Consider the following 72,089-nt stretch of genomic DNA (forward strand, 5'->3'; position numbering starts at 1 on the left):
GTGTGTGTGTGTGTGTGGCTGTCTGTCTCTGTGTGTGTGTGTGGCTGTCTGTCTCTGTGTGTGTGTGTGGCTGTCTGTCTCTGTGTGTGTGTGTGGCTGTCTGTCTCTGTGTGTGTGTGTGGCTGTCTGTCTCTGTGTGTGTGTGTGGCTGTCTGTCTCTGTGTGTGTGTGTGGCTGTCTGTCTCTGTGTGTGTGTGTGGCTGTCTGTCTCTGTGTGTGTGTGTGGCTGTCTGTCTCTGTGTGTGTGTGTGGCTGTCTGTCTCTGTGTGTGTGTGTGGCTGTCTGTCTCTGTGTGTGTGTGTGTGGCTGTCTGTCTCTGTGTGTGTGTGTGTGGCTGTCTGTCTCTGTGTGTGTGTGTGTGGCTGTCTGTCTCTGTGTGTGTGTGTGTGGCTGTCTGTCTCTGTGTGTGTGTGTGTGTGGCTGTCTGTCTCTGTGTGTGTGTGTGTGGCTGTCTGTCTCTGTGTGTGTGTGTGTGGCTGTCTGTCTCTGTGTGTGTGTGTGGCTGTCTGTCTCTGTGTGTGTGTGTGGCTGTCTGTCTCTGTGTGTGTGTGTGGGTGCGTGGCTGTCTCTGTGTGTGTGTGTGGGTGCGTGGCTGTCTCTGTGTGTGTGTGTGCGTGCGTGGCTGTCTCTGTGTGTGTGTGTGCGTGCGTGGCTGTCTCTGTGTGTGTGTGTGCGTGCGTGGCTGTCTCTGTGTGTGTGTGTGCGTGCGTGGCTGTCTCTGTGTGTGTGTGTGCGTGCGTGGCTGTCTCTGTGTGTGTGTGTGCGCGTGCGTGGCTGTCTGCCTGTGGCTGTCTGTCTGTGTGTGTGTATGGCTGTCTGTCTCTGTGTGTGTGTGTGTGTGTGTGGCTGTCTGTCTGTGTGTGTGTGTGGCTGTCTGTCTCTGTGTGTGGGTGTGTGTGTGGGTGTGGCTGTCTGTCTCTGTGTGTGTGTGTGGCTGCCTGTCTCTGTGTGTGTGTGTGGCTGTCTGTCTGTCTCTGTGTGTGTGTGGCTGTCTGTCTCTGTGTGTGTGTGGCTGTCTGTCTGTCTCTGTGTGTGTGGCTGTCTGTCTGTCTCTGTGTGTGTGTGGCTGTCTGTCTGTCTCTGTGTGTGTGTGGCTGTCTGTCTGTCTCTGTGTGTGTGTGTGGCTGTCTGTCTCTGTGTGTGTGTGGCTGTCTCTCTGTCTGCATGTGGGTCTGTCTGTGGTCATTTTTCTGCGCAATGTTAATTCAGTTTAATCATTTCACCAAAATGTAAATAACATTGCAGAGTTCTTAACAATTACCTTAAAAATGGTGGTAACTCTGAGGTCATTTTGAGAGCCATATGTTGTGGATTTATATTTTCTTTATTGAAGTAGGGCTGCACAGTTAATTGCTTTGACTGACTAGTGTTTGAAATACCCAAATGTTAGAAGTTTGCAATATTCAAATCTATACTCTAACACTCCTGTGTGTTCCATGAACATCACAGAGGTTATACATAAAATTGTCTGTAGGCATTTAGATTAGACCAGTACTTCAACTGATCCAGACATTATATTAAAACTGTTGGTCTTTTTTTAGGGTGTGTGCAAGAGATGAGCCAGATGCAGATAAAGCTACAGCAGTCCCAGTCTAGTCGTAACATAAGTGAGAATATGAACAAAGTGCTACAAGTACGTGAACCAGTCCTCCTTTTTTTTTCTTGTACAAGTCATCTAAAAGTAGTGTAGTATTGAGTGCTTTCAGTTTTGTAGTTACTCATCATTTCTCCATAGGAAGAGTTAAATGAGTTGAAAGAGCAGATCACCCTGTATGAGTCAGCTGTGAAGCTTGGAGCAGTTTCTTTGGACTCAAACCCCAACTGGGAAAATCAGCTCTCCGAATCCTACATAGATCTCGGTATTAAGAGAGTTAAGTGGAAAGATGGCAGAAATCATAGGTAAATAGTTTTGCATAATATCTCAGAAAATTATATAATCATTTAATGACATGGTTGGATTCAGTGATTCAGATGTTATTAGATTATTATAGCCTCTTTCTCTTGTTTTTAGCACTCCTGTCCTGTCAGACTCTAGCGTGCCAAAGGAGGACTTTGTGAAAGAGCTAAAAACTGAGCTGCAGCGATGTCTAATGCAACTGAAAACAAAAAGGGAGACGATCTCCCGCTTACAGAAAGAGCTCCAGATATCACAGAGTCGTGTGGAACAGCTACAGACTCAGCTACAAGGAGCTGAGAAAAACGCTAAAGACTCTGTGGTAAATAAATTCTCTTATATGTATGTGCACAGTATTTGCTATACATAAAATAAGCCTGTGGTTCTATAAGCTGTATGCTGTGTACTCTTGTGAACATTGCAGGTTAGGGAAAACAGCCTAGAAAAGCTTTTGGAGCAATCAAACCTGACCCCTCACAAAGAGATTGCAAGACTGGAAGAGGAACGACAGCAACTGCAGAAGAAAGTCGAGGTCCATATGCAAATCTTTTTCTACCCTTGTGTTATTTGGGCATATGGTTTTCTCAGTAAAACATTCACAGCAATCAGGCTTTAATTTCACAAATTTGATCTTCCATTAAAGGTGACCTATAAAAATTAATGGCCAAATTTTATAAAAGGCCATGACTCTGTTGGAGGTCATGCTAATAGCACATTATGCAGAGAATCCATTCTAGAATAATTAGACATTTCAGCTATAATGATGGTTGGGTTTATTAGTCACTCTCAGCCACCAAGTTCTATTTCTTGGATGCATTTTAACAACAACACAAAAGTCTAATCGTGTAACCAGTGGTTCTTACTCATCTCAGGATACGTTGAATTTGAATGCACTTCAAAGTTCTATTAACAGTAGCTTTTAGGACGTGAATGTATGCTCAGATTTTGATTTGTTCTGCACAGGATTTATTGTTTTTGTATTTAAATGAGGCTTGTCGTATTCCAATCACAGGCACTAGAGTTGAGAAATAAGGAGCTGAAGCAGACTGAGGAAAAGGTGAAAGCGGCCAATGCTGAGCTCTGCACCAAGATGAGAGAGATGATTCAGGAACTGGACCAAGAGAAACAGGAAGCTGCAGAGAGGTACGACATGTTTTATATATATATATATACACACACACACACACACACACACACACACACACACACACGGGAAATGTCCAATGAGAGATTAGATTCATCATTGGCGGTGTGTTTTCAGATACGAGAGAACCCAGCAGCAGTACAGAGATGATGTGGTTCAGTGTGTTCGTACAGAGCTCACCCAGGAACACACCGCACACGTTGAGCAGCTTACTGCCCAGCATCAACAGCACATCCAGCAGCTGGAGTAAGTGACATGTTCAAAGATGTCTGCCAAATAATTTATTCTTATACTTATTATATACTTTATACTTAAATGAAGTGCACGTGTTATAATTCAAGTTGTGCAAGTTAACTTTCTTGTGCATACTGTACACAGATCTAAATTAGCTGACCTAAGGCAAGAAGTATTAGCTGTGCAGGAATGTTACATCTCCGTTTGCAAGGAAAAGGATAAACTTGAGGACAACCTTCAGAGCAGAATTGATGAGGAAATAAACCTGAAAGACAATGAGGTGATCAATTGCGCAACATAAATAGATCTGAATTACATTATTAATTTCATATGAATCTCACAGAATGGTAATTCAAATGAAATCATGAACATTATATTTATTTTATGTTCCGCAGATAAAGAGACGACAGGAGACTGAGGAGGCTCTGGAGATGCAGAAGGCAGATTTGGCTTTCCAACACCAGGAGGCTGTTACCCAGCTTAAGGCTCAGTTGGCCAAAGACAAAGAGACAGAGATACAGTTGCAGGTCACTAAGCAGGTAGCAGCTGTCAAAAAGATCTGGCAAGAAGAACAGCAAGAAGTGAGTAGCAAATTTACCAAATATACTAGATTTGAAGTGTTGAGCTTATGCTTGAGTGTGTGTCCTTTATGTCACTTAAAGAAGTGGGAGCAAAAACTGGAAGAGGCCATGATGGAAAAACAAAAAGCCAAATCTACAGGAACACAGGATAACTCTTCTCAGACAGACACTATGGATTCTGTATCCCAGCTTCTCTCCCTGGAGCAGCTGGAGGACAGACTCAGTGCCCAGAGGATGGCGCTGGAGCAAGAGACTGATAGCAAGCTCACAAAAGCTGTGGAGGAGGCACTGAGAAGCAAAGAGAGAGAGCTGCAGCAGAAACATGTACAGGACACAACATTACAGGTATTTTTCACACAGTGCTTAGGGCTCTAAAGTTTGGTGGGGCAAAAGAGTAAGTTGCTGGTATTAACATGATTGAAATCTTATGTACTGCTTTAAACTGCTAACTAAATAAGGCTGATAAATTTGTGCCATCAGTTATAAATATGATTGGAATCACATTTACAGTATTTGGCAGACATCCTTATACAGCCCTTATCTCAATCTTATCAGTCTGTTGAGGGTTAAAGGCCTTGCTCAAGGGATCAACTATGGTAGCTTGGCAGTCCTTGGATTTGAACTTGTTATGAACTTTCTCTTATAACTCATGACATCTTAAATACTGAGCTACTACTGCTCAAAATGAATAATGTGCACACTAACTAAGCTGGACAGTTGATGCACATGGAACTACAATTATTAGGACCAGCGTATGTCTAAGAACTAATTTTAATTTCTTTTGAATCTGATTAAGATATTGATCGTTTTCTATAACAGCACGGCTAACAACAGAAACTAACCTTCATGGACATCCTACAACATTAAATGATTAATAAATATCACTTGTTCGATAGTATATGAAACAGTTACAATAAAAGACAAATTGCTGTAGTTTAAGAAAAATAATTCCGTTAACAACATGCTGTTCTAAGAGAATTATCAAGTCCTCTTGATTATCATCTGGCCGCATCACACCATCAAAAAGTTTCTTCTTCCTATTTTTTAAATAACTGTGCACCATGTCATACTGTTTTCCCTGAACCTATAAGTAAATCTGTAGAATCTTTTCCTGTCCTGTTTGACATTTTCTAGTTTTGTTTTTTTTTAAATGTCTCCTGACATTATTATTAATTTAAATCCATGTTTTCTACTGAAAACTATTGGCATCTTATTATAAAATATCAATGCTCAGTGTGAATATTGTTCAAAGGGTATGAAAGAAGTTAATTTGATTGGACACAATCCCAATCATGCCTCATACTGCAGCCAAGCCAAGTCCAGCACCAAAGGTCATGAAATACACAGCGGCTTGTTTTTGCTCTTGCACAGTGACCACATCAGTTAATCCTATAATTCTGTTTAGATTCTCAGGACATCACTGCACTGCTTCTCTCTTTGTGTCCTTTGAAGGTTGAAAGGGCTGTGTCCAGGGCTCGTAATCGCTGGCTCCAAGAGATGTCCTCCCTCCCAGAGTACAAAGCCAATTTGCAGACCGAGAGAGAACAGTGGGAGACGCTACATCAGCAACACATTCAAGAGCAGGTTTGTTGAATTTAAAGCCATACAAAAGCTGAAATTCCTTTCCAACAACAACTGACTAGAATTTAGGGAAAATTAAATTCAGAAACACTTTGTTGTACACTGTTGCTGTAGCCTCTTATGTTTAAGATGTCATTTTCACCTTGTTCATTTTAATCTTACTTTATTGTGACCACCTTTTGCATTAATAATGGGGGTTACTTAAGCAGAACACCTATTTATTAGCTGATTTTTTTTATTTATTTATCTGCATCAACCAGGTGTCTTCAGCAATAAATGCAGTTGAAGACAAATGCCAGGAGACAATAACTAGAAAATGCAAGGAACTAGAGGACAATGTGTGCAGAATCCAGGAGCTTCAGAAGCAGGTGAATCGCCTGAAAACTCAACTGGAGAATTCTGGTGAGGAGCAGAAGGCACTCCTCAAAGCTGAGCTCTCTGCAGCCAGAGCTTTGTGGAACACTGAAAAACAGGAAGAAATTTCATGCCTTAAGATGCAATTCCAGGGAGACCAAGAGAGCCTAAAGGAAAAGCATCAGGCACAGCTGGCAAGAAGAATAAAAGAGACTCGTGAGGAGGCTCTCAGACAGGGGCAAGCACATCTACAAGAAGCCTTGTGCAGCAAGGAGCAGGAGTGGAGGAGTCAGCAACAGCTCAAGTAAAGTTCAAAGACCACTGTGACTGATTTAACATTGATCTAAGCATAGTGTCACAATCCTGTAAAATTCTATACACTGTTTGCAAAACCACGTCGTTACTCACAAAACAGGTTGCAGGAAGAACGGCGACAATCAATGGAGGAGGTGCTGGCTGAATTAAAGGAGGTGCTGAAGGAGGTCCAGGAGCAGAGAGAAGTTGCTAAGGAGCGATGGAGCAGTGAAGGTGGTGTGAGAGCTAGACTGAGGAACCTGTGCAGACAAGCACTGGCAACAGCTATAGATAACACCAAGCAGGAGTTGGTGAAGGTTTGTAATGTTAGTGTTTGCAAATACAGTGCCTCTACTACAAAAATAATCAATGGACAGACAAGCGCAAGTCTTTCTTCATCCTAGTTCCTCAATTATCTAAATCTAAATCTACCACATCTATAGCATATGAGTTGCAATAAACAATAATGATCACATTTCCCAGTACTGAAAAAAGTGTAGTTATTTAGAATGCTTCAACTATTCAGCCAAACATTTTAGCATATTAAGCACCACAAAAGCATGTGTAATTATGTATGGATAGAGCTAAACCTTAAATATTCAGTGTTGAATATATAATGCGAATATTATTTATATATATATATATATATATATATATATATATATATATATATATATATATATATATATATATATATATATATATAAGTTTCAGGTAAATGGATTTTTTGAATATTCACATATCGAGTTAGAATTCTTGTCTTGTAATTGTACATGAACAGATGCATATGTAAAGACTGAACAGAGATAAGGTTGAAAATACTAGTGTGTTCCATAAACTGCAGGTTTTAACCTGTTTTGATTACTTTTCTTCATACGTGACACATAATCATGCATTGTTTCTATATTACAACATATTTTATGCTACAGAGCAGTGAGGAGAAGTTGAGGCATGTTCTAAAGGAAACCGAAGAACAACATGAAAAGGAGCTGAATCATATCCGTATGTACAGTATATCCTACTGCTAGAATGTACCGCTCTTATTATTTGAAATCATGAATCTTTTTTAAGGTGAAACAAACACTTGCATCTTCTACTTTACAGGCTCATTGGATAAAAGGAAAGAAGGAGCCTGTAGCGGTAAGAGTTGTAATGACACCATAGGCAAGCTCCAGAAGAAGAATCAAGAGCTCCAGAGGCATTTGGAGAAGGCCTGTCGTCAGCTCCAGCACACAGTCCGAGAGCACAAGAGCACTCTGTGCAAACTCAAAGGTTCTCCGCTGTAGCTTTCACATGTGCCAAATATTAACACAAATATATTTTATATTTATGAATGTGTAGATCAGTACGAGTTGATTCTTTTTTTTTTTGTTATAGAAGAACACGAAGAAACTTTGCAAAAAGAGAAGGAAGCCCATGTAAAAGCAGTTGAGCAGGCCAAATTATCGTCCTCTAAGGAGTCAGTGTTTGTCCTTTCAAAAGTGTATTTTGCTTGATAAAATATAAACATTTTGTCTGCGTTTGGCCTTCCATTCAAGGTTGAAACCTGTGGTTATGATTTGTTACAGTGGTGCAGTCAGTCAACAAAATCTTCATGCTGGCCTTGAAGAAATGAATGAACAATATATGAAAGCTGTGCAAAAAATAAGAGGTCTGTGTATTATTAGTTTACTCTGCTATTTCTAGAGTCCTGTTTTACAATGTGGTTAGCATTGTTGGCATTGTGTCTGTACTTAACACTGACGTGTTGTGCAGGTGACATGCTGCGTTACCTGCAGGACAGTAAAGAGCGTGCAGCTGAGCTGATCAGAGCTGAGGTCCTGAGAGAGAGGCAGGACACGGCCCGCAGGATGCGCAGGTACTACCTCAGCTGTCTGCAGGAGCTTCTGGAGGAGGGGGGCCAGACTACTGGGTATGCGTTTCTTTTAGCCTTTCTGCTTTCTTATTTTTAAATCCTTTTTTCAATCCACTGCCTCATCAAAAATCTTGACCTCATTACTTGCCTGTCTCTTTAAAACACAGCCCTGAGAAGAAAATTATCAATGCTGCCAGTAAACTAGCTGCCATGGCTAAAGTGTTGGAGACACCTGTAGCCAAAAAGAAAGTTCAAAGAAATCAGGAAGTACAAGGTACATATTTATTATTATTATTATTATTTATTATTATATTTGTCTGTGGATTATTATTATTATTATTATTATTAGTATTATGTAGTGGTGGTGAAAAACCTCACGTTTATCTGTGAAATGTTTTTCACAGAACTGTCATCAAACTCTACAGAAAACACTAGAGTCGACCATCCTGCCAAAGTGCCATGTGCTGCATCAAGCCAAATTTATTCTGGCATAACTGCAGGCAAGGCCTCACGGCCCAACTTAAATTCTGTTAAGACGAACACTGCTAAAGGTCCTGAAGTAACTAAACATGCCACCCTAAAGTCACAACACTCTCCTCATCCCAAATCCTTCGGTGAAATTGCTTCATCCGGTGTGCATTTCAGTACTGTTGGCTCTGTGAATGTGACCCTAAGGAAGCATAGCAGGGATGAGTACCTGATGGGGGCAGAAGCAGGAAAAGCCAGTGAACGTTTTACTCCTCAGGCGACTGTTCAGCCTTTAATACTTGAAGAGGCACCTGTGAGAGATGATGGTCAGAGTGATTGGAGTTTATCCAGTAATGGTTCCACTTTTACCAGTAACATTCATCTTATGCACTCCTATCCGGGCAAAAATTCAGAGCCAGTGAACTCTCTCTCACAATCTGGCCATGCTGAAGACGATCTGGACTTTGGAAGCACCATAGGCGATAATTCTGATGTAACTGTTTACAAAGAGATTGCAAGAAAAACATCTGGGGTGAAACCTATGAAGAACACAGGCATTAAATTGACCAAGAGCAGGCAGCCAATCCCAGGCTCAGAGGATGTGGCAATCCGTAAAGCGTGTCCTAAGAGTTTACTCTCACAATTCACACTTTGTCAGCAGGACAGTGGGTTTGACAGCCCAGTGTCTAACATTCAGCAATAAAATGCCCTCTGTCCTAATAGTTTTTATGTATTGTTTTTGTGTACTTATTTATGTGTGAGCCAGTTGCACTGTGATTTGACTGAATGTTGTTTAAGTGATTGTCTGGATTTTTTTTTTTTTACTGCCTTTTGTGAAATAAAGTTGAAATGTCTCACTGACATGTCTGACATTTCAAAAAACTTAATGCTGGTCATTTACCTGTCAGCATGTGAGCTGCATATAACAGGCCATTTTAAATGAAATTAAACTATTATGTGCCTCAGACACTTTGTGAATGATTTGTTCATTACATTAAGCAGTTTGCAGTCTTGCAGACATCAGTATGAAATGTTAGTGTAACACTTTCCTTTAGCCCAGAGCACAGACTTGTACATTCCTTTACAAACTCCACCTACTCAAAGTTTAAGCTAAAGAATGCGGTTGCCATGTTACAGAAAAATCTACAGACTATGTACTGTTTTTTTTTTATAGGTGGATATTTCAGATGATCATGTAGTTTCCTTCGTGTTTTCCCACAAGCAACAACTAGATACTCAGGATCCTTACATTCTTAAAAGCATAGATAAAGAATTGAAGATTATTCATTCTAGGTGTTGTGTAAATCTCTGACTTCTAGCCTAGGATGTGGAAGAGAGGGAATATATACTGGGTATATAAGTGAACAGTGAAATGTTCTTTAAGCGTCATTTAATCATTGTGAATTACAGGGTGATGTGCTACAGTAATTAGATATAAACACATAATTATGACTTGTGGATCAGTTGGTGGAGTTTTTGCTGCATATTAGAATTGTAGTAAAAGACTTTTGTTTTTAAAAAAAAAAAAGAATTCAAATTTTTTATATCCTTCAATATTTCAGTGCATAATACTATATTATTTAAAATGTTATATTAAGTTACAATTTGCAATTATCACATCATTTCGTTCTAGATCATGACCCATTTTTTGCCAGCATGAAATTAATAAAATGTAAAAAAAAAAAAAAAAAAGTTTGTCCATCAAACTTTATAACTCCTCCCACTTCAGCAGGGAACAGAACTAACACAATGACCACACAGTATCACTGTGACATAATCACTGTGCCATTATCCCAATTTCATAATAATTACAACATGTTAATATAATACCATTTGCAGTATATACATGTGCAAAATGTTCTTAGTTGCCTAATACCTTTTTGTATTTTTTGTGTACATTTTGTGTGTGTATGTATGTATGTGTGTGTGTATATATATATATATATATATATATATATATATATATATATATATATATATATATATACGTCACATGCATGTGTAATATACATTCCTGCATGTGTAAGAGAAACTTGCAAACTAAATCCACTTTCAAGTGGATTTGACTAGTAATCTGGCAACCCCCGAAGCGAAGTAAGGGAAAGGATTGATTACTCCCATCTGTGTGGGCTGTTTTTGGGGAGCTTTTTATTTCCGAGTTTCTCGGTGCTGCACTTTTCTTTTCTTTTCTTTTCTTTTCTTTTCTTTTCCTATCATCTTGATTTGCTTGCTCGCATGGACATGTACGTGTGGTTGACTTTCCTTGTGGCTGGGCTGTGTGTGCTGCCTGCTGTGCTCAGGACACTGTGTCCATACTTCACCCAGGACTGCGCCTACATGCTGAAGGCTGCGCTCTATGGACTGCGTCTGGAGCTCTATAAGAGAAGAGCTCGCTTTTACAGCATTCTCGACTGTTTTCTAGATGCCGTGATGAAACATCCGCACAAACCATTCATTCACTTTATGGGAGAGACGCACACGTATTCAGACGTGGACAGAAAGAGTAATAAAGCGGCTCATGCTTTGCAGAAGGTTGCTGGGCTGAAAGAGGGTGACATTGTGGCCTTATTCTTAGGCAATGAGCCTTGTTTTATCTGGATCTGGCTCGGATTGGCTAAACTCGGCTGCTCTACTGCTTTACTCAACTTTAACATCAGATCTAAATCCCTTCTGCACTGCTTCTCATGCTGTGGTGCAAGTGTACTGATAGTAGCAGAAGGTAAAATTGGCATTCATTGAAATGATTGTGTTACTCAGTGTATCAGTGCACAGTGTAATGGATACACAGTGATTCTATACCTCTGGTCTGAGATTTTTTTTTTTTTGGCAGCTGTGGATATCAATCATCCCACATTATTCCACATTATAAATGATATGGTGATCTAGCCTATTTGGCTGATCACTTAAATTGCTAATTAAATGAATAACTGAAAAAAAAAAAAAAAAAAAAAAAAAAAAAGAGGCATATCAGTTATTTCTATTTTTGTGAGAATAGAAAGCTACTATTAATAAATATTACTGTACACATTTGAAAAATTTAATAATTAAATGCAAGTGTTATGGCTGAGAATAGGACTTTCCTTCACTTTTCTCACCTACAAATACTTCAAATAAATGTTTTTTCTTTACTTTTCAAAAACTGACCTTGGGGCTGTCCACATAAAATCGTCGGTCATGTACAATTCTTTTTGCATCCCATTTCAAGATTCAACAGATAAAAAAAATCAAGTGAAAATTTGGCTTGAATAAGATACTAAAGCACGTTGCCGAGGACATTTTTGGACATTATGACCACCATCTGTATATAGGTGAAAAAATATGGTTGCATACAAGAAAAAGCCTCAAATCCTACTGTAAAATATGGTATTGGATCAAGATAATTACAGTCATAGATCAGATGAAATGATTCAGGGACTAAATCAAATGTGTTCATCTTTGTTATCTAAACTGTGGTCTAAATTTAAGAGACAAGATTCCACATGCACAAACCAGAGAATGTAAACAGACTTGTTCTTCATTAAATCCAGCATCCTCTGCAAGTGATTCCAAACTTCTTAAAAACATGGCAGATGCTGTAGTACATATAAATTGTGTGGGTGCTCCTAGTTTTAGAATTAGGGATTAGAATTACTGCTTTTTTGTTGAAAAGTTCAAATAAATTGCATCGGTTATTCAGGTTACATACATTTTTTTCATGAAAGGTGCCAATAACTGTGGAGTTGACCGAGTCTGTATAAGTTGGCCGAGTAATCTGGCTCTATTGTAGGGTTCTAGCCTCTCTCATTATTGACACTGAAGATGTATTGTTTGAGTTAGAGTTGAACTGATGACTTGTATGTTCTCCTGCAGAGCTCTGCAGTGCAGTTGAAGAAATTTTGCCTGCGTTGAAAGAGAAGAGCATCAGCGTGTATGTGCTCTCTGATGCATGCAGCACAGATGGCATTCAAGGCATCTCTGAGGCCATCGCACAGGCACCTGATAAAGCTCTGTCTCCATCACTCAGGGCTAATGTTACGTGCCGCAGCACGGCGCTGTATATCTACACATCTGGAACCACTGGTAACAAACTACACAGATGTTAAGAGACTTTTAAGCAACACTGGATTTACTCTAAACACAATAACCAAAAGAATCAGCACTTCCTCATATTAATAGCTTTTATTACAAGTGGCAAATGAAAGGAAAGCCAGTGGCTGTCATGCCATGTGAGACATTTGGTCCTGCTTTGGTTATTGTAAATGAAAAGACAGCTACTGACTTATTGTTTATACTGTTTGATGAAACATTTCTATTATGATGTTAGTAAGTTTCTTCCAGGATGGCAGACGCCCTACATACAACAGGGCATGAGGTGTCACCGAATGGTTTCATGTGCATAAGAATCAGACGCTACAGTGTCACAAGCTCAGAAAATCAATGTAGCTAGAATGTTCATGGTTATTTATTCAGTTGTTGAGTTTGTCTTGCTTTGGCTTTAGGTTTGCCTAAAGCAGCCACGGTGACTCAAGAGAGAGTTTGGGCTGCTTCATTTATCCAGGGTGTTTCTGGAGTTACATCCGAAGACATATTTTACATCAACCTGCCTTTGTACCACAGCGCTGGCTTCCTCATCGGATTCACCGGCTGTATCGAGAGAGGTAGTTTTCTGCTGAATGCTGCGGTTTTTTTTATTGCCTCTACAATTCATCAGAATATTATATAGTAGGATATTTTGCATACTAGAATATTCTAAACGAATAAATATAGTTTATACTGCAGTTCTCACATCTGATTGGTAAGACGAGGTGGATTGATTTTCTATAACATCATGATCATGACGGTATTGTAGCTCAAATCACAGGTTTATATTAACGTCTTCATTCTGTGTTGATTGCATAGTAAGACTTTCACTGCAATTTGTATAGCAGACACTCTACATAATCTAAGCCTGATAAAAACAGATAAAAGTTTTTATTCAATAAATAAAATTAGGAGTTGCTGATTTGTTGTAGGGGGGGCACGGTGGCTTAGTGGTTAGCACGTTCACCTCACACCTCCAGGGTCGGGGTTCGATTCCCGCCTACACCTTGTGTGTGTGGAGTTTGCATGTTCTCCCCGTGCCTCGGGGGTTTCCTCCGGGTACTCCGGTTTCCTCCCCCGGTCCAAAGACATGCATGGTAGGTTGATCTCTGGAAAATTGTCCGTAGTGTGTGATTGCGTGAGTGAATGAGAGTGTGTGTGTGTGCCCTGCGATGGGTTGGCACTCCGTCCAGGGTGTATCCTGCCTTGATGCCCAATGACGCCTGAGATAGGCACAGGCTCCCCGTGACCCGAGGTAGTTCGGATAAGCGGTAGAAAATGAGTGAATGAGAGTGATTTGTTGTATTGTGTGAGGAGATCTTTATGGAACATTTAAGGAGGAGGTTCCAGTGTCCATACTTGTCCTTTGTCCTTCATCATGGGAATGTTTTCAGGCTGCAGGAGTTTTGTGGCGTCTATTACATGAAAATTTTCATTTTTGTTTCTTATGAACTTACTGAGAGAAAATAAAGGAAGGTTTGTGATCAAACAACTCCTACAGTATAGCTATTTCTTATGTAGAATTAACAGGATCTAACTGGCTTTGTGGATCTTCTCTGTCATTAAAAGTAACTATAAAATGTTACGCTGCATGGTTTATTAATAAATTACATAATCATTGGCCAATTGCTGTGTCTTATACGAGGAATACAAACTGCAGAACATACTGCTATTGGAAATTCCGTTTCATGTCAGGCTGCATCACACCATTCATTCATTCACTCATTTTCTACCGCTTATCCGAACTACCTCGGGTCATGGGGAGCCTGTGCCTATCTCAGGCGTCACCGGGCATCAAGGCAGGATACACCCTGGACGGAGTGCCAACCCATCGCAGGGCACACACACACACTCTCATTCACTCACACACTACAGACAATTTTCCAGAGATGCCAGTCAACCTACCATGCATGTCTTTGGACCAGGGGAGGAAACCGGAGTACCCGGAGGAAACCCCCGAGGCACAGGGAGAACATGCAAACTCCACACACACAAGGTGGAGGCGGGAATCGAACCCCCAACCCTGGAGGTGTGAGGCTGACGTGCTAACCACTAAGCCACCGTGCCCCCGCATCACACCACACTTTATATTTTACATTAACTGAAGGATGAACCTATATGTTGTGTGTTGTTTGTATTTCCTGTTATGGTTTTAGGAAACTCTTTTGTTCTGCGGAGAAAATTTTCTGCCTCTCAGTTCTGGGACGACTGCAGGAGGTATAATGTTACAGCAATGCAGTACATTGGAGAAACAATGCGTTACCTCTGCAATACACCGAAGGTCAGCATTTTGTTTCTATGTAATATAAGACACTGTTTATTTACTGATACATGAGAGCAGTTTCTCTGTTGAACTGCTGCATGTATTCATGCTTATAGGCTTCTTTTCAGCTATTGTGGACTATAGTCTATCACACACACACACACACACACACACACGTATGCTGAGGTATGATTAAAAGCTGCATGTTCAGAACACAATACTTTTTACTTGTTTGTTAACTTTTAATATCTATTTGTGATACTTCCTGTAGAGAGATAACGACCGAGACCACAAAGTAAAGATCGCTATAGGTAATGGTGTACGATATGATGTGTGGAATGAATTTTTGAATCGTTTTGGGAAAATTTACGTCAGAGAGCTCTACGCTGCCACCGAGGGAAACATCGGGTTTATTAACTACACCACAAAGGTCGGAGTGGTAGGCCGGGTTAACTTCCTCCACAAGGTACTCTTTAAGACTCTTTAATTCAGAGAGTTGGAGAGAAGCTTAACGGAAGAGCGTTGTGAATAAGCTCAGTTCAATATGTTGTCTGTTAGAGATTCTTCCCCTACTCCCTGATCAAGTTTGACATTGAGAAAGAGGAGCCTGTGAGGAACGCTGATGGATTTTGTGTGCCAGCAGCTCCAGGTCAGCTCCACTTATCAGCCTGTGTGCATGAATGCGTTCATTTATCCTAGATGTATTAATATAAATAATAGAAATGATCTTTCAGGTGAGCCTGGACTGCTGATTGGGAAAATCACCATCAAGTCTCCATTTGTTGGTTACGCTGGAAACAAGCAGCAGACAGAAAAGAAAAGACTCCGAGACGTTTTTGTTAAAGGCGATCTCTATTTCAACAGCGGAGACTTGCTAAAAATTGACGACGAAAACTTTGTCTACTTTCACGATCGGGTTGGAGACACTTTCAGGTAAACGGGCACCAGTTTGGTTTCTATAAAGGATAAACTATTCTAGAAATAGCTGTATACATTATCAGTTTGTGCACACATATTCTTGTTAAAACGTGTAATGATTGTATTCATCCGAATGATCAAGCTGATTTCATTTGGTGTGATTTGCAGATGGAAAGGTGAAAATGTAGCCACAACTGAAGTAGCTGATATCCTCAGTATGGTGGACTGCATCGAGGAAGCAAACGTATACGGCGTCGCGGTCAAAGGTAAAACCCACAGTGGTTTATACGTGAACGACACCAAATCAAGTGTTTAGTGTGTTTAGGTTCTGTTCTATGTTTCCCTCCATTTTAAGGTCATGAAGGAAGGATTGGAATGGCAGCTATTGTGTTAAAAGAAGGGAAGGAGTTTGATGGCATCGACACGTCTAGAGTCGTAGTTAACTATCTACCAGTTTACGCCACACCCCGTTTCATTCGCATTCAGGTACAGTAAGCCGTGTTGTTTAGAACCCGGTTCTGCCGATTGTGCAGCTCTCTGTCTTTCTTGGTATCAAGCCAAGGCTCAAGTTTTTCATCAAAGCACATTTCTCTTTCAGAGTTCTTTAGAACTTACAGGAACTTTCAAGATGAAAAAGGTGAAGCTGGTAGAGGAAGGCTTTGATCCAGCGCTCATTCGCGACCAGCTCTACTTCCTCGATCTAGCTCAAAAGAAATACGTTGCCCTCACGCAGGAAATTTATAATTCATTGATTGCAGGAGACATTAAACTTTAAGTCTGGAAATGAAATAATACGAGTATGCTTTAAAAATGAATGGGTGTTTTGTGTGGCTTTTGTGGAAAAACTCTAGTGAAAGCTAAACTAGTTGCAGACTAATCTCAGGGAGGATCCTGGTTTCATCTTTGTCAGATTTTAATGTCCAGTGACTAATTTAGTTAACAAACTTTTGCTGTGAAAACGATTAATAAAATGTAGCACGTTTAATAGGATTGTTTTGAGAAGTGTAAATTCTGTTTTATAAGTAATAAATATACTTCCATCACTCTCACATGGTTTAAATTTCATTTAGTGGTTTGTGTGTGTTACCATGAGAATAGTCCACATCCTAAAGATTTTTTCTCCCCGGCTCACAGCTGTACTAACGATGGAGCCGGTGGAAGTAGGGCAAAGGCCGACTTGGGAAATGAAGCCTAGAGAATTTCTAAATGCAGCTCAAATCTGAGTGTAAGTACTTATCAGCATAACCGGCACTTGTGCTCTTTTTATCCACTGCTGAGGGTCACTACCCCGAGAGATAGCGGCAAGCTAAACTTTGTACCGTTTTCACACTGAATACATGCTCACTGTTCTACAGTTATTCACAGTGCTGACACTAGAAGCATGTGGCAGTACTTTAAAAATGAATTTATTTAATACAGTGGTATATTTAGAAATGTGCAGCAAAAAAATATTAAAAAAAGAAAGAAAAAGAAACAAAAATTGAAAACAAAAATGTCAGCCTCGTAAAGAAAAGAAACTCAGATTGGGTAGAAGCTGTTTTATATCAAAAGAAAAGAAAAAAACAAAAACAAAAAAAAAAGTACTGATGTGCCTTATTAAATTGTTTACTAGTACAAAAATACATTTCAGGGCACACAATACAGCATCCAGTATCACAAAGTACAGGACCACTCACCACAGCGGCCCCGTCTGAAGTACAGAGTCATTAAATTATTGAAACCGAGCACTTTCCTATTCAGTAAATAAGAATAAAAATGTTTTGTGTTCTTACTGTTAAAAATGCCATTGAGTAGAGATTTATGTATATGATAGTAGAAAATTTCTTTCTTTTTTTTTTTTCTTTCCATTTTCATTACTGCTAAGTTTAGTTCCAAGGCTCAGGGGTATTAGTTTAATACAAACATAACCAATGTAGTGTTTTTTTGTGTTTTGTTTTGCTTTACTTTTTCTTAAAGACCCCCCCACCCATCCACCTTAATCTTTTTAATACAAAATAACAAAAATGTACAAAAGTTCATTTACAGCGAACCAAGGCCATGTGCTAGCAGTATATACAGCTATAATTTAAACATATCCTTGTGTTTGTATATCTGTTGACTTCATATGCATAGCAGTAAAATAAAGCATACCTGTTCATTAGCCTTGAGTACTGGTGTGCCAAATCCAATCCACTAATATAATGGGTGTCAAATGGTCAGAGAATTTAAATATCCTTCATAATTTCACTCAACAAGTTAAACGTAAAGTTTGCATGTGGTTTTGTTAACTTAATGTTAATATGCAGGTAAGGCATCACTGCTCGCAGTGTAAAGATGGGGAGGTTGGTGTTCTGAACGTAGTAGCAGGCGTCTGGACCTGAGTCGTAGCACATGCATAGATCTCTAGACAGCAGGAGTTTTGCCAGTGTGTTCATCTATGGTAAAACATCACTAGAAAAAGGTCTGTTCAATATGTAGAGCCCATTTTAAGCCCATGGAGGAAATTCATCAGCAATGAGCGCAAAGGTTCTAATCCTTCGGAAACAAGTCTTCATAACAGTTTGGGTCCTTCATGTTCAAGTGCCCAGAAAAAAGGCTCAGAATTATGCAGATCCACAGCAGTCCTCATGTTCACCCATGAAAACAACACACGCATGACCACAGACTTCAAAACAAAAAAGGTATGCATGAAACTTTTTCCGCAGAACTTCAATACTTAAAACAAATTATTTATTTTCTTTCTTCACATAATTGTCTTTGCCATTATTTTTGAAACAATTTAAACAAAATGTCTGTCTGTAGTGCTGGCCATGCATTCTTTTCCTTTAATAAACTCTTATTCTGTCCTGTTCTGTTTCATATTTGGCAAGCCTTCAAGCACCAAAACAAGAACAATAAGAATGAGTTTTGTGGGGATTCAGCACCAGAGGGAGGTGCTCTCCTTGTCCTCCAAGCAAATAAACTTTGTCTTGCAACTCTCAAGAAAACAAGAGAAAATAATAACTCCATTGTAGTGGGGAGGAGAGAAGAGGAGAGAAGGGAAGGGGGGAGGGACTTTGTAATGTTCACCACTGACACTTTGCCTTTCAGTAACAGACCAGCTGTCACCCTCTTCAGAAGTGGTCGATGAGCACAGACACACAGTTAGCGCCCACCAGGTAATTGGGGTCCCCTGGGAGAGATTTATTCTGCCAGCATTTGGGGTCACCTGCAGAGAAATCAGAAGACAAACACAAAGTGACATTGAAAACCACTGATTTAACCACTGATCTTAAAACACACAAAATACAACTTTGACAAAGTCGTGGGGACCTGCAGGAGTCCATGAAGCAAGAACAAGGGGTCCATGATTAATAATAATGGTAGATTTTAATAATAATAATAATAATAATAATAATAATAATAATAATAATAATAGCACTAGTATTATTGAGTTTTTCAGGCATTAGCTGGTCCAAACATTTTGTTATTTTGAATTGAATGGATTTAAATTATAACTAAGATTTTGAATCAAGTTATAAATAATGTCCACTTGAACGTAATGTTTTCTGTGGTTGGAAAGTTCCGGAAAGAACTCTAATATAGATTTTAATACTGAGCCTAATATCTGAATAGTTGGATCATGTTCATGAAATTAATCTGTACTTAGGGGGTCTGTGGAATTTATTTCAACCATTAAAGGGGTCACTGGCTGCAAAATATTTGAGAACCTAAGGTGTAAATGTGAATATAAGTGTTCTTCCAATAGATGGGTGCCCAATCTTCTTCAGAAAGGGCCAGTGTGGGTGCAGGTTTTCATTCCACCCATGCTGGAGCCACACCTGACACCACCCGTTTACCCAAAGCCAAGATCAACAAATTAAAGAGGTGGAGTCAGGAGTCTGCTTGGATGGAATGAAAACCTGCTCCCACACACCCTTTCTAGGTACAATTAGACAACTGTTCCAAAATTAAATGGTAAAATACTGTTCAATATTTTAGTTTTTTTCTCCCTCTTGTAAACATATTGTAATGGCCTTAGTGTGTAAATCTATTGCATCAACAAGGTTTTAGAATTCTATTGCTGAAACATTTTGTTCAACTCCACAAGCGTCATATGGAAGAACAGAAGAGTGAAACTGAAATGGAAAGAGAAATGGAATGATAGCAAAGATGACACCCAAGCTGAATCAGTACCATATCCACCAGGGATGTATCAACCCTATTAAATAAAACCAAAACATTTTCAACATTTTTCCTGCTCTGTGATTGTGGTGATCCTCTAATCTGCTACGACAGAACTTTAAACTTTTTTTTCCCATCCACTTGTGGTCCAGTGGCAGGATCCCGTGCTCTCAGTGCTGTGGCCCGGGTTCGATTCCCAGGTAGGGAGCTAATCCAGCCACTGAAGAGTTAACTCTCAGTGCCAGTCAAAAGGACATCCGGCGTAAAACCTGTGCCAAATCTAATATGCGGTCCACATGATCCGCTGTGGCGACCCCCGAACGGGACACAGCCAAAAGAAGGAGGGGAGAAAAAAAAAAAAAAAGAACCCTGTGGTGCACTAGACTATTTACAAAAAATATACATGTAATCACACACGCAGCTTATATACCAGACTGAAATAAATCATCTTTTAATATTTATTTACTCCAACCATAGGTAAAATGAGACATCACATCACAAAGTAGTGAATGTCCCCAAAATAGCCAAGCTCTTATTTTGGTTACAAATCAACATACTGAATATTCATTAAAGACTAATGTCTGTTCTCCATGTTGATTGTTCCTCACTTGTCTGTCACCTTGAGACCTGATTGGGAGGTAAAATGCTTTTAACATCACTCAGTGAAGTTACAAAGCACTGCATTGAACCTACAGCAGCAGCAACTTTTATCCTCCTAGCATCCGCATCTAACAGGATTACACGCAAAAATGTAGTTGGAAAAAATAAAGACAAGTGTGAAAGCACACTTTCAGATCCATTTATGAAACCATATAGCTGCCGTCACATCAACAGACTGTCGTGGCTATAGTTAAACATGATCTACATATCCCAAGCTAGCACAATACAAATTGAAGCACCTACATCAGCACACTGGAAACTCTGACTGAATACAGATCCAACACTTTAGGTCACTCAGATATTGAAACATTATTTGATTGATACATCCCCAGTAATCACCACTCTCAAGACCCAAAGAAACTCAGAAGGCCAGAGAAAGGACAGCGTACCCGACGAGGAGTCGGAGGATTTTAGAGCAAAAGACCAACCATCAGGGGTCATAGACGCACAGTGTGGCAAGCGCAGCTCCACTGGCTTCAGGAACTTCAGACCATGAGGCCCACACATGACCAGGGGGCTGAGCAGAGTTTCACCTGCAAGAACACACAAGTGAGTGAAGGCTTGACAATGTCTGATATTGTCTAAAGGCATTATAACAGCAGGGTCTGTTTGCTCTTTGATTTAAAACTCATCCTTAATTACTTAACAGCATATCAAGAATCACTAAAGTAGAACTGGATGCAATTTGTCAGGTCTTTATTAAACAGGGATACAAACCTTTCTCCTTGTCCAGTGGAGGCAGGATGCTGTTATCTCTGCACACTTTAAAGTAGATCTCCTGCTCCACACTTTCAGGAATGGCTCCCTGGGGGATGATAATACTCACACCCGTCTCGATTGAGCTCAATACGCCACCGTTACAATTAAAGATACCCCGTGCTGTAGCAACCACAGTGTGTCCTTCATCTTCATCATCATCATCCAGTGCATTGGGGCTGAAAGAGAAAGGGCTCATTTACTCAAACCTGAACGCGATAAAGAAGCTAATGCAAAGAAATAAGAAGCACAGGGTGAGGCATTTTACCTGACAGGGATAGCTTTGGGGATAGCGTTGACATTGTTGTGCTGATATTTGGGCCTGTTGTCCATAGTGCGAGTGAATGTGTCCACTCCACTATCTGTGTCCTGGGGTTGAGGTGAGAGGTGGGTTTTGAGGTTGTTGTTCACCACGATTGGCTTGGTCTGGGTGTCATTGGGCAGAAGGTTGTGGTTGAATTTAGGGCTCTCAAACTTGCGCTCGAAGGGCCGTGCAGTGCTCGTGTAAGGCTTTGGAACATAGCGGTTGTAACTGGTGGGAGCAGGGACACTTAGAGTCTTGGGCGGGATGTCGGTCCCATTAACTGGAGACTTTTGGGGAAGGTAGTTGCCTTGGACTGGGTCATCCCGGGTAGGAGGACGGAGAGTAGACAATTCAGGTTTGCCTTTGGGGGAATTGTGGGGATCTGGGTGAGAGTTCACTGTGAAAGAAGAAACAGCTGTATTTTTTTTTTTTCCCCTTTTCCTAAACTTCATTTAAGTTATAGCATAGACAAGGCATGTGACTGCAACCAGAGATTCGACAAGTATGTTTATACTTCGTGAAATAGAAGCAACTAACATTGACAGAAAATAGATACAGGTGCAGATATTTGTCATACTAAACAAATAAAGAAAGATACATAGAGTAGCATTGCATTACACTCCTAGTGTGAACTGCACTAAAGAACGATGAGCAGCATGTGATTTAAACTCTTACCTTCTGCATTGCTGAGTTTGGGTAGGGATGTGGGTGGGACAGCAGGTACTGACTGGCCATAAGGAGTTGGTACAGGGTTAACTTGTGGGATTGGCTCATATCTCTTCTCCACAGGGCTCACCTTCTCCCCTGACTCTGTCCTGAGTAACATGGTTGTTTAAACATAATTAATATAGATGCACATTCAAGTATGAATAAGACTGTATTAACAATTAATGTAAATCTAAATTATGAAATAACTAAAAAAAAAAAAGAATCTAAGCCCATCATAAACAGCAGATCAGAAATTAATCAGAAAGGAAATAGTTTTGACTGAAAAATGCCAATCATCCTGTCACATATAGTAACTGTATGCTTTGTCCTCATCATGCCTTATCTGCCATCAATGTTTACAGTCATACCTCTACATTTGAAATGAATACATCTTTATTATGGTCTATACCTGTTATAAGGGTATCCTAGCTGAGGCTGTGCAGGTTTAGCAATATCATGGAAACGATTGACTGCAGGTTGAGTAACAGCCTTATTGTCAAAGCTGCGGCGGTCAAAGTAGGATAGCTGTTTTCTGTAATACTCTTCATCTTCATCAGGGTCATAGTGGTTGGTGCGAACCACCTCATCTCCTAAGCGAGACTGAGGTTTTTGTGGCTCTGGAGCCCTATGTAAGAAGACAACAATTAAAATTAAGACACATTAAGACAGTTTTTTTCCCCACAAAGCTAAAACACATGCAGAATGCATTGTAAAATCCTGTTAATATAATTTGTGATTATGATATAGGTTTGCATACAAAGCAGATTATTTTGTTTACCTATATGCAGGTTTCTCTTGTTCTAAGTTGTTGAGAGAGTTGGCCTTGGACACTGGGCCAGGGGCAGTTACAGGTTTGGGGATATCTGTGGGCTACATCAGAAAATGACACCAATTTAACAAATCACACATTTTCACTGATTACCCCCCCCCCCCCCCTTTAATAAACAGTATATCTAAACAGAAATACAACAAATTACTGCTTTTAATTGCTAAAACCTACTTTGTTTCATAAGTTATGAAAAGAAAGACATACCCTAATCCCTGGACCATCTCCAGCCTCCTTGGCTCTGTCTACACTCACAGAGCGCTTGTTCTCAAACATCTTGACCCTGTTCAGAACAGACTGAGGTTTCATGGCAGGATCCTCCTCCTCTGGATCGTCTCTGGCTGGAGGAGGCAGTGGTTTATCAGTTGCAGTGTGTATCGGCTCCCCAGGGGAAAGCACAACTTCAGGTTTTGGAGGAGGAACTGGAGGATCAGAATTCAGAGGTTCATGTTGCCCTGGTTTGTAGCCACGATTTGGTAGCCCTGGGTTGAATGTAGTAGGTCTCAAAGATGCATCTCCATAATACTGCTTAGGAGGGTCAGGGGAGCGGGGGTTATTGATGGGCAAACCATGAAGCTCTGGTTCATAAGAAGAGCGTGTGTCATACACAACCGAGGGAGGAGGAGGAGGATCCTCATAGCGAACAGGCCCTGGTTTTCCATGCCGTAGTGGTCGGCTATCATAAGCCACAGGTGGCTCATCATAGCGAGGCTGAGGAGGGCTATAGTCCTGCATGGGCCCATCCTCGTAGGGAGAACGGGGCTCGTAGCTCAAAGTGGGAGGCTGGTGGCCCTGAGGATAGCCTGACCCAGCTGGAGGAGGAGGAGGAGGAGGCGGCTGGGCCGAGGACTGCTGGTCATACTGGGGCCACAGTTCCTCATAATGAGGCACGCGGTTGTCATAGTGCATGTGCGTGTTGAAGTTGTGAGGCTTTGGTTGTGCGTAGCTGCCACCATCATAGCCGTAAGGCGGGTGGTCGTACTCTCGGTATGGCTGTTTGTCCTGGTACACAGGCTGGTGGCTGTAGGACAGAGAGGATGGGGGAGCTATGGATTGTGGCTGCTGGGGCTTCATCATGTGATTTACCCGCACAGGCTCATCCACACTGTACAGATCCTTCTTATACATCTGCTGAGAACAGAACAGCAAAAACAGACAAAATGAGCACCTAAGAGATCTTATGTTTATAGAGTGATCTGGAACTAGACCCAATATAAAAGGAAGAGACATAAATTATTAATTTTAGAAAAAATATAAAGCAAAACAGCAAAGGCTGTTCAAAATAAGACTGTCAAAACAGATCAATCATCAAACTTGCACATAACCTTTTGCAGAAAAAAAGCTTATATACAATGTGATTATTATGCAAAGAACAGGCAGATTCTCTCAGTTTAACCCATCCAGATCTACATGTCTATACAATTTGATAAGAAGCCTTTCAGTAATGACAGCCAAAAGAATATTATATATCCAACTGGAAGACTATCAGCTTGAATAAATTTAGAGGAACATTAATTGCTTATTCATGCCTGAAAAGCTACTTTCAAAATTTCCATAGCCTGAAGACAGTAAAATTGTACAATCAAAAAAAAAGAACTGCATTCAATTATGCATTTAGAGTTAAAGGTTAAATGTGTTTTAGTTATTCGTTTTTGTTTTTTTTTTATACATTAAAACAAAACACAATAACAACAACTTTAACATATTAATTCCTTTGATACTTTTGTGAATACTGTCTGCAGGTTAGACTGACATGCAGCTACAGAATCATTCTTGCAAATAAGATAATGTTCCATTTGCAATTCCTTATTATACTACAACATCTACAGTGTCGGGTGGTGCAGCTTCTACTTCTATGACAAAATGTTCTACTTCTTTTTAATACTAATTCTACAAACAGAACAAGCTAAAAGAAATCTCAACAGTAGGAGCCATGCAAAAGGTAGGAGAGGTAAGAGTGAAGAGACTAGTGAGAGGCCTCTTTCCTAGGATCACATGTGGCAGGACCTCTTCCTTTTCCCTCACACATCAGGTGCATGTGTACCAGTCACCCATACTCTCGAGGTGGCAGAGGCACACACAGCACAGAAATGGGTTTGCATAGTACACATGCAGACAGAAGTGTGGAAGGAAATAGCATTGTGCAAGAAACAGGCAGCTTGAAAAGAGTGAGCGAGCGGGGCTGAACCAGGCTGAAGCGGGTTGTGCCCGGGTCCAGCTCACGGTGATGCTACTGGTGGTACCTTTGGATGTGGGCTGGGCGCGAGCGACTGGTGGGGGTCGTGTGTTGGGGCCTGAGCGAGCTCAAGATCGGGCTGGGACTCGGGTTCTGGGGCGGGAAGGTTAAGTGAGTCGGCCTGAGCGGTGCCAGGTGGCTCCGAGGATTTCGTACCCGCTAGTGGTGCGGTGGGCTCAACAGCAGGGGGCACTGATGCCACTGCAGGGGGGAAGGAGGGCAGGGCCACAGCAGCCTCAGCCTGCTGTAGAGTATGGGGCACATAGGTTATAGACACATGCCACCAAAAGCACATTCCTATAAGCACTCAAACTGCTCTGTGAATTTTTTTTTATTTTATTTTTTTTTACACTATGTCTTTTTAATTAATGCGGGACATCTCCAGGCTGCTAAATCAACCACACCAAGTACTGCCCAAGAATCAACATGATGGTTAGCATTATTGCACACAAGGTGGTCCTCAACAACAGGAAAGTCTTTAACCTTACAGAAAGCATTTAAGAAAAGGCTGATATAAAAAGACATCTCTATTCAGATGGTATTTGTTATGGGTAATATCTGCACACACATACTTTCTTGTCCCTTTCATGATAAAACTGTTGCACACAGAGGACATTACTATGGATTCAGAGACCCAGAGAGAAACATTTATTACAGTATGTTGTAAGTGTTTAATAAATCAATCTAATCCAATCTATAGATGAGAATAGAGGTGGCTAAAAGAATCTGACTATGACTTTAGACAAACTTTTTACTTTGTATAGCAAACTAAATATATCCTTTAGAGGGTTGATTTACCCAAGTGCCCCTTGTAAATGTGATACCATCTGAACAGCATGTAAATGTAAAACATGACCTGCATGACGCCATTTCACAATCTAAGTGTATGTATAAGTTAAGTTCTGCTTAGAACTAAGTTTAGAACTGAACACAGAGTCTACTACTGAATGCTGGAAAATATTTGCAGACAACTTAATGTCTCATAATTAGAACTTTACTGGAATGACATGTACTGTACCTGCTGGGGAGCAGGAATCTTAAATCCAGCAGACTCTATGCGGTTCGTGGGCTCAGGTTGGGGGGCTGCATGCTGGTAACTGGGGTAGGCTGGAACGTCTTGGATGACGGGTGGATCCTCTCGCACAGGCTCTGAAGAGCGGGTGATAGCAGGCTCACTGGGTAAGCCCACCTCATCGTTCAGGGTCTCATCCAGCTCCTGGTCTGTATAGGCACCACCCTCAGTGTCCGTGTCCTCGTAGTCAGATGTGTGGCGGCTGTCGGTACTGTACATGCTGTACTCACTGCCTGGTGCTGAGAGGTAGGACAAGCGGTCGTCATGGATGTCCAAGTCATCCTCTGGAGCTCCATCAGCCTGGAAATAATATTGTGGAACAGTTTTGCAGTTTACAATTTATTTTATGAAGAAGTCTACAAAAAAATAATAGATTAAGTAAATTCAATAAAATAACGATCAAATCATAATTTTGATTTCAATACAAATTAACAACCAGACTAATCTCCCCAAAGTTACCGAGGTCATTTCTACCTTTTCTAAGTTTCTAATTTCACATTTCTAAGTTTTACAAAAAAGCCTTTACTGCAATCATTAAAAGTGTCTGAATACTTATCTGAATGAAGAAACAATCATTTCCCTCAAATTATCTCCTCATGCACCCCCACTTAATCAAGCCACTAAAACTAGGATACTCTTTGTCTCAAAACATTTTGAAGTAGGATTATTCAGACCAAATATTTATCTTGGAGATATTATAGCACAGAAGTAAAACATGGACTGGTGATTGGCTTACCTTGCCCTCAGAAACCCAGACCAGCTGGTTCTGCTGTTGCTGGATGGTCTCTTTCAGAGCTCCATACCACCCATCGTTCATGTTGTTTAAATTAATAGTGGCTAATAAGAGAAAGGGTGAGAGACAGAGAGAAAATCAACTATAACATCAATCTTAACTGCACCGCTGCTAAAATAAATACTCATGTAGTAAATCTTCTTTCAGAGGCTAAGCAGAAATGAAGATTATTTAATTTATATATTCTGCAGTGTCTGGTGATATATATTCTGCACATACTGGTGAAAAGATGGTGGTTGTTCTTCCTCAGTTTGAGGGCACGCTCATACAGCTTCCTTGCACTCTTTCTGGACTCAGGACACAGCCTGGTCCTCATGTTCTTCACACCCTGTTTGCTGTCTGGGTTCAGAAATACCACGATGGGGTACCACTGGGCATAGTTTAGACGGTCCACAGCATTAGGGGTGATGTCCAACACTGCATGTTTATCCTAGCAGAGATTACACAGACAAAGTGGTCATTTTAGTATAGAATTAGTAAAGAATCAGACTGCAGAGGTAATATGTAGCTAAGTGTTACATGCTGTAGTAAGCACTATACTCACTCTATCAATAATCTGTTTAATGGTATGGAGACGGATGATTCCAGAACTGCGCTGGTCTGTGCCTGCATCTCTGGGCTCACTCTCTGTTGACAAGACACAAATTTAGGCCATGAAAGATACAATTAATGAGGTGTTTATATCAGCCGCATTTACACTGTATACTTGATATACACACTGCATGCATATTGCTGCCTGTTGCTCCACAGGTATAATAATAACATATAAAATGTAAACTATGCTCACTGGCAAGCTCAAAGATGTCCGTTTCCTCCCTTGAAAGTTTCTCTCTGGCAACATCAGCAATGGGGCCGAACACTACTACAGGTCTCAGGAAACCAGCTAATCATGAAGGAATAAGAACACAGCAGGTTATTGGGGGAAATACACACAGATACAGTGCACAATAAATCAATACTCAAACAGTGAGAAATGAAGTTATACATAGTTAGAACAGTCCTTCACCTTCTCTGAGTACTACTCTCTCATAGGCAGGGAATTTAGTTTGGACAGGCTGAGCAGAGAGATCCTCTCTACTTTTCCTCAGGTTTCTCTTGGAGCTCCTAAGGCCACGGAACCTCCAGAAGTCTGCCCTATCGCCTCCTGCTGTCTTTGGAAGCGTGTACTGCACACTGGAGAGCTGCTCCGCTCTTGAGGTCAGAACACAAAATAAGGGTGTATAATGGATTTGTAGCAAAATTGTAAAGTAACGCACCACCCATATAACATGCTATAAAGCATTTGTGTGGTATGTTACACGTTGTCTATTCTATCCCAAAACATTTTTATGGGTGATTGTATTATATAACAGAAGTCACTAAAATTACTACAACTATTACCACACTATATACTACCAGTACCTGTTCTTGTTGGGAATGATGCCCCTCTCCACCTCCTGGTGGTTCTTGCCAATTCGAATGGCAAGCCAGGACCCCAGCTTGCCATTGTAAAGGGTATCTACAACTCGGAACACCTCACCCTTATTAAAACTCAGGCCATACGGAGACTCTTTCTCGTACTCAAAATGAGTCCGAATATAAAATGAGTCACCCACATCCGACTCCACAATTCGTCTGTACACTAGAGAGCAAAAGATATGTGTCAGCATAGAAGAGAAGAAAAAACAATGCCTTATGTCTGTTTTTAATCTAGATAATGAAAAGATGAATAAGTACGTGAGTTTTCATTCGATTACAGGAAATCGAACAAAATGTTTAATGATATTTCAACATCCTCACCATCTTTCTTTTTCTGGGCCAGGATGGTGACATCATCTCCTTTGGGCAGATCCAAAAGAAACAGCACAGCTTCTTCACGAATGATGTTTGCAAAGTCGACATTATTGACCTGAGAACATCAAAAGAATTGTTCCTGATCATTAGTCTATTAATAAAAAATAATTAAGCTGCAACAGACAAAACATTCATAAAATGACTGTGCTTTACAGAGAAAGTCACTGTTCTTTGTTCTCAAAAATGGATTCAGAGTGTAGGAGACATACACAAGCAGGCACTTTTGGCAGCCAGACAAGAGAACAGCCCATATCACTGGGGAAACCACCAAGAAAGCAAAAGTATTTTGGTGCATTCTAAGGTTTAAGAGCATTACATGGCACGCATTGAGCTTGGGAATGGAGCCCGCCATAAAACTAAGGCTGCCATCACACAACCCCTAAAAGCATAAAGGCATAAAACCTGAATACTAAAAAGATCCACTCATCCTTCAACAGCACTAAACTATAATCACAATGTGTTATGACACATTGACACACACGCGTACGTAAGTAATATAATACTAAAACTTTTATTAACAATTATTATAGCAACTATTTTTATTAGGCACGAGACAGTAAGGAGGCCTCACCCTGAGTATCTGGTCTCCCTCCTCGAGGCCTTCTTTAGCAGCAGGACTGTCCTCCAACACACCAGCCACAAAAATGCCCACATCATTGCCCCCAGCCAGCCGTAGCCCCACGCTCTCACCCTTCTTAAACTTTACCAACTTCATACTAGGCCTGGAGAAATAAAAGTCGGAACATAAAACATATCACTTCAAATCCCTTTGTATAGCAAGTTTCTCAACTCTGCATGATTATATAGAGAGAAAAGGGTACCGTAAGATGCTGTCATCATGGGCTACACTGGGCACAGGAGCATCTGCTGGACTGACCGGCAAATCCACATCAGGCTGTCCAGGCTGGGCATACACAGGCTTTGGCTCTGTAAAAGACCAGTAAACATTAAACACACGAACAGACAAACCCACATAAAGTAGCTTTCCTGTTAAAAGAGGTTAAAGCCCCCAAACAGCAGGATGCTACAGGCAGAAAAAGTGTCAAAATTAATACAAATCATATTGCACACATTAACACTACTGTGCACATACACTCTTCAGTCTCAACCTTTAGCTAAAAACCTTTCAAATGCTTCTCAGCAAATGTACATGGTAGAACAATCATTTCATATTACAAGTGTTTGCTTTCAAATAATTACATAAATGCACCAATTCATTTATGCATGCTGATGACAGATGGGTCAAGATATTAATCTGAACTCTGACCTGGCAGGGGGGGGAGCTGTTTCTCCTCTCTGGTCCCAGTCTGTTCCAGTGCTTTATGAGTCTCCTCCACCATTTTAGCAGGCAAGGGGAGTGGCTTTGAGATTCGATCCTCATCACGACTCCTGTGACTGTAAATACAAGGACAAGGTTTTGGGTTAAGATGCAAAGCGATGCTTAGTTCCAGCAAATCGTTGTCATTTTTTGTACATCTAAAATACCAAGGAATAAAGATGTAAACAGTCTGTATATCGAACACATGTCTATATGATTAAGCAGTGCTGAATGTGAAGCAAAGAGACAGTAAGTGAATTTTTCACTAAGCATTTTTAAGGATTAATGCATGCCTTTTGGCCAAAAAAAGGCAGACAACACAAAACCACATGGCATTCTGTCATTATCAACAAAGAACACACTCAATAAAACACTGTTTACTGTAAAAGAGAAACTGCTGCAAAGGGGGTGGAGGGGTGGAAGAGAGCGAGAGATCGAGCACAAGACAAGGACAATGCAAGGCTATAGCAGTTAGGTAGTCTTGAAGGTCACAGCTGTGTTTTGTTGCTCCTTTGCTGGGTTATATTTAGACCAGCCCATCTGATCTGGAGTGATGGAGGATGATAGGAGAGAGAGAGAGAGAGAGAGAGAGAGAGACGCCAGGTGGAGTGGTACTGGTCCTGAGTGCTAAATGAGAAATTGGCCCTTGAAAAATCAGCACATGGCCACAGAGAACCAGAGTGTAACCATTCAGTAACCTTTAATGTCATATTGAGCACATGGAAAGCAGTGTTTATAGACTGCAAAAAACCCTCTCGCTTTACTGCTGTTCCTGTCTAAATGCAGGCACACGTCTCCACATGTGGTCCTGTTTAATTCATGACGCTGATTAATATTCTTCACAGCAGTTAGTACGGGCAATAAAAAAGGACATTATACAGACAACTAAGTGTAATGCTGCGTTCACATGCCAACTGTTTAAACCAACAAACATACAAATAAATGCTGTCCCGTCTATTGTTTCACTAAATGACCATGATAGGATGATTAAAAAAGTAAAATGTGATGTAAATGTTGTCATAATTAATCAGTGGTCCTGCTTTATTCCAGGAATACTATTGCATCCTGGAAGAGAAAAAATTTCCAGTTTCTGCCAACCTTATTGCTGCACTATTATATACACACATACATATATATAGGTTGTCTTGTTAATAATTATAATATCATCACTATCAATCTATTCGTTTTATTCATCTCCAGTGTGTGTAAAATTGAACCTGTAGTGAGAAGCAGAAGAGGAAGGAGGATAGATTGACACTTTAAAACAAACTTCCTCCACTGATAACCCGCTGGTAAAAGAGAACCAGGCCATAAAAAGCAACCATGAAAAAGGATGCGAGGAGAGACGTTCTTAATGAAATCTTCCCATGGCAATCTTATTTATTAAGCTTTTCATTTACCATATATGGTAAACCAAACTCATTTATGAAGAACACAAATGGCTCATTAGGAAAAGAAAGCTAAGTTGGTAGTGTTTGAGGCAAAGCATGCTACAGGTCTGTTGGGATGCTTGCAAACCTCATCTGAGTCACTTACATTGGCTGAATTCTGTGCAACAGGAATCGTGTGGTTCTGATTCAGAATGATATAATACATTCAAATGAATATGAAAAAAATGAAAAATTGGATAATTTTTACATTAAAAAATGTGAAAAAGCAGAAGGAAAGTGTGGAGAGAGGGGGGGGGGAGAGAGAGAGAGAGAGAGAGAGAGAGAGAGAGAGAGAGAGAGAGAGGGGGGGGGGGGGGAGAGAGAGAGAGAGAGAGAGAGAGAGAGAGAGAGAGAGAGAGAGAGAGAGAGAGAGAGAGAGAGAGAGAGAGAGAGAGAGAGAGAGAGAGAGAGAGAGAGAGAGAGCATGAGCACAGACCTGCCATTGCTGATTTGTGGAGGAGAATGTCTGGAATGGTCTGAGGGCTCAGAGCGCCGGTCTGGGGAACGAGAGCGACTGCTCCTCTTCTTGTCATGGGATCGGTTCGAATGATCAGATGCCACAGAGTGGATATCTGAAATATCTGTCACCAAAGACAACAAAACATTAGATTTCCAAGTAAAAGCATAACATACTAATACCATACTAGCATACATAACTTACTAATAACCCTTCAGATAAAACAATCATCTTTAAGGCACATTAAATGCCAAAAACAAAAAACCTTGAGAACTAAAAACGGTGCAGGCATTATACTTAGAAACAGGAATACTAACCATCTCTATCGGAAGCATTGCCTGAGGGGATGCTGTCATCTAGATCAGGGATGTTAAGCAATGTGGCTCTCTCGTCTCTCTGCACAACCATCTTCAACTTTCCCTTCGACCTTTCAATCAGCTTCTTAGCATCTATCAGGGAGAGGTTCTCCGTCACCGTGCCATTTATCTAAGATGAGATGTTGCAAAATATTTAGGAGACATTTTACACTACAAAAAATCCAATTCTGCAGGTGGCACACATGTCAATGATTTGAAACTAACTAGCGCTTATCACCTACATTCAAAAGTTAAAGTGCAAACTAATGCATAGCAGCATGCATTCTGGCACTGATTAAAACCCAAACATTGTGATCTACAGGGGTAATAAACACATGCCACATCTGTTGCAGTGCAGTTATGACATGCAGCACCTGAAAACCTGAATATTGACAACCATATAAAAACAACTTGTTGATGGCCCACATCATCTGAGTGTTTCTCTACTTCACAGAGCCTAAAGTTCTTTCCTCTGAGCAAACATTTCACTGAAGCTAACAGAACATGAGAACTTAAAGGTAACCAAAAGGTCCTTTAGACTATAAATAACAGTGCTCTTACACAAGCATGTACTCACTATACAATAGAGAAATGTGATCAAAAACAACATCAAAACTACAATACCTGGAATCCCAGTGTGATGTAAACATTGCAGACCAAGGTCACTTTTTTGTTTTAAATTTACAAAAACCTATTTCTGAAATTTTCAGAAGATATTGCGCTGGCCTGTTCCATGAACAACCTGTAGTAGGCCCTTCTCAAATCTCACCAATTTTTTTCAGTAAACAAAATGTTAAAACCTTTTAAAAACACCCTCTAAGATGGTAACACATATGAGGCCCTAAAATGTCTGTAACCTTCACAAATATTATGTATTTGCAAACCAAGTTGGCACACAGGAGTTAACAGTTTTCTTGCTGTTTACTTTAAGCAAAAGCATCAAAATGTATACGATTTCTGCAAACCTAATGAAAATGAACATCTCATGCTCTCATCACTTGGCCATATCTATCCTTGTTTAATCAGATTTTACCACACTGCTCATTTCTAGCAGTCGTATGCTCTCTCACCTTCAGCACCACATCTCCTTCCTGGATGTTGCCGTCCCTGGCAGCCAGGCTCTCGGGAGAGATATCCTTCACGAAGATGTGGCTGGCCAGGCGAAGGCCATATTCTGCTTATAAAAGTGAAGAGCAGGAACAAACATGCGCGCCATGTTAGTATACTTATTTGGTTACATTCATCTATTCTTTTGCCAATTCCTTTTTGTTAGTCTCTAATAACATAGCTCATTCTCTAATTACAAGCCAAAACCACATTTTAGTTCAACTATAAATTAAGAGGAGCTAACTGTCAGTCTGACGTTGTGAAGCTAACCTTCATTCTTGCGAGACTTGACAAGTGTGACCTTGGCTGGACGGGAAGCCAGGTTGGAAGAGACGGAGTGGCGCTCTGAGCGTGGAGACAGGCTCCTGTCTCTAGAGGCGCTACGTTCTCTGTCCCGCTCCCGTCTTGTGCCCTGTCGATCGCCTCTAGCGCTGCGTCTTCCGTTGGCCCCTCCTCCGCCGTACCCACTCCGCCCACTCCGCACTTCATAGATCTCGTCTTCATAGCTGTCATCATCCTCGTCATGCTCAGACATGGTTTCTCGCTCTCCGTGACGTCCTGATGGGACCTGAACCTTCCTCTTTCGTCTGATTGTCTGATAGGGAGAAAGAAAGAGAGGAAGAATTCGGTTATTGACGGTTATTAAGTTAACTTTAGTTTGTGCTATGACTTGCCTCTTGACATTTTTATATTATGCATTAGTGCAAGTTGAAACAGAAGGACAGCTGAACAGGAAAACAAACCTAACGCACATTAAAAACTTACTATTTTTGCGTTCTTTCCGCTTTTCCGTAGCTGTTGCACCGCATATGCATGTTCCACGTTATCCATGGAGACAGAGTTAACCGTGACAACTCTGTCATTCTCCCTGTGAGGACATTACAGAGCATTATTAATATTTATATTAAAGATAAATAACAGGTAGCACTGCCTAATGCCAGCCATGCACTACAGGAGCGAATTTGCTCAACTTCATATATTCAAAATCTTCCAGATTGGGAGCATAAAAATATAGAAAGCAAGTCTATTCTGCGCATTGTGATATTGCTCCAAACACTAAAATATTATTGATTTTTTACACTTAAACCTTATACAAGTCTTGTGTGAATCAGTGATGTAACTAAATGATGGAATAAGCTAGGAAAATAACCAACCAAAAAAAATATATAGATAAATAATAAGCTTAAGGACATACACAGAACTGTACATCCTTGTGAAACCAAGAATTAAACCCACTTTTTTGGAAATGGACAAATATTATGAATTCCTGGGAAGGGCAGTCATGCTCCATATATCCTCTTCCAAAGAGGTTTCTGACGCAACATCATGTCTGTGCCCTCAATAAAAAAATTAAAAAAATCAGCATGTTGTTGCCAAGATTTAAGCCATGAGGCATGTTCCGTCTTTACTGCATATAAACGATATTAAAATGTCTAGTTATTAAGTTACTGCATATTGTGCTAGCAGGAGATTTACGGCCTGCTCCAGACTTAACGCACCCTTGGTGTAAAATATCAAGCCTTTAATTGTAATAAATGTAAATTGTATACATACACACATACATACACATATATATATATATATATATATATATATATATATACACATATATACATATATATATACATATATATATATATATATATATATATATATACACACACACACACACACACATACATTATATATATATATATATATATATATATACACATATATATACATATATATATACATACATACATACATACATATATACACACATACACATATATACACATACATACACATATACACACACACACAAAATATATACATTTCTTTTTAACTTCTCCCTGTATGTATGGCGAAGGATCTGTGGTGTTTTTCCGAGTGGAATGAAGTGCATCAGTCGGTACGTTTACATTGTAAACCAAATGTTTACCAAATGTGAAAACATTTGATCTGTAAAAGTCAACAGAAAGTGTTTCCTTTTCTGGTTTTTGCACTGGAGAAAGTTACACATGAATAAAGACGGACAGCCTGGAAGTGTAATACGTTTGTCCCAGGTACCCAGGCTAGCAATTTGTAAAATGGTAACTTGGGTGTCTTCTGTTATTACTGCATGACCTACTTCAAGCTGCTTTATGTTACACTGTGCTACAAGCTGCAAGTATGTGTGATATTTCAGGCAGGATTTGTTACAGTGTTGGATTGGATTCAATCAGATCTAGGATCGAGGTCATCTCTAATATTGAACTGCTATATAATAACAAGATTTCTTTGCCTACAGACAGTTCCTGCGAGTATGTGATGCTAAATTTTTGCCTAATAATTTATGTCCTGAAAGAAAAAAAAGTCTCTCATGTATGCCAAGTGTGTAGAAGTTTCAAGCAGGAGTTGAGCATTAAATTGAATTTTACGTTTAACATCAACACCCTCTGGGTTCAACAGAATGTTTGATCAGGCAAATCATGACTGATACCTTTAAATTTGCTTCTTTAGTCATAAATAATGCATTAAGAATAATGTAGCCTAGTAAGAAAAGCTGTTTTTTGCAAACTGCAAATCTCAATCATGCAAAGATGCTTGCAAAACAGATGTCAGTCTCAAATAGACCTGTCTGTGTGAACACAGACCAATGGGCACATTGTTGGTGTAGAAATTGTATTATATTAGCAAGCACTGTTTTCTGGAGGCAGTTGTCTTATTTAACTGACTATATTAAGGCTTAAATGTGTGTTATATGAGACATAACGTACACTATCGGCAAAAGGTCTGGGCAAATGCTCATAAAATTTATATTTTACATTAGAATAATAACGCAGACATTAACGCTATGTAGTACCATAAGGAATTATGCATTAAAATGAAAAAAAAAAAACTCTTCTAGTTTCATGAAAAACATTCACTCAAGAAGCTTTTCTTTTTAAAAAAAAAAAAAAAAAAAAAAAAAAGCACTATTTATACACAAGCGGACAATAGGTTCACTATATACTTTGACCATATAAACATATTTCAACCGTAAACCTTTATTAAACTGTGTTTAAGACAATTTAATGTAGTGTGCTAAAACTTTTAACAGGTAGTGCAGGTTTACAATAAGAGAATGTATAAGCTAGAAAACTGTCTTACTGCAGTAGGCCCTCTGCTGGCCCTCCCTTGAGCACATCAGAGATGACTATAGACGTCTCTCCGCTCTGGAAGTGGGGGTTGTCCCTCCCGCCTGAGATGGCAATTCCAAACCCAAACCCTGGAGCCTGCAGAGAGGAGTCCAAAAGGTTACGAGTAGAAAAAGAACATGCTACACAGACACAAACTTTAAAATGTTGCACAATTACGTTTTCATACACGCTACTCAGCGACTGCATTTTAAATCAGGTTTTAGCATCATGTTCCACAATGAAGAGCTTTAAAGTGGAAAACTGATGATGCCACTTAAACTTGTGTGTGAACACTGAGTCAAGCTCATGCTGTAGACTAGTGATGGATTTAAATAAGTCATGCTGTGCTAAAAGTAGTTTTTACTATTGTTTAAGTAACATGTAAAGAGCAAAATGTATTTTTCCCCCTTTATATGTGGCGATGTTCTTCCATGACATTTTCCTCTGGGTGAATCTAATCAAATTGCTTTCACTACACTAATTATACCTTATTATTACTTGCTACACCTTAGGCAGAGCCAAAAAGCAATGAATAGCAGGTCATTTGGGATCCTCTGTGAAAAATGTTTGATGATTATGCCTTCATGATGTGCTTTCATCATGTGCTTTTATTATTTATTTTTGGGAAATGTAACATTATTGTTGTCTTTTTAAAATGCTTAAAAATAAATAAATAATAGCTAAAATATTCATTTAGGTTTCAATTTTAATTTTCTATATTGTGAACAGTTACATTTCAGTTTTACTCTCTGCTCAGATCACCAGATCAGATCACATGGGAAAAAAGAATGCAAACTGGAGAGAAGGTAAGATAAAGGAAAGGCAGTGATGATCAAGCACATACAGAGAATAATGGCAATACAAAAGGCCTTATAATGCAAGCAGGGACTAGAACAAAAGGAAGATATTGCTACCAGTGACAATGTGCAGAAGCCTTACTTTACACAGTCCAATTCTCTGAATTAGAGACATCAATGGTACTTTATAAATGACCTTGACTAATTTAGGAAACTGTTCAAATTATGGTTCAGTGGAACACAAGAGCTTGGATCTTTCACAATATCATGTTAAAGGAAGAAAACAAAAATCGAAAAACAAAAATGAAACAATACCCACCCTGTGTAAAGTTACTGTGTGCTGCTCCCATATCACCGTCTCCTCCATTGCTGCACTCTGCTTTAGGAAAAAGAGAAGACAATCAAAGCATAAGTTGAGATTTACTTCCAAATTAACATCCTGCACACCCTGAAGGGATGACGTGCCTTAAAATACACTTGAAACTCAGCAGCAGCGCAGCATCGGAATGTTTCTAAACTAGTGTTTGTGTTTTCCTTGGGCTCCTATTAGCCGGTGCATGACTACATGATTTCCCCGAGAGTCTAAATGACCTTGATGTGCTGCACAGTGATGGGTTCTTTTTGCAATGCTATTCTTCCTTCCTCACTTATACTGTCTACACAATGAAAAGAAATCAAAAGGCACATTTGAACATTTATTTATTCATTCATGCATTTTTGCATTCTTTCTGGAAAACAACAGCGTCGTTATATTATAGGACATTATGGTTAACCAACTTTAACATAATTCCACTATTATTGTATAAACAAGTGATAAGCACAGCAGACTTTAGCATGAGATGCTCTGAAAAGGACAATATGCCATTAATCCAGTCAAAAGTGGCAAGAGAGACCACTAAGGCCAGTCAGAAAGGATGAGCTGGTGTCGTTTTAACAAGGCCTGTAGGCTGCACCTGGCAGGATATCCACATATTAAGTGGTGCTTAATGTCCTTCTCTTTTTCACATGCATACACACACCTGCACTCCAATGAACAGTCATCCCTCATCCTCATCTCTACACGTTTGGGTTTTCCCAATATACATTCTAGGTGACAAGTGAAATTTACATTTGTAAGACTTCAGTTAGCCCAAGAAACAAGCAAACCATATACTCTCACCTAATAATTACGATATACTGCATATCAGTATACATGAAAAACCCTTGCAATCTTCAGCTTGTTGTACATTCACATGAATGAGTTCATAATCAGAGAGGAAGTCTTTAGTAAACACTTCCCTAATGTCTTCCTTTGGCATTGTTTAAACAAGCTAGAAGTCTAAAGGGAAGCTTGTGATTGCAGAGTGCAGCATACCTCAGGACAATGGGATAGCTGTGACTGAACTAAACAAACAGAAAGTATGCAGGTCTTTTAGAGAGCTTTAACTAAGAACCTCATCTGACAGGAGCTCATGCATCTCTGTGACGGATGAGTTTTTAGACCTTCATCTTAGCAGTGGGGTTGGGAGGATTCAGTGGGCATTTCTGCCAGGCAGACATTCCACACCGCAGTCCATTCCTCTGCGCCTCTAACCCAAACACAATTACTTAGCCAGTCTCTTTCTGCCATCTCTGCAACACAGCGCCAATAAAACCCTGGCAGGAGAACAGGAGAAGACTGCACAGCTTTACCGTAATTTAACAGCCTCCAGTGGATGTGGGCGATGAAGTAAGATGGATAAAAGTAAACGGGCCTTGCTAGGTTAAACACAAATTTCTCTTTACCCTTCTGGTGACTGCTGTACTTTGAGGATAAAGGCAAACAAATTTCATCTGATAATTTTGAGGTCAACCACACTGCATCTTAAGCAGCAGCTACCTTATTCAGTACAGAAAAAAGAAAAAGAAAAAAAAAAAACAGATCTGACTCCCATGACTGGCAAACAAAGCTATAAGTGTCACGGGAGAGAGGAACGCCAACCATCCTACTTTCAAAGGTGGGCCAAGTATGCTCATTAGACGCCCAGCTGGGATTGCTGTGACACAGCCATGACACAAACCTGAGTCACTTGTGAGCCTTTATCCTAATATTAAAATGTTATTCTATTGCCCATCTCACTGTCCCGATAAAACAAGTGTCTGAGAAAGCATCCTTCCTAAATTATCCACGGTACGCTCACTCTCATTCAGCTGCTTTCTCGTATGAGGTGAGCACACTGGCCAAGTAATCTCATTCCGGGGACCATTAAAGCGCAATGAAGCATCAGAAATGGAGTATTAATTAAAAAACAAAAATTGTCTCTACGGGGGGCACGGTGGCTTAGTGGTTAGCACGTTCGCCTCACACCTCCAGGGTCGGGGTTCGATTCCCGCCTCCACCTTGTGTGTGTGGAGTTTGCATGTTCTCCCTGTGCCTCGGGGGTTTCCTCCGGGTACTCCGGTTTCCTCCCCCGGTCCAAAGACATGCATGGTAGGTTGATTGGCATCTCTGGAAAATTGTCCCTAGTGTGTGAATGAGTGTGTGTGTGTGTGCCCTGCGATGGGTTGGCACTCCGTCCAGGGTGTATCCTGCCTTGATGCCCGATGACGCCTGAGATAGGCACAGGCTCCCCGTGACCCGAGGTAGTTCGGATAAGCGGTAGAAGATGAATGAATGAATGAATGAAAAATTGTCTCTAATTTCTAATTCAACAGCAGGTGAAAAGTTGTGGGAAGCTATAAGTGTGGGAAATGTACTGAATGAGGAAACAACTATTGTTTCACCAGAGTTCTGTAGGACATGGAGATTTTTATTTGATTATTAATTTCACTAATATCCATCTAAATAGACTTGTTCATGACTATAGCCTGTAATAAAGAACAAGTATTTTTTTATACAGATGTAGGCAGAATGGCCCAATTTCTGTACGTCTAAAATCACCAACTTGCTTTTTAAGGATGCTTTACGGAGTACTGAATTTGAAGACCAAGGTAAAAGGAAAACCGAAAGCCAAAAATTAAGTTCTGATATGAACGAAAACAAATTGAGAGTCTAGTCTAGTCTAGTGAGAGTCAAATTACACACAGACACACACTTGCACACAGACACACACGCACACAATGCATTTTAGGCTTTTAGTATTAATTAAATGGAAAAGTATGAACATAGGATTACCAGTAAATATAAAAGAATGTTTTTGATTACAGTTTTAACCTCAAGAGGTTTTAGAGTTTTATATGCTTGCAATTAAAATCATCTGCGCGCGTTGGAGCTCAAATCCTTAGGAAAATACATAGGATTCAACTCATCCTACCAGTCTGAAGAAATCTCTCATCCTCGTGGTCTTAAGGAGCAATGGAGATGTGCGCACAGAATCCCGCTTCCCTAGCTGTTGTCCTCGACGCAGGTGAGTTCTGAATCTCCTCTAGTTCGGCTCTCCATGAGGTACTGAACACAAATTCGGCAATGCTAACATTCCGTCCTCGGAAACACAATTCAACTCACTCCCTCCCTTCGTGGGTCGTTCACGAACTCCTTCGCGGTCCACTGGAGCAAGGAACAGATTTCCAAGCTCGCTGAAACGCATCTTTAAATCACTTATTTTTGTTTTAAACTATTTTCCCGTTGCCTTCTGCGAACATCGGCATCACATGTTTTCTCGATTTATCCTCGCTCTCCTTCTAAGCTTCCGGTCTTACGTAGTACACTCCGAGCATCATGGGACAATAACAAACGAAATATACCTGGATTTTTTTTTTTTCATCTTATAAATGAACTATGAATATGTATTTAAAACGTTAAAAACGTGTGTTTTAATCTTACCGTTATAGGAAATAAAACGTGATCTAAATGATCTAATTATAAGGTAGTAAAATACATTAAATGACTTCACGCATTAATGATAAAATACATTCTTATAAATACAAGACAAAGAAAAAAATATCATGATTGCTGGATAATCAGGTTATTACACTCTCTCCCTACCTAAAAAAAAATGTCATGCCCTCATGGTTTGGTAGATTATCACATGATGTAAACCTCACCAAAATTATTAAAGGGGGAACTTATCCACTTGTGTAAACAGGAAAACCTATTTAACTGTAGGGGAAACAATACTATTACTACCTGGGGTGTCATAGGTAAGTCTAGAAGGAGCTTTCCTAAGTCTTTGAGATCTTCCAGTCTTACGATCAGTCTATAAGTCATCTTGAGAGTCAGGTTCTGTATCAGGCGTTATAGTTTCTTGAGTCTGTCTGTGTTACTTGCCTCTTGTAGGTCAGAGTGTTCAACTGTGCCAGTTCTAGTCTCTTCTCTGTCGGCTTCTCGCTCCTGAACAGGTTGTAACTCTGCAGTGTGATCTTCAGGTTGAATATCACTAAAACTGTCACTAAAACAAATTCCACGCATGTGAAAACATGCCTGGCAATAAAGCTGATTCTGATATCAAAATTCAGACTGAATGTTTCCGACGTTTCTTTATCTGTTAGGGTATTTTGTACTGCGAATGGCATGTCATACCATAGCCCAACTTCTTCCTCCTCTGAGCCAGTGTATTCATCCTTCATGTTCTGACACTTCAGGGTTTTCGAATAAGTTTATCATCACCTTTGTTCTTGTTTTGTCTTTTCTTCTGCCTTATTTTTCTCCTTGGGACAAGATCTGGGTTTCGCACTGGATCCAAACATACTTTCTGCCCCAGGGGCAAAATATGATTACGATGGAGGATTTTGACAGGTCCATTTCCATCTTTCGGTCTCAGCTGAAACACAGGTACGTTGGACATTTAACTTTCTGCAACATGAGGCGTTGAAACCCAGCAGTCTGTGCAGGATAGTGACGTTCGAATGGAGTTAGGCTGCAACTAATGAAAGTGACTGGTCTGAGCCCATTTACCTCGGTCTTAGTATAAAACTCCTCCTAGTCCTTCTCAACTAGCATCAACGTGTAGCATATAGGGTAAATGGGGATTTGCAAAGGCCAGCACGAGAGGGTCAGTAAGTCTTCCTCAAAACCAGCCTCGCATTTGTCGTCCCACCGACAACCAAATGGCTCTGATGGATTGAGGTAGGTTTGTTCCAGCTTTTTCTTGGACCTTTTCACATGAGGTAGGTAACCGGACAAAAGTTGGTTCAGAGGAAAAGCAACTTTGGAATAATCTTTGACAAAGCATCTGTAATATCCGCAGAATCCCAGGAAAGATCGTAAAGCAGTTACAGTGGCTGGTCTGGGCCAAGTAGTGACTGCTTCTGTTTTCTTTGGATCTGTAGACACTCCATCTTGCGACACAATGTGGCCAACATAGGACAAAGATGGTTGACAAAACTGGCATTTGTCTAGGGACAGCTTAAGGCCCGCCTCAAAGAGGAGTAGTTGGTACTGTAGTATCCACTTCGCTGAACCATTTGCTTCCATTTAGACAAGACCGTGCATCTTCGATTTTAGGCACCGTGTACTGATCAGTCATAGTGTGCCTGTTTAGTCCACACACATCCGGATCTTGATGTTTTTATTTCGGACGACTACTATAGGGGATGCATACAGACTGCGTGACTCAGTGATTATGCCAGTTCCTTTTAGTTCTGACAGTTGTCTGAGCGCTTCGAGATCCGCAGGTGGCGGACGACAAGATCCTTCTCGAAATGGTTTGTCATCATTCGTTTTGATAGCATGTTGCATGCTGCATGCTTTTACTGCAGCCTACATCAAACTCATGAGTAGAAAAAACATTGCTGCGTTCCATCATTTTGTTGATTAATCTTTCTTTCCATTTCTTAGAAACAGGTGAGTTTCTGAAGTCGAAAGATGACGGGGTCAGTTTCTTTGAGGGCTTGAGATCAGTCTCTTTATTGAAGAACTTTTAGTGTCCAAGACAGTTATTCTTCTGGAACTTACAGCAATGGCTGATTGCAGTTCAGGTCTCACTAGGAGTTGATCAGCGAACCTTGGTTCTTCCGTAAGATCATCAGATCATAGCGTCATACGTAAGATCATCAGATCATACATCATAGCGTCTCTTTATAGACATACCGCGTATGAAATAACTATCTATGTAACCATCAGTAAAAAATGCGTCTCATATAGCACGTTCATCAAGCACTTAGAAACACTATAGCAACAATTAGAAGTGTCATGGATTCTACAAGATTTCCGACACATTCCTTTGAGATTCCTTTGGGTCCATATTGACATGACTGCACCTGAAAAATCTCAAGGAATTGTATGATGCACTTTCATGCTGCAAATTCCATAATCCTGTTCTACCACACTCCAAAGGTGTTCTACTGGATTCAAATATGGTGACTGGGAAGCCACTAAAATACAATGAACTCATTGTGATGTTCATGAAACCAGTTTGAGCTGATTTTTGCGTTGTGACATGGTGCATCATCATTACTGAAAGTATTTATTGAATGATGGTAAACTGATCACGACACGATGATTTTGAGGTATTAAAGTGCCCAAAGTGTGCCAGGGAAAGATTCCACACACCATCACACCACCTCCACCAGCCTAGACTGTTGATACAAGGCAGTCTGGATAAATGAGTTCACGCTTTTGGCACCAAATTCTGACCGTGGTTTCAAAAAATTAATAAAAAAGCTAGTAGTTAAATACTTATAAGTAACTGCACTGCTTTGCTTAGATTTAATAAAGATAATGTATTAGGACACTGATTTCATCAATGAGATCTTTGTGATGATGCATGAATGATTACATTCCCTTGACATTTATATGGAACAAAATGACTGGAGTATAAAAAAAATAAAATAAAATAATAATAATAATAATTTAATGTGGACAGTCCCATATAATTATGCTCAAGAAAAAACATACCCGAATAAGCATACTAGTCAATAGTGTTTAAAAAACAAACATACATAGCAATAGAACCTATATTGCTCCAATCTTATATAACCTAGCAATAGAAGCCACCATCTCACACTTTTGCTTTTTCACAGTTCCAGAAAACCAGAAGGCTTTAGTTGCACATTTAGTGAGGCCATTCAGCTTCTACTGTAAACGTAAGCCAATCGAGATTTCCACAGTGTAGGAAGGAGCCTGGCACAAGTGTCAGCTGACAGCTCTCTCCACTAAGGGGGCTGCAGGCTGAGATTGAAGCAGAGCCATTTGGGCCCACACACACAGATGGATCAGACAGCTGAGTGCAGCTCTAACGAGAGACTGGGGCCAAGCACACTCTAAAAAAAGGCAGTTGTCAAAAATCAGCTCATCAATAATAGCAAAGCAGATGGGATGGAAGAGTTATCACATCAGCATATTACTATTTGTGTGTTATTGCATTATATAAACTCCCTGGCCAATTTAATAGGAACACTTGTACACCATTCATACAATTATGCAGCCAGACAAATTTAAATGTAATATTTCTCATTTACATTCTTACAATTTTTTTTTAGATTCCTGTAATCTAAAAAGAAAAGGATGCTTTGTGACCATGTCCATTGTGAAGTGCTATTCTCATGAAATTGAATTGAACCATGTACCATCAGCCTGAATGATCAGAATGGTTTGCGCCGACAGGAAGGCCGTGGTGACTCGAAGAATTCAAAATAAATTGACTACAATGGTTAACAGAAATACATCTCAGAAGATTGAGTAAGTTGGGCTACATCAGGTTCCACTCCTGTGAGCCAGTAACAGGAGTCTGAGGCTACAGTGGACACAGGAACACTAAATCTGGCAAAAAAAAAAAATTATATATTTATTACCACTTCAAACTGATTTTATAAACTTTTTTATAAATCTCAACTAGTCAATAATGGAATTAGAGAATCATATTACTCTAATAGGACAACAGTTTGCACTATATTTACATAAGCAGAAAAGAGTCAGTGAACAGTCAGTCGAAGAACAGTAAGAAAATAAGCTTTAACTTTAAGCCAGAAGAAAATTTGATTAGGTATGATGTAGTATTTCGAAACAGAACACCTGGATCAGAGAACGCTGAAGGTCTTGACTGCCATTCAGACATGTTATACATTCCTGTTGAGTCCAGAGAAACTCAGCAGTGGTTTAGCCAATCGGGTAAATAATGTATCTATAGGTTTATAGGGTGTAGATTTCTCACTACACATTATCCCCACCGCGACATGTTTAGTTATGTTCTCTTATCCTAGAATGGTTTCCAAGCACTTGGCCTGAGATTGGTACAGTCCCACAGCATATTTTCCCCTCTCCCCAGTGGTAAGCCTAATGGGGTGGCAAGAGTATTGGACTTCCCGTGGGGAAAGATTGCTGTTTAGACAGTAAAATAAAACTATAAAAGATAGAAGCTTTCAAAAACACACACATGCACACTGTGCCTTGTTTGTTTGTTTACCTTTACAGCATATACAAGCTGTAAAAAGTTGGCTTTTATTAGTAAATGCTCTTCAATTATCACAGTATTTTCCCATCATTGGCAAATGCACTTGGATCTTGGTATGGATCTTGGCTGCCTGTCAAAATGTGATCTCAAAGCATGACTCAGGTGGTCAAAGACGTACAATTCCGTCATATATATTTAAATTCCGTCATATATATTTAAATGATTTTCTGTGCATGCAAAGGTCTTTGTTATGCATGAGTCGCTACAGTGAGATGCAGTAACATTTTGAGCTAATGATGAGGAAAATTGTCAGTTTAAGCCCCTTAGCTATTAGGCCTTTAACCCTTGTTCAGCTGTATGTGTGGCCTATAACTCGTCTCAGTCACACATTGTGTTGGATAAAAGAACTTGGCAAATGAATAAATGCAAATGACAGTAGAAGCTGTTTAGTCATTATCAAGTTACAAAGAGCTATGACAGTATATTGCGCACTGTTTATCATTATACTTGCATAATGACAGACAAAAAGAGTTGGTCTATCCATCCATCCATCTATCCAGATTATTTGCCTAAACCAGCATTTACCTACACAGCTTACATGTTTAGACAAAATCTAATTCTTTATAAAGTGCAATAGCGGTTAAAGTGTGAATTGTGACCAGCCATTTTTACCAGCACTGCTTACAATGTCAGATATTACTGATTCATGTACAGAGGAGAATGAACAAGTGCCCTAGTTTTAACAGAGAGCCTAGCTGCAGAACAAGGATTTACTGTCAGCAGAGGAAAATGAATACCTTCAGACACCAAATAACTGTGTCACCATGAGGCATCTTCAATCAAGATTTCACTGGTCAGATGTTCTACTACAAAACAACGGATATGTTGATCAGTCATAACACAGAAACAGCAGCATCAATACTTCTACAATAAAAAGTGTAAAAACAGCCGACCTGCTGAATATAGTACAAAGAGGTGCACTTTAAAACACACTGTGTATAGTACTGCAGGCTCTCCCTCATACACACAAACAACCTGTAAAACATGCCGCTTTTAACGGAAAATGGGTGTCATCCTGCTGACGTATGGTAAATGTCCACTAGCTAGGGACTAGAAATGCTAGTGCTAGAAATCCTAAGTGACAGTAGAGGTCATAACATGATACAGGAAGAATGGCACACTAGGGGATACTGTGACATTAAGTACACACATATGTCCATGTACATACGTCAACGCTTCTCTTTTCTAATTATTACACAGACAGCTAGTTTGTAGTTCAGCATCAAAAACAAAAAACTTCTGCGATATGATGTTGGACAACAAAGGTCTATATGAACGTACAAGCCTAATTACATGGAATCGTACCAACTGCATTTCCGGCTGATAAAATTAGATTGAGCGTAGTGAGCAACAGTTTTTACTCAACTATCTACTTACAGCAGTTTGTGTCCTCACCACAGAAGACTCATCTCTACCTCCAAACTCCCACACACCTTCCAGTGGAGGATGCCGCAGGTTTAATTGTCCACTGACACGAGCTTCATCTTCAGTAGAAGACCAAGACTTTCAGTAAGAACAACTGATTTAATCCCACATTTGATTGCAACTCAAAATAGCTCCACACTCTCTCTTCCTACACAGGCATATAATTTTTTTTTTTTAAGATCTATCTCCATCTGCACCTATGTCTCTTGTTCAGTCTCTTTCTCCTCTCTCTCTCTCTCTCTGTCTGTCCCTCCCTCCCTCCCTCTCTCGCGCGCACACACACACAAATAAATCCCAGCGGCCTGGCAGCATTCTGGAGTGTGCATAGAGGGAGGGGAGCTGCAGTTGTGCTACACTGTAGACCTCTGTTCAGTAGGAGCACAGATCCATCTGCAGTGTAAAGTGCTGTACTGGCCTTAACCCTTACAGTGCCATGAGAGACAGTTCTTGTTACACTCAGCAATAGTCATTCTAGTGGTTGCAGAGAATTAATGGAATGGAATCCATTACATCATTTTAAATGAACTCAAATCTGTCTGAGGGAGAATTTTACAGGTTCCCCCACATACAAGTGAAAATGATTTGATCTAAATTAAAAGGACAACAGGACATCATAAAATGCGTCAACATCACTGATTCGGAAGCAGTGACATATGCATATCACACCCGGTTGGGAACTCCACTGACATACAAGTCCAATATGCTGCATAGCGAGGTTAACACAGCATGGTTTCCTTAGAACTTGTGCCAAGGTGGCTTTCAATCTAGCTTGGTCTCTAGTGCACAGACGCACAAACAGCAAGAGTCCTTTTAGATATTTTACATACAGGTGAACCAGCTGGGATAAGTAGTCTGGTAGCTGCTGTAGATCATACAGGGATATACAGATCATCAATCTCTCAGAGGTGTAAAGGTCTGGAGTGACAGAAATGGGGTCTACATAACTCCAAACACACAAACACATACACACACAGCTTGTCTACAAGCTTTCTGGCACACAGTCATCATGGAATGTGTGTCACTACCCGGGCTGGGAGTGCTGACAGATTCCATGCGCGTTTTCTTTTCCTGCCTCTCTATATTGAAGCCATGCTGACACAGAGCAAACGTGAACATGGACCACATCCAGTGTAATAAGCAAACAAGGCGCTATAGAATGCTAACAATTGTGTAAACATGTAAAGAGTGTCCTGTATATCCGTGTTTATCTGCAAACCTGCGCCTAAGGAAGGCAAAAAAAGTCAGTCTTTGCTCAGAGCAGAGATCGGAATTTGTAAATATCAATCCTTTAGGAAAAAATATGGAGGAAATATATCAAGCTCGGGTGAAGCTGCTCTTCTATAGATCGGAAGTCTATAAATAGCCCTGAGCTGCTGATGCTACGATACCTTCAATAGCAGATAGGCAATGCGTAAAGCTGCATATGGAGAGGATGAAGAGCATGCATGATGAAGCTTAAATCACATCAACATATTTTACCTTGTACCAAGGTCAACAGTGATGACCAGAACTCTAGTCTTTGTCACACTAGCAATCATGTCACATTATTGATCAAGACTTGCCATGAGATTAGAGGATGTCTAACTTTAGTTCACTTAATATAATGCAATACATTAACCTTGGCTTTCCGCTCAATGATTAAGACGGAAAAAACGTTTAAAATCCAGCAAGTGTGTAAGATTACATACTTTTCTAAAATCATGAGCAATTCTTTCCACACCTTTAGGAATAATGAATGTTTCGTTAAAGGGCATTAATAATACACTAGCTATGCTTATTGATGCACGCTGTGATCCCCCTGAGAAAGAATCCAGTGGAACAAGAAGGACCACACTAGTATTAAATCCTGCTCTAGAGCTATAACTAGGCATAGCATTACTCACACACTGCAGGTAAAACCAGCTTAACATGCATAACTGTGATGCCTTTGCTTTTGTTCCAGAATGTTCGAAAACCTTACACACGGCAAGACACAAAAACACACAAAAAAAAACCCCTGCTTTAAGCCAGGTTTAGAGCCGACCAGATCCGGCGTGCTTGTGATTTATTTTGTAGGGTCTGTAAACACCCTGTTGAGTGAAGCTTCAAGGACGTACATAATGAGCCCCTTAACTGTCATGCACAGGGAAGCAGGTAAATGCAGCATGTTAAAGCTCGAGCGAAGATAACCATTTTATTTGGGATATTATTACGCTAATCAGGTAAAACATTAATTCGGTTTTAATTTAATTAGACTTTAAGAGTTTTACAACTGAGAAGATGTAAAATAGAATAATAATAATAAAAAATAAAATAAATAAAAAAAAGTCACCTGTATACTTCACTGAGCTCAGTGGAGATGTGCTGATAAGCAACATTACATGCAAAATCTCTCGTTCCCCACACATACACACATTACTCTCAGTGATGTATGAGCTGACAAAAGTATGAAAGGTACCTCACCTGATATATAGACAGCAGGGATCTCGTTTCAGTAAGAGAGATTAATGAGAACATAAGATCAATCTTTGGATTTCCTGTTCACATCTGTACACAGGAGGTGTAATGTCATGGCGTGAAAAAGGTTTCTCACCTTGCATCAATAGACAGAAGATGAAAGGAAACACTTAATTCAGGACACAAAATTTAACTCACATCCTCAAGCCCTCATCATCATCATCCAATACATCAGGCTGCTTTGGCGAGTAATGTGCACAAGAATTTGACTAATCAGTTACTTTTTTATGTAAGTGACTAATCGGTTATTTAAAAATGATTCTGAATACAATGCAAACCTATTTTTCTTTGGCCTGATGTAAAATAAAATAGAGCGTTTATTACATTTAAAATGCATGTCTATGCCACAAGGCCCGGCTCCATTGCTTGGTTATGTTTACTAAAAACACTTAAGTGGGAACCAGTTTGTTAGACTGCAGTGAAGCTTCACTTTCACAAAGTCAAGTGTGGTGATATTTTAATGGACATGAAAAAGACCAGTTAGGGCAGGTGTAGACAGAAACAGGAGAAAAAAAAAGTGTACCTGCAGTAAAAGTTTCAAACAGGTCTACAAGGCACCATATAGGAGTTCTTACACCACTATTCTACAGTGTATGCAATGAGCACTGATGGTGAATAGAAAAAACCCCACTTAAATGTGGTAGGCTGGAGGTGCTTAATGAAAAGAAAGAAAAAATAATAAATCACTACTATTAAAGGTTTGTTTGCCTCACTGGACATGCCCACATCTAGCTGCTGATGGTTCTATTACTCATGTCAGCAGACGTAATTCTCTCAGTTAAAAATGACGAGTCTCTGTTCATTTAGTCTCTGTGATCTGTATGCCTAAACACTCCTTTACTCTAAATTACTCCACAAAACTGACTCTACCTTTAACTTCTCTCTGTAATGCCGTTTTCATAACTCTGTGTATTAGTGGGGTATAAATTTAAAGTAATATACATCAGGGGAAAAAATACAAAAAGAACCTTTTCCATTTCATCATTATTCTATTTGTAATTATTTTGCATTTTGAGCAATAGCAATAACAATATTGCCATCATCATCGCCATGAATCATACCATTCAGCGTAAACAGGCTCCTGACCCACTACAATCCTGAACAGGATGCTAGTCAGTAGCACTGTGACCCTGATGGTTACTGAAATCATCTCTAAACGTAAATCTTTATACGTTGTTGTACCAAAAACAAACAAACAAACAAAAAAAAAAAAAACACTTTTATATTTCAGACTTCATTTATCGTAACTCCATAACATTTTCCACCAACTTTTGTTCACAACTCATATTTGGTTCATCCCTACAGTCAACTAAACTAAAATTAAAAGAAGACTTTCTTTGACTTTCTTGATCATCAAACAAACCTTAGAAAGAAATGCTGGCAAACTGGTAGCTGGTATTTAAGTTAACTTGTAATACTACGATAGAAAGTCTGAGACAAGGCTGTGTGTATGTGTGTAGATCCATGTGCACCATCTGTAAGGTAAAACCATGTGTACACACCATAAGGCCTACGTCCTGCTGACAACCAGCTAGGTAATACTACACCAGCCAGCAGGAAATACAGTCTTCATTAGTGCCACGTGTCACTGGTGACCTATGACCCCAAGAAAGTCATCAGCGCAAGGTGTTTGTGAACGTGGGAAGAGGAACACACCCTGGGAGCAGCTAGTGAATGTACAACCTACATTTCATACTAGTATGGTCAGCAAAACTCCCTCCCTTTTGCTTACACGGAAAGACGGATGATGTCAGAGTACAAATGGGAGTGCAGGAAACAAGGAGGAGTTGTTAAAAAAAAAAACAACAACGTATGACTGCATATGCTTAGTATGTGGTTTTACCCCCTCTGAAGAACCACAGTATCTGTGTGTCACACGTCTTTGTTTATCTTCATAGAGTCCAAGAAACTGGATACTCATGTCCTTATCTTAAACACGTAAAAAGTAACATGTGAATCTGCTTACAGCACCAACCCATAAATAGTCAAAATGCAAATGAGAGATTTTAGTCACAGTTGTACCCGAGATGATGGGGCACGTTTTAACTCTCTCAGACATTTGCATACCTTTGTGTTTTGCATGTTGCCATTTTTGACAGTTACATCAAGCATCACATTTCCCCAAACTCAGCAGACCTTTGGCGGCAAAAAACACTATATATGAAAATATGAACGAAAAAAAAAAACTCCTGCTGACAGAACAGGAAAAGCTACTGATTAAATCTTACATTTCACAGCCACGTTCAGCAACATTAACACCATAATATCTGTATCTAACATCGAGTTCCCCAAATGTGCACATGCTTCAATAGCTAACACCTCAGTAATCATCTCTAAACTCAAACTGTTTCATAAAGGAAGAAACAACAGAGAGCAAATAAGAACACATCATTCTTACCCTCATCATGTTCTCTAGAGTCCATTTAAGTGTTTTATAAACTACTGAATGTGTTCTTGCTTCACTGGAGGCACTGAGCTCAGAGCAGCAGCAGCAGCAGCATCATCACTGAAAACACTATGACGGCTCTATTTTGGGATCTCATGTCTCAGCACATCCATTTCACTGGATTTTCATTCCACTCAGATTGTGCAGAGGCATCATACAATGCTCTGAGATTAGGCGATCAGAGTTAAGCACTATGTAGGAACACTTATAGATTCTTATAACAAACACTTATAACTTACTAAAATCCTAACAGCTGAACTGGTGAACAACAAAAGAGAAAGCAATTGATTATAAAAATGTCATTTTGCTCATTTCAGCCTAAAAGAAGAGACAGAAAAATTAAAGCTTTTAAAATACAGATACGTCTGGATGCTGATGTGCTGCACATTTTCAAATAAATAAATTGCGCATCTGTATGTTTCTCACAATAAAAGGCACCTAGGCTGAAATAAATGTTTAGGGCTGATACAACCACAAATAACCATTATTAATGAAATTGCACTTTATAATATTAGAAAATATGGCTTCTAAATCACTTGTTAGTCGGAGAAAATGAAAATTTCAACTATTGAAAATTTCGCTACAAAAATCACTTTTTTTTCAAGCAAAATAATAATGATGTTTGGAGAAATAATGTTTCCCAGACTGGTTAGAAGAAAATAAAAAGCAAACGTTTGCCTTTTCCCTCTAATCTGCCAACCACATAAATACTCACATTTTTTAGGAGATTATGCATAGTGGGGAACATTTCTATTGTCCCACCCCTGACTCTCACCATGTATAAAAGAGAGATTAACTCAATCAGCTCAAAACACATGCAAACTTATAGTTGAATACTTATTTGTCATTGACCAGCAGACAACTAGAAAACCTTTCAACAACCAGAAAACAAACTACAACAAAAATAATAATTAAACATAATTTTAAGTAAAGCAAGTGTATAATATACCTAATCAGTCATTAGTCTTTGGGAATCCTACCTCCTGCAGTACACACAAGGCTTAAGCACTTTTTATTAGGTGGATTCATTTGTTTGCACAAAAAACAAAAACTTTCTGAACCAGGAAAACAATGGAAACAATGACATAACCAAGCACCATAAATTCCTGTGTCGTATATTTCTCCTCCTTGCTTCACACAGTGAACACCATGTCTCATAGCCAGAATAAAGCCAATCACTTGCTGAGGTTTCACTGAGTTCGCAGCAACACAATTATACGCTTTAGAAATTTTGTTAGAAGCAGATAAATCTGTATTAACGCACTTAAATAAAGCATGATATACATCGGCCAAACAAAACAAAACTGGGCAGCTCGTTGGAGCGTTCACTTGCCTTGTTCACCTTAACTGCAAAATAAATAATATTAATGTAAAGAAATTACACTGTACCTTCTGTAGAAGTAGCACAATAAAAAAGATGAACGGTTTCAACAGGAAAGAGTATTTTCACTCAATTTATAATCCTCACATCAACATGACAGTGTATACGCTAATCTAAGTTTAATGCACTACAACTGCTGTTTCCCAGTTTTATACACTGCAAGTGAGGAAAGTTTGAAAAATTTCAACAGTTTGCATTATAAAATCTAACCGATTTCATTACAGATTAGTACGGCTAAATATAGGAAAGTTAAAAGTTCAATTCACATGTCTGTGTTATTCATCTGCACGGCTTGTATACACCGTTTCCTCAGGGCCATAGTGCAAACAGGCAACAACCACACGAGGTGCAAATACACAACAATGTGTGACATGTTTTCTGACAAGTGTTTTGTTCTCTTATGATGGCCAACAGCATCACAGGAATTACTCGACATGTTGGAGGGATATCTGCTCCGGTTAAAAAGATCACACATACATGAGCAATAAAAAATTAATCCAGCTCACGTTTCACAACTTGCAATGATATAGATTAAATGTAATACATGTGGAAAAGGCTCTATGCGTCACCTGGACTAGGTTATTGGGTGATTAAAACAAATAGACAGCCTACAGATCATGACACACAGTGGATCATTGATAGGAAGGGCAGGTCAGACACTTTCAGCCTTCCTGAACTTCAGCTAAAGTTTCACCCGAAACACAAACACGCCCATGTTAAATAACACTGCGTTTCATAGTAGGAGGAGATCCTTCACTTCAAAACAGTTTCTGCTTGGCTGTGTGGTTAAAACTCATCATCACAAATCTACTCAGGAAAAAAAAGCCAACATATATGTAATAAATAAATAAATAAATAAATAAATAAATAAATAAACACCTGCTGTGTGTTTTACTAGCTAGATATTCACCCCTAAAAACTGTTTTTCAAAAGTTAGTTAACTAGTCAGTGACTAACTTTTGTACTCGACTTACCAGCAACACACAAGTGATTTCTGTAGCTAAATATTAATGTAAACTAAACTCAAAAAAATGAGTCTCCGTATTGGAAATATTGCATTTGTGGTAAAGTATCCGTGAGGTGACGAATTTAAAACTTCAAATCGCAACGTTAGTTATTTAAACACCTGACGTGAGCGTCGAAAAAGGTTAGCTAGCTAGTTTCTCACCGCGAGGACGATGTGTGATGAAGTTACTTATCGTCACATAGACTATTATGTAATATAATATGTCTGTACGTATTTATAGACGTATTATCTGCGTTACCTGTTATTCCTAGAGTCAGTAGCTAACGCCAGTGCTAGTTATACCGACCCCAGTCTGAGGAGGCAGCCGGCTAACTAACGGCTGCTCCTGAGACGCCGTTGATTTGATGCTTTATCTTGCGGTCGTTGGAAATCGAATCGTGATCGTGTAACGTTTACATTATAAAAAGGTCCATATTAAAACCTAAAGAGAAACAGAGCGTTACCTTAGTAGATGCAGCCCTGGCAGACATTTTGTTCTTCCTTCAGCTCCTCGAAGTTGGTGTAGCGTTTATAAAACACAACGAGCTACGTTTGCTTGTTCAGAGAAAAAAAAAAAAAACAAAGCGTAAAATGTTTGGTTTCCCCCCCCGGCCAGGTGCCGCAGCGCCGGGCTAGAGTTGATAACTCAGCCGCCCTCTGTGGCCGGAGAGCAACATGTCAGCCGCGGTGTAACCGTCCAAAGTTCCCGGTGAGCTCCTTCTGTAGCGGACCGGAGCAAATACGCTATCGTTAACGACTAAATGTAATCCTTTCCGGGTGGAACTCGTCCAAACCAATATATTCAAATCTTCCTGACTGAAATATCCTTTCACACACGCGAGAAAAGGCGCTTTAACGTCCTCCGACGCTTTACCGCTGAACTGCAATGGCAGACACACAGGACGGCTCGGCTTTTCTCATAGCGCCGTGACATGTCTGTCAGGGAAAGTCCATTCCTTACTCCAAAGGGGGGGGAAACGAAAATCAAGAGCGCAAAGCACGTCTCCTTACTGTAAAACCTATCTATGGACGGTGACGTATTCCCAATATTAACACAAACTGCAGAGCCAGGTTCAGCTTCCTGCTCACATGAACACGACTGAACGAATAAAGATATCGATGTGAAAATGTGACGCCGCATTCCGAGTGGGAGAAATGATTCAGTCCGTACAACGCACGAGAGCTTTACATGGAAGCTCAGTGTAACTGTAAAGTACTGTAGCAAAGGCAACTTTACATGTGGTTGTGACCATCTAACCACACAGGAAACCTCAGCCTCTTTCATTTGCCTCTCTACTCAGTTTCTGTAGTATTCATGGATTAGGCTCTCTTGTGATGCATGAGTGAAAAGAAATAGTGCTATTTACAAGTGAATAACATGTGTATTACCACATGAATGAGAATTTAATCCTCTAACAGAATATCTATATATCTATTAGTACATGGATTCTTTTTGAAAGTTTTTTAATGCAATTTTCTGTTTCAATACTGTAAACCGGTATTAGACATGTTTTACACCATGAGCGTTCATAATGAGACAGATCTGACATGTGGACAGAGGATACATACATCTTCTGTTACAGCAAGCCGCCATCATGCCTCTGATGTTTTGGGTAAGGTAATAAAATTAGATGGCAGGGAGTCGGCTCGGTTACATAAAGGTTGTCAGGATCGGTGTCAAGTATCACACAATACTTGTTTCTGGAGTTCTGATATTGTTATTGACGGGGAAAAATCTGTGCTAATTTAAAATTTCAGGTTTCCATTTTGCTCGTTCAACAGTTCTTTCGGAAAGGAATCACTATACCTGAATATGGCAGAGTAAATCAACCAGCTTTACTGCAGACAACTGCGTAGGTATATAATGGACCCATAAGCAAGATACACAGCCCCATAAGCCAGAAAGCATTTAGCTTGCATCCAAACTGTTAAGCATAACTCAGTTTGATGCTGTATGGCAAAGCAAAAGCCTTTTTACAATTGTACACAAAGAGATCAATGAGGAATTAAGTAAAACACGTGTCCAGTTGTTGCGTAGTTTTGTAAATTGTGCCTTATCCTTATACCAATGTTGATGGTGTCAGATCTATACCGTCTCTCAAACTCGTTTACGCCATTCCTCTGGAAGCACTGTCAGTGCCCTGGCCTGCTTTTCATAACACAGGCTATTGTATAACAAAGCTAAATTGCATCTGACATCACAATAAAAAACATACAAGATCCTCTGTCCATCAATCTTAGGTTTCAACAGCAGGCTTATGTAACAGATCTGATAATTAACAACAAAAGTACAAATGGGATGCATTCCCTATTATAGCTTTGAGGAAAAATAACAAAAATAGCTAGTGTTGTACTGCAGCATCTGGTGTTTTTTTTGCATCAGGAGATGATAATCAGGAGCTCAGAGAGTGAATTATTGTCATTAGCTGCATAAGCAAAAAGCAGCGTGGCCTGTGCCGGATGTCCTCTGCGTGTGCCATCCATGTTCATGCTTTCAGCAGAAACTGTATGAAGCAACGGACAAGGCAAAGACCCAGAAGGCCCAGCAAGGAGAACACAAAAGACACTGTCTTAATCAGGACAAGGGGGGGGCAAAGTTATTTATGGTCCTACATTTTAGAGGTTTACTGGTGGTTTTGTCATCTGGATCCATCTTTGGAAACCTTTACAAAGCACCACAGTGACTAATGTTATTCAAATGTAAGCATGCATTAGGAGGACAACAGACTAATCCAGCAGCCAGAGATGATTATAGCCTGGTTTTGGGCTACAGATTAAGATTTGTCTTACATGAAAAACTGACTTTAGTCTAACTAGGGATCTCTGCAAGTATGGTAAAGCATGATAAATAATTTAATGAAAACATTTGCATCAGAGTAAGCACATTTCTGTAGCGCAGGGCTGTTGTGCTCTTTGTATCTCCCCTGATCACCACTGTCACCTTTTATCTCTAGCACTAATGAGCACAGGGGAGATTCTGTCTCAGAGTGAGCCAAGCAGAGACAGGGGTCCTGCAACGTTGCTGACGTAAGGAGACCTCATGCTGATTCCACTGGAGGATAGAGAGACAAAACCAATAGAGAGGGAGCCAACCAGTGTGGTGTCTGTTATGCTGTGACAAGGTCATATTCATACATTAAACAAATATAATGGTAATAAGATGCAGGAACATGAAGGATGGTGTCAGTTAGGTGTTGTCTCTATATCATCTACATTGTTGTGTATAGCTGTTTTCTGTTCAGCGCAAGTGCCACCCAACAAGTAATGTTCTTCCGAACATTACTTATATATATGGTGAATGTGCTAGCATCAGCAATACAGAAAGCCTGTTTACAATATACTAAAACAGCCTGGGTGAAATGATGATGATATCAATTGCTCAGTGAGGCATAAGAGCAATGAAGTACACTGTTGCTTATGGAGAACAGAACTGCAGATAATATTTACAGTTATATTTACTGTGCAGATAAACATTTCCAGTTTAAAATACTGTTTGATTCGCTAATTATTTCTAAATTCTGTTCAAATTTAAATACAAAAAATGTACTGTCTTTATATATGGTTGAAATATGTAACATCTAGTGGGATAATGAACAGTGAATCACACATTCTGTGGGAAGATTACCAAGCTCATTACAGCATTTGGCTTTTGGCAAGAATTAATAGCTTGCAAGAGCTGATAGTCCAGTAATCATAAGTCTTGCAATGAATGTATGAGATTTTGAAATTCATAACCTCAATGTTCAGGCTTTGCCAACTGCTTAGACAGCAAAAGTACAAATTGTAAATATGGATTAACACCTTAATGAGACTCGGAACTTTATAACTCTGCAAATCATTTAGCTTGACCTTAAGCAACTGTGGTTCTGACCCACACAAAGCCACTATGGAATAACAGAGTATCACTCAACAAAAAACAACAAACTGTAAATCCTCAAGCTTTTTTATTCCAGGATAAAGCTCGGTGCCAGATGTACTCGTATGACATCACACTGGTATACTCACTAATGCCTAGCATAACAACATCTAATGCCAAGTGATTATGAAGTTATCGTGCACTCACCAGATAACAGTATAGAGTTGAGCCACAGAAAGATGAACATTTCATCCTAAATATTCTTACTGATGAATTATTCCAAACATATTGATAAATGGTCTTCATTTTTATTTAGAAAATTATGTTGGTTACATACATATGTGGTTTTATCTGCACCACAAACCGGGCTGAATTAAATCATTTAATTCTAGGTCAATAGTTTAGAGAATGATAATTGTAGTCAAAGGTCAAAGCACAGATAAAGTACAGGTACTGAAATTTATGAAATAGATATTTCCCATTTTCGATTTCTGTTTTCATGAGTAGAGAAACAGGTCCTGTCAGCTGTTATACAGCAGCCTCACTGTAAAGCAATTAAGGGATTGATTTGAAAGCAGACTGATTTTGTGCCTACTGGTCTATCGATAGCTCTTAGGGGAATTATTAGTCCAATTTTATTTATTTTTAATCGTAACTCTACTTACAACTCCAAGCACAAATGCTCCTGTTCTTAACAAATTCTTCCTGGTTTTACACCAACAACATACAAGGAATATATCTAGCACCTTTGTCTGACATGCTATAAATCATTACAAATACATTTCATGGTACATGAAAGCAATATTTTCCAGGAATAAATGAAGAATGTTGAATTTTGGTAACAGATTAGATGACATGGAAGTTACATATTAATATATTTGTTTGTATTTGATATTTCTATACGCTCTAATAATGACATAAATCTGGACTCAGGTTACTCTTTCAGCCTCTCTAAACAGCTCTTTCTTTCTCATCTATCATTAAGATTAATATCTAGAACTGAGAACCCCTAAGGAGCGACGTCTTGGGATTTTGTTGTCAGAGACAGATAAGTGAGCAAACTCAGAATGATGTAGTAAAGGGCAGCACTGTAATTTAGATGACACAAACACTTGATGAAACTGTCAGTTTGCCATCTTTTGAAATTTGCATAACTAAATGTGAGAGGTTCAGTGAACAGAGGCTGAAGCTCAATGGACAGAGCCTGACATCTGGCAGGTCAAATAAATATTATCATAGGTACAAGCAGACAGCTGAACCATCAGGAAATATTGGATCAACTAATAATAGCTAGAGTTTTAGTCACCTCAAATCACTGTTGCCCAGCCCTTCTCCTGAAGACGTTTTATCCTGCACATTTTAATTAAAGCCCTGAGCTTACTTACACACCTCATGTAATTTATCAAGAACTTTACAGCTAAAAAAGGCGTGTTTTATATATAAAAAAAATAATCTGTCATTTATTGTTCAGGACACCTTGTTGAGTATTTTGTTCATGCACTGATCACTGGATGCAGATTTATACTGCCAACAACATTACGACTGTACAGCTCTTCAGTTTTACAGGTTGTGTAGCTTCTTGTGTCAATTAACAGGCACAATCTGAACTAGAACTATAACTTTGAATATGTACCTGTCATTCTAATCCAATATAATATAATATAATATAATATAATATAATATAATATAATATAATATAATATAATATAATATAATATAATATAATATAATATAACAGCAGTCAATTCTATGGACGTTATCTGTGGCTTCTCTGAATATCCTCGCCATAATGAACCCATACTGGCAGTATTATACCTCATGCTGACTCTGTTTCCAGGGGAACACCAGTATCTTTTGAATAACAGGAGGTACTAGAAGGCAGTTTGGTGGAAGAATACTAATTAATGATCTTGAAATGTATTTTTTTCCAAGGTAGAAAGTTTACAAGAACTAAGCAACACTGATGGTGTTCCCTTTTCAGTCTTTCTACTGGTCACCTACTCAAACAATAATAGCTTCTATACTTCACTGGAAATGAACTGGCAATCTAAATAGTCAGACTATGCAATGAAACTGAGACAATGTGGTCTGAAAGGCTGTTGGAAGTCCAGGAATTAGAACCATTGTGTTTTCATCAAAGACCTGGAAGTCCATGGTGAAATAATTACTCCACATACTCCAATCTTTCACATACTCCAACATCCCAACCTGACAAACTTTGCTATTATACAACCCATGTAAAAATAACTGTAGAAGTGGGTGGGATTGATCTTCTGGATTTTCTGCGGGAGCGGGTCAAAAGCTGAATTGGTCAGAATTCCTTCAGGAGCAGAGCGGATTAAAAAAACATACAAACAATTCAATGTGCATTTCCATACACAACACATCCGAAATTTGCCCCAGTTTAAAAGTTTCATGTTTGTTGTCATGTGCATAAAAAGTGCTTTAAGTACCGAAATTCACATGACAATAAACTTAAAATAGATTATTCTTACATGTCAAAATTCATCAACGATAAACATTACTAAATCAGCATACAAAGTGTAATAGGTACTGGACACTACATTGTCTTTACATTGCTTGCTAAACTAATTGCAACAGACCAATGAGTATCTGAAGATTGAACAGCTTTTCAGTTCCACAAATGCCTCTTCTGCAACTGTTGTCCAGCTGAATTTATTCTCAGCACATCTGGACTCAGCACGTGAGAAACTGGCACATTTCTGGCACATCTCTGCCGTTACATATATCTTCTTGAGGTAAAGAATATAAAAAAATCATCAATTTTGACACTTACAAGAAGCTTTAATTGTGTAACAAAGAACTGTTCTTTAGAGGGCTAATTACCAGTGCTTACTCATCACTTCCATAGATCTGAATCAGCTGGAAAACACTGCATAGATCAGGATAGATCCATCCATCAATCCATGTTCATACAATAACAGGAGAACTTGATTGTCACATAAATCTGTAATTCCAGTCTGATGCCACAGGTTGGATGGTCAAAAACTCAATCATCCATCATCAATTCCATAGCATAAACTTGCTTAATATAATAAGTTTCTATTCTATTTATATGTTTATAGTATTATAAGTGCGTCCTACTTTGAGTTTATGTGGAGTAAATCATACTGAACGAAACACCAGTTTCCAGTCACATCATTTCAGTTCCTTTAGCAGTAGCAGTGGGTTTAAATAATAAAGCTTAAACTTTAAAAATCACAAGCCTGAACAGAGAGATGCGTTGGAATGAACTCACCATTTTTGTCTTTATAACACACCTTATGCCCTTTTATGGGAAACATTCCACTTTACTCAGAGTGTCCTAATAAAAATAATTATTCCCTTTTATATCTCAATATTGTAGGTTGCAATCTAAAATAATATCACATTCATTAGTCTCTAATGTCTTTGTTGACTGATGTTTCTGTTGCCAGTCAAAGGTGCATGCTTAGATGACAAGGGTAAAACAATTAGCAAATATATAGGCTGAGATTGGTTGCTCCTATCCTGGGATGAGGTAGCTGGGGGTAGGAGCAAAGAGGTTGTGGAAGAAAAATCATCCCTGGGGTAATCTACCGCACTGCGCAAAAAGCTTGACAACACAATAAATCTCTTTCACTTCAAATGCCTTAGGAGATCAATTCTATTTATTTTCACCTGTGTTTCACATGGATGGTGAATGTTTATACAAATTCAATAGTCTTATGGAATCCAAATAAGCAGTGACAGAGTGAAGATAGGTCTGATTGTAAAGGGGTATGCTATGAGGGGGCATTGGGAGAAGATAGAGGAAGAAGGCGTGTGTATTAATCACCAGGGGGCAGTGGTGAGAGCGGGGTGAGTCACTCCCAAGGGGAGTGACAGGACCAGATTTATTAAATACCTTTTCTCAAATTCCCAGCTGAATATACGAAATATTTTGAATCAATCAGTCCATAAAGGGTTTTATTTAAATAAAACAACACTCCACACTATAAACCGTCATCAACTGTACAGTATAATATATTGTAAATATGAATCAAGGCAATTCTGTGATTTCCCTGTGCTAAAAGACTACTAATTTAGCACTAAATTACATCACATACTGATGGCAAACTGAACAATCCAACACCTCTTATAGTGAATCTATTATTGTTTGACTTTGTGAAACACTTTCCTCAAGACTCCATGAGACAATATACAAGGCTACGTGACTTGCATGGGAAAAGTAAGGCACACAGTTCAGCATCCTAAACCACTCTGATCCCCCTCTTTGAGAACACTGAATGTGCTGACAATGGAGTGCCAGAGTAGTGAGGTCATTATTCTCCTTGCACTTGCTGTCTGTTTTAATAGTGAAATCCTGCCCTCTGCAGGAGCTTGACTGCACCTTGGACTTACTGGCCCTGACTACTCTACTCTACTCCATGTACATGACGCCTGATGTCTCTGTTGCAGTTTTCGACAACACCTAGTCTCAGAAATCTGTAATATTTATGTACTGAGGACATATGCACCTTTTCAGATGGATTACAGGAATACATTACATTGATCGACATCCGTTATGACTGTTGTGTCCTGCCAGTTTTAACAGAACAGTGTTACATAGAAATAATTCTTGTGCAAATACTTGTGTTAAAAAGGATGCTCAACCAACAAAATCAGAAGCTGTAATTCCACAGTATCTACATGCAAACTACACATAAATGTGCTGCTTATATGAAAATGTAAATAATGTAAATAAAGTTACACATTTAACAATCAATGAGTTGTTCATGTGTAATTAACATGTAAATGCAGTCTCAGTCAAAATGTAAATAATTGGTTTGTAAAAACGATCAGATCATAAATATCCAAGTCGAAAAAAACTTAAAAAAAGAACACTTACATTACATTAGACTTACAATAGCTCTGTAAATCCATCTGCAACTGTACATACATATTTTTATTATATTGTTTATTTCTACCGATATAGATATTTGGGACACTCAATACAAAGTGAACAAATACTTTTCACATTTAGAGTTACAGTAGTGCATATTATATAAAAATATTTCTATCATACAATCAGTTACTATCTTTTGGCAAAAGAAGTTAAAGTCTCTAAAGGAGAATTTCCTGAAATATTTTTTTACAGCAAATGAAAGGACTACATTCCTTAGCTAAAAAGAAGCAAACAAGCTAAAACATTTCTCTTACTATTTGTTTTGTGGACATGAAGATGTATATTTTTATCGCTGTTTTATATAATGCAAAAGCTCTTGGTAGCATATGGTGTCTCACTAGGACGAGGAGAGCTACAGCATACAACCACGCAGCACAAAAAAAAAACCCTGTACACTGAGGGCTCTTACTCTATGCTTAAGCACATACATAGCAGAATGACGGGGAAAAAGACCAAAAATGCAAGATACACAACTGTATTTTACTGAAAAAGCAACACATACACAAAAAGAAAGTATGTAGGTCTGGGTAAACTGGCATTGTGCATTTAGATGCTAGTGATTTCAAGGTTTTTTTTTTTAGTATTTACACTTTTGATTTTTAACTGTTTTATAGTTATCTTACTTGGTCTTTTTTCTCAGGATTAGTGTTTAGGATTTATTTAAGTTCTTTATTTCCAAAGGTATGGTTACATTTCAGCCAGGGCCCACACAAGTATTTTAATAATATGAGCATATAATTCATATGCACTATATCTATCAGCAATAACAAAAGGATAACTAAACCAGTTAGCTATTGACATTGGATCAAGGACATATTTGTATAGGCACACTAGACATGCTTATGAGTAGGACAAGTACGCTGTGGTGCATAATGCAGTTCGTTTTTTGATACCACAGCATGGCTGTGATGATTGAATAGGATTTCACTGCAGTGTAATTGTAGTGGATCAGACTACCTTTGTGAAACTCCAGGAAGCTTCACTGCAGGGTCTCGCTACTGACGAAGACCAGTGCTCCAAACACATACACACACACACACACACACACACACACACACACACTGCATTAAATAATTTCCCTAAATCTTTGTGTTTTAAATCTCAGAAAGAATCTAATAGTATTCAGCAGAAGAAGGCAGAATCTATCCCATTAGAGTAAATTAACAACAAGCTGAAGATGGCAGGGGGTTGGGCAGGAAGTCAATATTAAATGTCGCTCTCAGAGCTCACAAGCAGCTGTTTACTAAAAGCAAACAGTACACTATAAGCGTGTTCATGAAACATGGTTCAAAGTCCAAAAAAAATCTGCAAGATAGAAGATATTAACCAGACTTGCAGAGAAATTTAAAAAGATATCGCACATGATCAATTGGATATTCAAAACTTCGGGTAAAAATGGCTAATCATTTCTAGGTTCTTCTTTTTTTTTTTTTTCTTTTTTTTTTTTTTTTTTTTTTTTTTTTTTTTTTTGCCAGAATAGCACAAATACTAAGAAATTTAGCAGGTGTTGCTTTTAAACTCTGACCAAGATTAACAATGACAATTCTTTCCATTAGTTCTCTCTGGGACCTACGGACAAATGTTGGTCTTGAGTTATAGCAAGTGCATGTGTGTACTCTGTATAGGCAATTAACAGGACATTCACTCATAATGTCTGCATTAAAACTGGCTTAACAAGAATCTTCTTAACAAGAAAGTCTGTAATGTGCTCCATATTGCAGAGAATTGCTGAGCTAGAAATGTACGTGAACGCAAACTAGACTGAAAGTAAGCAGTATAACTGTAAACAGTTATACATGATATTCAGTATGGAACATCAAATTTTAGCAGGTGGCTTTAGAGCTATTCCTCAATTTTGATGTGGTGGTCTGATTCGCACAGATGATTTAGATGCTGAAAGAGTGACTGTGTATGGATTGGCACCACCATCAATAAAGCTCTGTGTGGGATGACAATGGCTCTACTAGATTTGTCATTGGACAGGTGTTTTTTTCCTCTGCAGCATTAGAGGTGAATCAGGTTATTATAGAAGGTTTATATACTTTACAGACTCCATTACTGCATCTGTAATGAGATATAAAGAACAAACAGATTTGAAGCTTCTTAAGATTTAACACCATTTATATCACGTTTTGCAGAAAATTTTAATCCTGCACTGAATACTAGTGTAATTGTTTGATCAACTGCATTAGAAAACATTTTTGGATGTATGTAGAAGGCAAAGGAAATGTGCCATATGTTAAGTTTGCAGGGGTACATACAGCCACATGGCCTGCTCTCACTCCCAGATTTTATCAGCCCCATGGTATCGCCTCACATCTGGCCTGTTTTCAACATAACCCCCTGTGGTTGTGGATACAACCTGGTAAACATCATGTTTTCACTCAGCACACACACAAGCAGATATCTTCACACATGAACACACATACTTTATGCATGACCACATATCAGTCACATGGTACACCATAATGACATCATCAGATTATAGCAACGACACTACAGAACAAATGTTAAACAGAATATTTGTGAATTAAACCCAAATTTCCAGTACAAACAACCACACATATTTCTCCTTGTTCTCAACCTTCACTGCATGACACACATATTCACACACTTTCCTGCTCCAGTGTAAGAATGAAAGAGCATAAACCTTTTTCTTCTACCGTTCCCTGCCTCTCATCTGGCACATGAAACCACTTTTACCTCCTCCCCTGGAAGCTCCTGATATTCAAACCCACTCAAGGTACTTTCTCTACTTTCCTCTTACGTATATTTGTCTCTCCCTCCCTTTCCCCATCCTCCCATTCCTCACTGAGGACAGCTCTCTCATCTTCCAACCTCTACAAAGGCAAGCAACCCACACATTCTGTTCTTGTGTCACAAGAGAAGAATACACCACTACACTTCTTTGCTCCCCTCCCATCTAGTTCTTGTTGTCTGCTCTCCTTTCTTCCCCCTTCCCCTCCACCTCCCTCCCTCCATGATCACTGCACATCAGGATAGTCCCTTTTGTCCCTCCTCCTCACGTGCACTGGCACACTGTCAACATCTCTCTCTCTCTCTCTCTCTCTCTCTCTCTCTCTCTCTCTCTCTCTCTCTCTCTCTCTCTCTCTCTCTCTCTCTCTCTCTCTCTCTCTCTCTCTCATGCAGTCTTCTGAATATGCAGATTATTTAATTCAGCTGCAGTCTTGCTCCTGCAGCAAATGCAGCTGCAGCACTTTCCTAAAGCTGAGCTGGTTTAGAAATGCTTACACTGGGGATTTTTCCTGGGGAGGAAAAGGGAAAGGGGAGGGACAAGTAGAGCATTCATATTCCAATCACACTATAACACAACATATGAACAAACCTTTCCAAGAGGTATGGGCAACCTAATAACATAAATATCAAATCCAGATCATAAGTAATGTCACTGCTTCTAGTACATCACATGACTCTCAATTAACATAATCCTACTTCAGTCCACCCTACTAGCAATCTACTAGTTTCCTCTGTGTCCAGCCTTGTATTTTTGAGAGTGTTTGAAATTATGTGAGGAAACAATGCCCAGAATGAATTCTTTATGTTAATGCCTAGAGGGTCATGAATGTAGCAAGCACATTTAAATCAATTCTAACTTTGCAAAAAATATTTGATAATGGAAACATACATACATGTGAAAATGGCACAATGCTGGTGTAATCAGCTCACATAAATTAAACCAAAGAGGTAGGAACAAATTAAGAGGAATAATAAACCTTGCAGTTAGTACTGTGATATAATAAGACAAAAAAAAACGTGTCTGTGTGAAAAAACTGCACATCTCATCCTAGTATATGTTCGTATGTTCGATATGGAGCTTGCCCTTCAAATTGGAATGAAAATGAAAACACGGTGATGTGGAACGAAGGTGAAATGGAGTCCAAGGCTTTGATTGATTAGGCACTGGATTGGGTGATTGGGTGAGAATGAAATCAAAGAATATCAAGAGAGAAGAAGAAAATGGATGGAAGGACGGTAACAAAGATGACAACACAGCAAGCCAGACGTCCAGAGAGAAAGTCTGATAATACAGGACATACAACACACACATAGAGAGAAAGAGATAGTGAGAGAGAGAACAAGAGAGAGAGAGAGAGAGAGAGAGAGAGAGAGAGAGAGAGAGAGAGAGAGAAAGAGAGAACAAGAGAGAGAGAGAGAGAGAGAGAGAGAGAGAAAGAATATTAGAGCGAGAGAAAGAGGCTTTTGATCAACTGCAGGCTTCTGTGATGCATTTGCCGGTGCTGCGGTTCTTTCTTGTCTCCTCCCTCGCCTGCCTTTGTGATGAGGCGTGCAGCTTTCTGCAGCCTTTGCACTACCGACCAATTCAGCCTCTCCATGTGTGAGAGTACTGCTCGCCAACACAAGTGACAACAGGAGTGGGAACAGTGCCAAAAATATGACCTGACTCCAAACACAGATTTTTTAACAACAACAACAACAACAACAACAGCACGACGTTAACATATCAATCCATAAATAATGACCCTCAAACAACTACGCCAGAATAACATGATGCAATACCCAGACGTTTATTATGCAACCATTTGCATTTCAGCACATTGGAGCAATAATCGAAATTCACATTTATGAACTGCAACTGTTAAAGGTTGTGATTCATGGTTTATGTTTATACTTAGTACCGGTTGTAAACTATACCGTTCTTTGTACCATGGGTGGTTTGAAATGCTCTCTTTCATGAAGCAGAGCAAGTGGCAGCACTCGAGCATTCACTCGCTCAGTGTATTCTGGGCCATTACTCTCATTCACTGTGCTGTGTTTTGTCAGCAAATTTCTCTGTGTGTATGCGTGTTAGACCATCGTATCTATACTAATATATGTGCATTTGAAATGCTTCACGATCCAATCTGTGGTGTATCCTTGTTTCACAGGGATCCTTGCTTTTAAACCTGGATTTAAAATAAGATTTTAATGAGCACTAAAAAGATCTAAAAATAAAGAGTACCTCTCTATGGCAAGCAAGTTTGTGGGTAGCATTAATGCTGCTTAACCCCAGCATTAGGTTAATGCTGAATCCTGGCATTAAATTCAGCCTGCCATTAGACTATAACAGGGACGACCTGTTTCCCTTCACAACAAAACAACAGATTTAACAAAACATAACAGTCAAAATCTTTTTAATTATCTGGTAGACTCATTTCAAATTTTAGTTTATGATACACAGAATTGATTCTTGTTTTCAGATAACTAACAAAAACTATGATTATGCTTTTTCCACAAAAATAATTTTCATCATATATTTGTGGAACTAGTCATGTACAACTACAGGATATTTATTGTTGTTGCATACTGTACACTAATATTTCATACCAAACCAATATCAGTAGTATTACTTTATAAGAAAGCACACTTTGAAAGTTAATCATTAAAAAAATCAGTTCTGGAAAATGTAATATTAGAGAGATGTTTGTCATTAAAGAGAGTATAATAATAAATATGACTGAAGTGAGCTACAGAAGCACTTGATAAAAAAAAAAGCTACAGAAAAACTATCACAAACACTCCAAGATGCTTGAACTAACCTACCAGTAAAATTGCTTTTAAATCACTGAAGCCAAACGGCGGTCACTCACTCTCAATCAAAATCCAACACACATAACACAAACACAAATAAGTCTAGATTTTTATAGAAAATCAAACTTTTCTCATTGTCAGGACTGACATGTATCAGTCGTAAAATTCCAAAGGATTCGGATAATTGTCACATGTCACGTGTAAAGTTTGCTATTAAAGTTGGTTAAATCAAGATACCCATTAGCTCTCTCAACAAATAACGGTACCAAAGCATCAAAGGCTTTCAAAGTGTATTATTACATTAGTCTGAAAATAAGAAGGTGCTATGACTACAGAGGCAGTTATGGCTACACACAGATGATACTTAAACACACATCGTAACACCCAGAGGTGTCAAATATGGTTACACTCAGTATATGGTGTAGTTAAGACACATTCACATTGGTGTGTGTAAACTAAGAGTAGGCATCAACCCCCAGGATTGCCATCTAATCCCACTCTAATCACCACAATATAGGGATGAGGCGGTGTGGTCATGCATAGAGAATCTCACACACCTGCCTCATTTTAAAATGGCAATTGAATGATGGATGACTCATAATGATAGTAATGCCATAGAGTTTCCACAAAACACCCAAGGGAAGGGAAGTAATTTGTATGTAATCATGATGCGCATTATTTGGTGAAGAATCTAATAAGGCACATCAGTTATACTTAATGTTAAGAAAGACAGCATAAATAATCTATGAAGCACTTGAAGTGTTTACACAAACAGTGCATACTGGCTGATTTTAAGCAGTAAGCATTTATAATACGTAATGGAAGAAAGGTTAGAGCTTTAGACATGCAGTAGGATTAGTTTGGTTGAAAAGAAATTAAGTTTTAAATAGGATTCAAATACTTTCTTCACCCCTGTTCATATAAATTGTTAATAATTTGTAAATATTGTAACTGTTAGGCCATGTTGTTTTAAAATATTAAAATAAACCGAGAAACGTTCATGTAAACATTAATCTTTGGAATTAATTAATCAAAAAAAAAAAAAAGCTTAATGCTATTGTGTCACTGTGGTGAATCAGAGTCACAAGAGTCACATTTACTTGAGCATCATCTCTACTACTACTACTACACACACACACACACACACTCAAATTATTGCTCGCAGTGCAGTCTTTAACTCACATTGGAGTCCAGTAGGTCGATACTGTCCAGGCTCTTGCTGCGGTGGATTCGTCCCTTGATTCTACGCAGCGATGGTTTGCCTTGCGCTGAGTCTTCTGAGTCACCCACTATAGAGATAGATTCTGGGGTGCCAATGAATTTGTGGATCTTAGGGTAGTACCTAGAAATAAGAGAAACAAACGCAAGAAGTTATGTTTAGACGTTGACCTGAATAAATCGATCTGTAATTCTGTCAATAAAGGAAAAAACAAAGCAACTTACACAGCTGGCCCGTATTTATCTTTTTCGTGTTTGGGAAAAATCCTAGAATTTGAGCGCAAAAAGGAAAAGAAAGAAAGATATGTCAGATTTTATTAAAGAACATATTGTTACAGTAGATATCAGTATGTTCTTTGTATTTCAAGTAAAGCACATTTTTAATGAAACACATTAGGTACCACATAGTAAAAGCTATATTTACAATTTAAGAAGTCTGCTGTGGCGACCCCAAACAGAGAGAAGCCGAAAAACTACATCATATAACATAGTACATATTACATACATACTCTATACTGTATAGTACAATGTCAGTCCATTTTATATGAACCGTAGTGTTCTATACTGTATCATGGCAATGCGTGTTATGGATTTTAATATCCGTAAAACAATAAACTTGGTTATGCAATGTCTGTTATTGGAAAAAAAACTACTGCTCATTTATCATATTTGCACTTTACGCTTGCACATACTTTGTATTACAGTGTAGAATCAAAATAAAATGACATTAACCTCTCTATTGTTCTCTCTCTCACTTGTTCTCTCTCTCTCTCCCTCTCTCACTCTCTCTCTCTCACACACACACACACACGCGCACACACACACGCACACACACACACACACACACACACACACACACACACACACACACATACACATCCACACACATATATAATTTAGTTTCTCTCTAGATAGGATTTCTACTCTAAATATGTAACATAGAATAAAACATGGTTGTGGCTCTAAATATGGTTTAGAAAAAAAAAAGTCATTTTAGAAAAAAAAAAAAGAAATTAGAAACAATATTGTCAACATTTTAAATGTCAAAATGGAACAATGTCCTTCATCCACCCCTATATGAACAGTTGCCATCATGCACAAAAATACATAAAATAAACCTGCAGAACATTTACACACAGTATTATCATCTACATTAATAAAAAACAGCTATTATATCAGAAATAGTGTAAGCACAACTGGCAAGATGAAATTACATAACAGCATCCAAGGGGATGTCAGTTTACATATCGTGCCTCAGACACCCCCATGAAATTCAAACAAACCTGTGGCGCTTGCTGTTCAATGATACAGAACCAAATTTATGTTAAACAATTTTCTTTTCAAATTAATACCACACAGTCATTAACTTGTTTATTAAAATTCAATCATCAATAATTCATGCCACATTTACTTTTATTGGACTTCAAAGCATCTCACATGCAAAGCCATACATTAATTATTCAGTAGAATTCTTGAGAACACAGACTTAAGTCAAGAGTTCTGAATCTGCCATTTCAGCTGATCATGGCAACCCTGACACTACAGAAAAATAGGATTCACTGGAAACATTAAAAATGAGGTGAAAACAGAATGTGCTTCCAGCCAAAGCCCTCTCTGATTCATGAACATGAGTACAGCTATCTTCTTCTTCTTTTTCTTCTACTTTCTGCTTTTCCCGTTAGGGGTCGCCACAGCGAATCTTCAGTTTCCACCTAACTCTATCCTCGACATCCTCTACTCTCGCACATCCATGTATCTCCTCTTTGGCCTTCCTTTTGACCTCTTACCTGCATCTCCATCTCCAACATCTTTCTACCAATATAACCATCTCCCTCCTCCATGTCCAAACCAT

General features: G+C 39.2%; 3 protein-coding genes across 17 annotated transcripts in view; 2 read left to right on the forward strand and 1 right to left on the reverse strand.

Annotated features, from left to right (window-relative positions):
* Window positions 1-9,370, forward strand: part of cep152 (centrosomal protein 152) — a 20,120-nt gene extending 10,750 nt beyond the window's left edge. For 2 of the 4 annotated variants that reach the window (XM_060886670.1, XM_060886671.1), the window contains 18 exons: window positions 1,542-1,633; window positions 1,736-1,899; window positions 2,012-2,216; window positions 2,319-2,426; window positions 2,907-3,037; window positions 3,156-3,284; window positions 3,417-3,552; window positions 3,668-4,198; window positions 5,306-5,437; window positions 5,695-6,092; window positions 6,204-6,399; window positions 7,012-7,084; window positions 7,187-7,354; window positions 7,460-7,541; window positions 7,651-7,733; window positions 7,838-7,994; window positions 8,105-8,211; window positions 8,342-9,370. In XM_060886670.1, the coding sequence (XP_060742653.1) occupies window positions 1,542-1,633; window positions 1,736-1,899; window positions 2,012-2,216; window positions 2,319-2,426; window positions 2,907-3,037; window positions 3,156-3,284; window positions 3,417-3,552; window positions 3,668-4,198; window positions 5,306-5,437; window positions 5,695-6,092; window positions 6,204-6,399; window positions 7,012-7,084; window positions 7,187-7,354; window positions 7,460-7,541; window positions 7,651-7,733; window positions 7,838-7,994; window positions 8,105-8,211; window positions 8,342-9,108 (3,659 nt within the window). In that variant the 3' untranslated portion in view covers window positions 9,109-9,370. The remainder of the gene's footprint in view (window positions 1-1,541; window positions 1,634-1,735; window positions 1,900-2,011; window positions 2,217-2,318; window positions 2,427-2,906; window positions 3,038-3,155; window positions 3,285-3,416; window positions 3,553-3,667; window positions 4,199-5,305; window positions 5,438-5,694; window positions 6,093-6,203; window positions 6,400-7,011; window positions 7,085-7,186; window positions 7,355-7,459; window positions 7,542-7,650; window positions 7,734-7,837; window positions 7,995-8,104; window positions 8,212-8,341) is intronic. The other 2 variants (XM_060886673.1, XM_060886672.1) reach the window with 2 other exon arrangements.
* Window positions 9,371-10,503: 1,133 nt separating this feature from the next.
* On the forward strand, window positions 10,504-16,694 carry zgc:101540 (hsFATP2a_ACSVL_like domain-containing protein). The gene is made up of 10 exons (XM_060886674.1): window positions 10,504-11,124; window positions 12,255-12,464; window positions 12,884-13,042; window positions 14,621-14,745; window positions 14,999-15,193; window positions 15,286-15,376; window positions 15,462-15,660; window positions 15,814-15,911; window positions 16,001-16,131; window positions 16,244-16,694. Exons 1-10 carry the CDS (start codon window positions 10,641-10,643, stop codon window positions 16,418-16,420), a joined length of 1,869 nt encoding a protein of 622 aa, XP_060742657.1. The 5' UTR covers window positions 10,504-10,640; the 3' UTR covers window positions 16,421-16,694.
* A 335-nt stretch (window positions 16,695-17,029) lies between these two features.
* tjp1b (tight junction protein 1b) lies at window positions 17,030-55,608 on the reverse strand. 12 transcript variants are annotated; one of them, XM_060886661.1, is made up of 28 exons: window positions 55,151-55,608; window positions 37,904-37,963; window positions 36,759-36,883; window positions 34,410-34,512; window positions 33,915-34,239; window positions 33,608-33,711; window positions 32,499-32,667; window positions 32,161-32,305; window positions 30,244-30,371; window positions 29,798-29,903; window positions 29,548-29,698; window positions 28,923-29,031; window positions 28,545-28,764; window positions 28,150-28,334; window positions 27,931-28,026; window positions 27,688-27,770; window positions 27,363-27,573; window positions 27,087-27,187; window positions 26,297-26,650; window positions 25,286-25,522; window positions 23,250-24,170; window positions 22,995-23,086; window positions 22,626-22,841; window positions 22,184-22,323; window positions 21,473-21,905; window positions 21,166-21,383; window positions 20,838-20,981; window positions 17,030-18,832 (listed from the first exon to the last, which is right to left on the reverse strand). In XM_060886661.1, the coding sequence occupies exons 1-28, from the start codon at window positions 55,175-55,177 to the stop codon at window positions 18,738-18,740; spliced, it is 5,298 nt and encodes a 1,765-aa protein (XP_060742644.1). In that variant the 5' UTR covers window positions 55,178-55,608; the 3' UTR covers window positions 17,030-18,737. The 12 variants fall into 12 exon arrangements, with proteins under 12 accessions (XP_060742644.1, XP_060742642.1, XP_060742643.1 ...); XM_060886659.1 differs by having other exon boundaries at window positions 23,250-24,173; XM_060886660.1 differs by having other exon boundaries at window positions 23,250-24,173; window positions 33,608-33,714; window positions 37,904-37,960; window positions 55,151-55,607.
* Between the last annotated feature and the right edge of the window lie 16,481 nt (window positions 55,609-72,089).

This window comes from Tachysurus vachellii, chromosome 14 (genome assembly GCF_030014155.1).
Source record: "Tachysurus vachellii isolate PV-2020 chromosome 14, HZAU_Pvac_v1, whole genome shotgun sequence".
Lineage (NCBI taxonomy): Eukaryota > Metazoa > Chordata > Actinopteri > Siluriformes > Bagridae > Tachysurus > Tachysurus vachellii.

Excerpts from the sequence above, each read along its gene's own strand:
- zgc:101540 (XM_060886674.1), top strand. The coding sequence starts at position 10,641 with ATGGACATGTACGTGTGGTTGACTTTCCTTGTGGCTGGGCTGTGTGTG. Across the intron at positions 14,746-14,998 it reads ACCTCTGCAATACACCGAAG|AGAGATAACGACCGAGACCA; the intron begins GTCAGCATTTTG and ends TACTTCCTGTAG. Across the intron at positions 15,194-15,285 it reads GGGTTAACTTCCTCCACAAG|AGATTCTTCCCCTACTCCCT; the intron begins GTACTCTTTAAG and ends GTTGTCTGTTAG.
- tjp1b (XM_060886657.1), bottom strand. The coding sequence starts at position 55,177 with ATGTCTGCCAGGGCTGCATCTACTAAG. Across the intron at positions 29,699-29,797 it reads CATGATGACAGCATCTTACG|GCCTAGTATGAAGTTGGTAA; the intron begins GTACCCTTTTCT and ends TTATTTCTCCAG. Across the intron at positions 21,384-21,472 it reads CCCAAAGCTATCCCTGTCAG|CCCCAATGCACTGGATGATG; the intron begins GTAAAATGCCTC and ends TTTCTCTTTCAG.